At 35.4% G+C, this 72,089-nt stretch overlaps 2 protein-coding genes and 1 long non-coding RNA gene across 3 annotated transcripts; 2 read left to right on the top strand and 1 right to left on the bottom strand.

Annotated features, from left to right (window-relative positions):
• Positions 1–7,431: 7,431 nt before the first annotated feature.
• Positions 7,432–10,817, bottom strand: LOC121998271. Its single transcript, XM_042553111.1, has 4 exons — positions 10,540–10,817; positions 10,294–10,452; positions 9,961–10,179; positions 7,432–7,880 (listed from the first exon to the last, which is right to left on the bottom strand). Exons 1-4 carry the CDS (start codon positions 10,744–10,746, stop codon positions 7,536–7,538), a joined length of 930 nt encoding a protein of 309 aa, XP_042409045.1. The 5' UTR covers positions 10,747–10,817; the 3' UTR covers positions 7,432–7,535.
• A 15,556-nt stretch (positions 10,818–26,373) lies between these two features.
• LOC121998270 (vacuolar-sorting protein BRO1-like) lies at positions 26,374–61,726 on the top strand. The gene is made up of 8 exons (XM_042553110.1): positions 26,374–27,164; positions 27,575–28,525; positions 29,510–29,599; positions 37,330–37,398; positions 38,821–38,961; positions 48,194–48,242; positions 55,931–56,034; positions 60,938–61,726. Exons 1-8 carry the CDS (start codon positions 26,502–26,504, stop codon positions 61,535–61,537), a joined length of 2,667 nt encoding a protein of 888 aa, XP_042409044.1. The 5' UTR covers positions 26,374–26,501; the 3' UTR covers positions 61,538–61,726.
• Positions 61,727–63,146: 1,420 nt separating this feature from the next.
• On the top strand, positions 63,147–65,142 carry LOC121994462. Its single transcript, XR_006115731.1, has 2 exons — positions 63,147–64,330; positions 64,810–65,142. It is a non-coding gene; the product is annotated as an uncharacterized LOC121994462 (long non-coding RNA).
• Positions 65,143–72,089: the final 6,947 nt, after the last annotated feature.

The raw sequence follows: 72,089 nt of genomic DNA, 5'->3' as shown, positions 1-72,089 counted from the left end.
TGTGTCCTAGTAATCTAGGTTGAGAATGTCCCCAAGAGGAGCTCATAAGGATTGTCATGTTAAACCCTGCAGGTGGACTTAGTCCGACATGACGATGAAGTTGAGTGGTACTACTCTTGGAGCTAGATATTAATTAAGTGAGTTGTCAGTAACTTACTTAATTAGTGGACATTTGTTATCTTAAACACAGGGAGACTAACACACTCATAATAAGAAGGAGCTCAAAAATGTAATTTGGGATTGGTGCGGTAGTTCAATAATAATTCGCTAGTGGAATGAATTATTATTGATAAAATTAAGTTGTGTGTTCGGGGCGAACACGGGATGCTTAATTTTATCGGGAGACCAAAACTAATTCCTCCTCTCGGTCCCTATCGTAGCCTCTTAATTATAGAGTACTATACCCACCTATACCCACCTTCTTACCCATCCTATAGGGGGTCGGCCAAGCTAGCTTGGAGACCAAGTTAGGGCCGACCATGTTTTGGTTCATGGGTGAATTCATGTGGCCGGCCCTAGCTTGAACTCAAGCTTAGGTGGCCAGCCCTATTAAAATAAAAAGGAATTTTATTTTTTTAAATTTTTCTCATGTGGATAACATGATTTAAAAGAGAGTTTAAAAATTTAAAACTTTCCTTTTATAAGATTCTACAAAAGATTAAGAGAAGAGTTAAATCTCTTTCCTTATTTGTAGATTAAAAGGTTGATTTTAATTTTGGTAAAAACTTTTCTTTTAATCATGTTCATGATTTAAAAGAGAGTTTAAAAATTAAATATCTCTTTTATAAAGCTTCTACAAGGATTAAGAAAAGATTAGATATCTTTCCTTATTTGTAGATTGGAAGAGATTTTAATTTTTAAAGATAACTTTCTTTTTATCCACATGTTTAAAAGAAATATTTTAATTTATAAAATTTCCTTTTTATTGACCATCATGAAGGGAAAATTATTAGAGAAATTTTTTATAAAATTTCCGGAAACAAATTAGGAAAGTTTTAATTCTTGATTGAATTAAATTTCCTTTGCTTGGTTTAAAGTGGCCGGCCACATTGTTGATGAGAAAAAAAATATTTAAATAAATTTTCCTTATCAATGGCAAAAGAATTAAGGAAATTTTTATTTAAATTTCCTTATTTGCCAAGGCCAAGGATTATAAAAGAGAGGGAAGAGGTGCCTTCATGGTGAACAACTCTATTATTTTTCCTCTCTCTTTTTCTTCCTTGGTGTGGCCGGCCATCCTCTCCTCCTTTCTTCTCTTTGATGGCCGAACCTCATCCTTCTTGTGGAGACTCATATGGTGGCCGGATCAAGTTTAGAGAAGAAGAAGAAGAAGGAGAGAAAGAAAGCTTTGTTTCTAGCATCCCTTGGAGCATGGTGGTGGTGGCCGAACCTCTTCATCCTAGAAGAAGTTTTGATGGCTGAAACTTGCAAGGAAGAAGAAGGTGCTTGGTGGTTCTCATCTCGGAAGATCGTTGCCCACACAACGTCCGAGGTTAGAAGAGGAATACGGTAGAAGATCAAGAGGTTTTTCTAAAAGGTATAACTAGTAATTTTTCTTTCCGCATCATACTAGTTATTTTTGGAAATAATACTAAATACAAGAGGCATACGATTCTAGAGTTTCGAATTTGTTTTCGATATAGTGTTCTTTTGTTTTTCTTTTCCTTGTGATTTGATTGTTCTTTTCGGTTAACCTAAAGTTATTTTAGGAAATTAAATATTAGCTTTCTATAAAAGGTTTTGTCTAGTCGGTGGTGGTTGCTCCCATATCCAAGAAGGTCATGTGCCTCGCCACGTCAGTACTGGGAACCGATTATGGAAATTAATATTTAATGGAATTAATAACTTAAGGTGACTTGGGTCGAACGTGTTAAGTTCCGCAGGAGATCCAAGTCAAAACCTAAAAGAACAAATAGATTAAGTTTTGGATCAAACGTGTTAAGTTCCGCAGGCGATCCAAAATTTAATTTAAAAGAACACATGGTAGCTAGGAAAAGGTTCAGACCTTTGTACAAAATTTTTGTACAGTGGAACCTCTAGGCTTTCCGAGTAGCAACCAACACCTCTCTATACCATCCTTCACGTTGCCTTGAAGTATGCTTCCTTCAGCTCCACTCCATTGCTCATCATCCGACAGTCCCTCAGATGCACCATCCTTCATCGATCTCAAGGACCCGAGCCATAAGATGAATCTTTACTAAACTTGGTCGCACCAAGTTTCTCATATGTGGTTCACTAAGTCTTGTAAGACTTAAACACACATATCAAACGTATATGAATCTTAACTTAAACTCTTTGATACACATATCAAACATATATGAATTCTAACTTAAACTCTTTGGTATACATATCAAAATTATGATCCTACTCGATTAAATTTAGGTCGATTGCACCCACAATCTTCTTCTTTTTTATGTATGGTAATATGTTTAAGTTAGGCATAAATAATACTTGAAAATTAAAAGGAAAATGTAAATATGAAACATAAATCCAAGCTCCCCCTTAATATATGCTCTATCAATTTAATTTTCAAGTTCTTACACAAATATGGAGAAATACAAGTTTCTAATCTTAAACCTTATTGTTCCTCCCCTTTATCACCATCAAAAAGATTGCACCTAACAATCATGCATACTATGGTATCAATTTGACTTAAAATGATATAAAGTCAAGTCAGAATCTTGAAAATCAGCCATTAGTTGATTGACATCAGATGTAGTTGACTAGAACACTTCAGAAATGTAATTTTTTATTTTTGAAGCTAATTTTATAAATGTACAAAAAAATTTCAAAAAATTCAGAAAATCATGAAGTTTTGACAACATATTTCTTTTAAGCTCTTGTAATAAGGAAAAATATATTTAACATGAAAATTCATTGTATTTTTCAAGTTTTAATAAAAATTTAAAAATATGAAAAACATTCAATATTTTATCAACTTTTAACACATGTTTTGAATTCTTATGTTTTAAAAATCTACACCACACTTTGTAAAACATAGAATTATTTTCAAAATATTTAAAATATTCAATTATAATCTATGGGCAAGATATCAATTAATTAAATATTTATTTTCCCCATAGTTAGTGAATGATCACTATATTTAATACATTTCATAATTCATCAAAATGTCATAAGCATGAGTGAATTAAATGTATTATCCTATCATCTCACGTCCATGTCTAGAATTATAAAGTAAGTTATGCTTATAGTTTGTTGTGAGATGTAATGAAGGTAATTTCTACTTAGCCCTTCATGAATTTCTATCCAAGGCTAAGTGTTCCTCTTTAGGTCTCAAATCAACCATTTATAAAGGATTTGAATTAAGTCTTCTATGGTTGACTATCCAAAAATCCTTTAATCATTGAGGATTGACTTTAGCACTCAATAAAAATTCTTTCTAATTAGATTAACCAAATATTCCTTATGGATCCACTTTCTATCTACCTTTCTTGTTTTTAACTGCCCGTAGCAATTAAACAATGGTAGGACTTTTCATTATTTGATTCCTTGTATCCTAACTCCTTTTTGTTAAAACTTGCTCATTGACTCCCTATGATCATTTTTAAGGTATTGGAGTCGATTGTAAATTTTTCAAGGGTCTTTCTAAAGTATTCTACCTTTTCCCTTAGTTCCTTATTTTCTTCTTTTAAACATGAAGCATTTATGAAGGTGAGTCTTGGCGCAATGATAAAGTTGTTGTCATGTGACCAAAAGGTCATGGGTTTGAATAATGGAAACAACCTCTTGCAAAAAACAGGGTAAGACTACGTACAATGGATCCTTCTTCAGGACCCCGCATGACGGGAGCTTCTGCCCTTAAACATGAAGCATTTATACTAGAAGAAGCATGCATACTAAAGGAGTCATTAATCTTAGAAGACATGTATTCTAACTTTTCCTCTAGAAAGCTAGCATCATTTTTCAAAGATTTATTTCCTTTTTAGCTTTAAACAAATCGCTATTTAAGCTTGTAATGAATTCAACTAGAGCTTGAGTGGGAAGTTTAAATAACTTACTTATCGAGAAGTCCGAATTGGAAGATTGTCCTCCCCTTCACATGAGCTTCTTTCTTCTTCACTTGAGCTCCTTTCTTCTTTATTTTTGGATGACGTGGAGGGAATGCCATCAGTTCTCATTAGAGAAAAACGGGATATATGATGTTTTTCTTCTTCTTTCGATGATGATGGATTATCTCATTTTGCTTTTAAGTTTTGGACCTTCTTCCTCTTTTCTTTTATCTTATTCTTTTCTTTCTTCTTCTTTTCTTCCTTTTTCTTCAAGAGAGGAGATTGATCCCTCATGTGTCCTTCTTCTTGGCAATTGTAATATATTATCCTCCTTGTCCTATTCTTGCTTCTTGAACTTTTCCTAGCATGTGATTTTTTAAATCTAAAATTCTTAAATACTCTTCTCGTCCTCACCATCTATGTCTCTTGATCGCTATCCATTGAAGCACTTGACTCATCGGAATCGTTGGATAGTGGAGATGGTAACTTCGTCTTCTTTCCCTTCTCCTTGTTAGCCACAAGTGCTACTCCCCTTGATCTATGAGCTTCTCCATCTAACCCTTTAATGTATGTTTCGTGAAGCTCTATAGTTGAGAAGAATTCATCTATGGTACATTCTAGATCTTTTGAAATGTAGAACGAATCTACTAAAATTGACATCTATGTGGTAGTTCTGGGAAAATATTGATGGCTTTCATCATCATATCTCGATTTAAAAGTGTCTCACCTACATTTGTTAGTCTGTTTAGAATTTCCTTAATTCTAGAATGTAATATTGATAACTTTTCTCTTTTCTCAATCTTGATGTTGTTGAGTTGAGATCAAAGAAGGTCTTTTCTTGTCAATTTTACTTCCGATGTCCCTTCATGAAGCCCAATTACTTTTTCCCACAAGTTTTTGGCATTTGAGTAATCTCCAATTCTATTGACTTCTTGTTGAGGAAGCACATTTAGGAGATGATGCTTTACTTTTAAGTTTGCTAAGTGTTATTCCTTTTGCTTCTTGGTCAATCTTGATTTTTTATTATCATATTGTTTTCATCCCTAAGCATTTCAAAATCATTTTCCATGATTAGCATTATATCAAAATCGGTTTCAAAGAATACTTCTATTCTCTTCTTTCACCAAGAGAAATATCCTTCGAATTGTGATGATAATGCTCGTTTTGGCGATTAGTCCGGTGAAGGGCAACATTGCTCTGATACCACTTGTTAGAAATCGTGGCCCGGCTAGAAGGGGGTTGAATAGTCGATCACCCCAAATTCATTCCTTCCTACAAGGTTTTACTGTGTAGCAAAAATAATAAAAGTAATATGAAAAGAATGCAAACTCTAATACCTTTGTTTAACGTGGTTCGGAGATAAAATTCCTACTCCACAATGTGTCGTTGAGGTGGACGATCTCTCAATCTATAAGTAGATTAATCCCTGATAATCTCCGTCTAATGTACTCCTCAGTGGAGTAAAAACCTCGCACAAGACACTCTTCTTCTTACAAGACGGAGAATAAGATTAGGAAGAAGAGTGTAAGCTTGAAAGTTTGAGAGCAATGACTTAGGTGTATTTAACAAGAATCAGTAACTTCCTTCGTGCCCCAAGTTTCCTTCAAATAGAGTCGAAAGAGTTGATCATGAGTTAACTCATTTCCTACGCACTAGTCGACTGGAAACATCACCAGTTGATTAATGTTACCTAGGACAAAGCCAACGGTACTCCACAAAATCTGGGATTCTGCCAACGACTCTCTACTAGTTGACTGGCAACATCATCAGTCGACTAACCTTTAGAGCCATTAGGCATGAAACCATTTTGTGTCCTCGCAACTTTCCATCAGTCGACTGACCAATCGATTAGGACTAGTTGACTGACCAGTCGACTAGGACCAATCGACTGGTAACACCATTAGTCGATTGGTCTCATACAACACTCAACTCTCATCCTCTCTGAGTTGCCCTTAAAGCTCTCTTCCTCAGCCTTCATCCCTCAGATGCACTTGAGCTCGTGACTCCTCTCCATACCATCCTTCATGTTGTCTTAAATTCGCTTTCCTCGGCTCCACTCCATTGTTCCTCATCCGATGGTCTCTAAGATGCATCATCCTTCACCGATCTCAATGACCTAAGTCATAGGATGAATCTTTACTAAACTTGGTCGCACCAAGTTTCTCATATGCGATTCACCAAGTCCTGCAAGATTCAAATACACATATCAAACATATATGAATTCTAAATTAAACTCTTTGACACACATATCAAAATCATGATCGTACCCGATCAAATTTAGGTTGATTGCACGCATACTTACCTCTATTTATACTTAACAAACAGAAACAATTGTCTATGTGAATGGATTAATCTCAATCTGTCACATGCTCATCAAGACTTTTATCCAAAAATATAACAATAACATATATACTGAATAAATCATGACATTTTCATATATCAAATTATCTTTACAAAGTATTACATTCTCCGAAGTCCCAAAGACTTCACATATTCTTGAAATGACTCTTTAGTCAATGTCTTTTCTATTTTTATTTTTTGAAAAATACGTATTTTCTAGAATATAGAAAATGACTTTTAAATATTTTCTATTTTTTAAAAAAATAGACATGAAAAATACAAATCAACACATCATTTTTCAGAAACACACATTTTCTAGGAGATGAAAACAAAACACACACAAACCAAACACACCCTTAGCTTTATACTTTTTCATTAATCATTTATATTAGACTCATTGTGTTCAACTAGACAATGGGCTACAATGTTGGCATTTAGTCGGCATCTATTTGACCATAAGCTACATCGGATACGGTTAGACCGGAACGTATCATATATGACACCATTCCCGGTGCACGAAGCTCCCGCCATGCGGAATCCCGGAAAAAGCTCCATCGTACGCAGCCTTACCCTGCTTTTTGCAAGAGACTATTTCCAAGATTCGAACCCGTGACCTTTTGATCATATGACAACAATTTTACCGTTGCACATTCATCTTTATATATTTAATCATTTTAATTTTGCAATATTATTTTAAATCGTTTTAAATAATCTATCATTCAAATCAAAATTATTCAAAAAAATTATTTTTACCAATAGTTAATATTCATAAAACTCTAACTCACGAAAACTAAAAAGTTATTGTTTGATATCATAGTTATTTTTTATAGATAGAAAAATAATTCATTTATTATTGTTATACTTTCTCCCATTTAATGAGACTGATCTGACAAGTTGATAGTCAACAACTTAACATAATGCGCGACTAAGATGGTTCACTGGACTAACAAGTGCAGTTGGCTACTTATTCATTCAATTAACAACTTTATGTTCTGTGGCCTATGACTGATGTTTCATTGAAGGTGTCACTCTTTCATCATAACAACATACTAACTAAGAATCCTAACTATTTTTAATAGACTTTAACTGTAATTAGAGCAATACTTTCCTCATCTTTCAAGATATTACAAACAAAAAGAATACTGATGCAATTAAAGTCTCTTTCAAGTGCATCCCTGATAAGAACTAAGATAGGAAGGTTATTAACAATATAGTTGCATTATACATAGAATGGATGGTGAAGCAAGAAGCCAATTGCCCAGTCCAACAATATGCAGAACCAAGAACACAACCAACAAGAAAGAGTTGCAAAAAATTCTCGCCAGAAAAATGGCCTATGCTGAAAATAAATGAACTGAAAATGATAGCTTGCCACCATTTCTTCGTCGATGCGAGAGATGATAGAAGGAATCCACGATAAACAGTTTCCTCTAACAATGGAGTTATAAGGCAATATAGAAAGAAACATGGTGGCATCGTAGACAATGGACTCTTGGAGAGCATATCTTTCAGAATAAGATTATTAACATCCTGCAAGAAACAACAGTATTAGAAGTGCTAAAAACCATATCAATTATAGTTCACACTGAAAAAAGCACAACCATAAATCCCAAGCAAAAAATATTATCAATCAGTTGTTGTTAATATCACCATAGCTGAAGAATCATCAGAGATCAAAAACAGTACTAATTATCTCACATTTGTAATGGCAAACATCAATCTAAATGCTCAAAACAATTATTAGCACAATTACTTTTAGTGCATTCCATTTGTTTTCTTAAATAGCAATTGGCTAAACTTGTGTATTGAAGAAATTCAATTTTCTGTTAAGCTAGAAGCATCTGAGAATTTATATGTATCTCAAACTTCATATTGCAGTCACCTTCAAAACATACAGAGAATACATTTGATGTTAACAAGTTATATCATATAAAAACCAAGTAGAACCACTTTTTCTTTTACAACATGTCGTTGCTACATTTAAGTAATGACCTAGGTAAGCTAATATGGTTTCAATAGACAATAGTAGCATTTATGGATTAAAATCTCAAAGCATGCCAGTCAACACAGTTGAGATTATTCATTCTGCTCTTGCACTGAGACATGGAGCAATGTCAATATTGGCACCATAAATCAATATTGACACCATGACATCCATACTCTATGCAATTGATCACCTTGCAATCTCTTTTTTGCCTCACAACAACTAATGTTCTCTTCTTGACCTCACAATTTGTTCTCCACATGGTTGATCTCAACTCCTAGGTCTCACAGCCATCCTCCTCCTTGCGACTCCACGCAACCAAAGCCTCTTCGTGAACTCCTTAGCGGGGGCGGAGCCACCCTTGGGCTAGGGTGGGCTCCAGCCCCACCCATGTTTAAAAACTTACAAGTAAAATTTTATTTCAACCCCATCCTCATTTTATTTTAGTCCATATGGTTTATAGTATTTTCATTTCAGTCCTTATTTCTCCCAATTGAATTGCCAAAAAATTTTAATTAAATCTAAATTTTTCCGTATTTGCCGCTTCACCTCTCTATCTGCCCCACGAGTAGCCGGTGCCGCCGCCTTCCTTGTCCCTCCTCGCATGTGTCTAGCCGCGACATGACTAGCATAACCGCGGCAAACCTTCTCCTTATTAGCGCGCTATATCTGTGGGACATTGTCGCAGCCACAGCCACAGCCACGACCTGCCATCGCTACCTTCCTCTCTGACCACCATGGCATCACATTCATTGCTATCCCTATTGATAGTTTTGTCATCGCTGCTCTCCCTGCCACAAGCGACATGACTCCGCCCTATCATCATGACTCGGCCGCAACCATCATCGCCGGAACACCAATGCCGACGATCAGCCCCAGGTAATTTTAAATCTCGGCTACGCCCCTGCTCTTTAGCCTTGTGACTTATCCGCACAATGCCATGCAACCAAAACCTCTTCACTCCATGAGGGTGAAACTCTAACCACATAGGTGAGGTGTTGGGCGAGATCCCTTGATGGTTGAACACTCCTTGGAACAATGACTAATGTGGCTCCACCATTGGTGGCACCTCAAGGTAAACTTCCTCTCCTCCTCTACTCCTCTTCCACTTCTTCCTCCTTTTCTTCTCTCTCCTCCGCTTCCTCATTGAAACAAATGGCATCCACTACCAAAATGATACAAAAGTGGTTTATTCTGGCTACAGACCGAAACCCCAGCTCGTGAACAAGATTTTTAACCATGGTACCTTTTGAGATTTAAAGCCATCAATCTCTATAGCATTCATGAATGCAATAACAATATTTTTGATCCTAGAACATTAGTTCTTTGATACCTATAAGAAGATGAAGAAAGGAGTTAATTGATTCTTCAAAAATGGAAGATTTCAAATAATTAAGAAGTAGCATATTCTAGATAATCAAGTGTGAGACATATATTTTGAGTTAAAAAGTCACTCAAACAGGAAAATCAATTGTCTATACTGTTGAGAGGAATCTATGTCACTGCATACAACTATTGATTCCATTAGAGGAAAAAGCATTTCCCACACACATGCAAAAAAGAAAAATCAAGGTCTTGAGAGATAAATAGATTTTCTTCTAGAAATTACATTTTTGACTAACTGACCTTAGGCCCAAGCAGCATATCAGAAACAATAGATGAGAGAAACATCATCCCTATCAAAGATCCAATGCCCACTGCAGATGCTGTAACCCAACTTCTTTCTTCCAGGGAGCTTTTTCCTAGGAAGAAACTGCAAAGGTTGGATTTTCTCTTAGCGTTGTAATACAACAGAGTCAAAGCTCCAGCATATTCTATAACTTGCAGCGTGCTTAGGGAGACGACCTGCAATTGTGTAGTAGCTGCTCAATCAAGAAAAGGTCGTCTTTTTAAATCGAAAGAAGCGAACGTGTTCAACAATCGTCAAAAAAGAATTGTTACACGTAAAAGCTCACTCACCATGGTGAGGGGATCTAGGTCAGGCTCGTGAAGGATACTGGCAACGATTGAGAGTCCTCCAAAACTCAAAGGTACATGCAAGATGAAGAAATAAGCTGCGAATATTGACCATACGTCCTCATTGTCCCATGGTATGCTTGATGGAAGCACTGAGAACGCCTGTTGCACACGATTCCATCTGAACCTCTCCATTGTTGGACGCAAAAAAAAAAAAAAAAAGGGAAAGAAACCAAGCGCAGGCCTTACGTCGAACTGTTCATCTCCGTGGTTGTTCTCGGAGCAGAGGCGTCGGAATAGGGATCTAGAGCTCGCCCTAGATTGAAAATTGAGAAAATTGAGGAAGGCAGCCTGTGCGCGCAAGGAAGAGCGAGGAAACGAGTTCAAAGTGACATTCGCCGAAACCGAAGAGCCGGCTATTTGAGGAGACAGCGCAGTAGCAACCAACGAGACCATTTTCGCGACCTCGTCCACCGGCTTTCTTTCCCAGTCCAACCCACACCGACCATGCCACAAGGCAGAATTATGCTGTCAGACCGGCCAATCCGCGACGGGTCGTAATATAGCGGGGCGGATCAGAGCAGCTGGCCGGCCTGTTATTTGACGGGCTAAGCTATAATCCAACTAATCCGTGGGTGTCAATTACGGATCGATGAGCTCATTAAATTTTTCAATTTGACTTTTTTCACAAATATCTCTCTTTTTTTAAAAAAAAAACTTAATTTTTTATATATTATTTGCACACAAATTTTATTATAAAATCATTAAATATTATTTATTATAAATAATAAAAACATATAGTATAAATTCACACACACCCCTTCTTTTTCTTCTTCTTCTTCTTCTCCGATCTTGTCTTCTTTTTATCGCTTTAATGTGGTAACAACAGTGGAGTAAATAGTCTATGTTACCACATGCAGCAATAACGTAGCATAAACCATGTTTACGGTACTTCACACAGCAGTAACGCTAACATTTCCCACTCGTCCAAGTTAAACTACAAAGGCAAATGGTCACAAAGATCATGAAGAATGAAGACCATCAAAGGTAGACCATATGGTGATCAAATCACAAAGACCAGAGCAAAGACTATGAGTCACAAAGACCAAAGCAAGAACATTTAATCCATGATGGCAAAAGACGAATACGCTCGCGCTAAGGGTGTAATCGAGCCGAACTCTTGAATGTTTGAGCTTGACTCGTTTATAATCGAGCCGAGCTCGAGCTTTATTTAACGAATATATTCATGACTCACGAGCTTATTCGAGCTTTTATCGAGTCTAAACGAGCTTAATAAGTAAAAATTATAAATTAAATATTCATAAAAAATTAAATTATATATTTAGAGAAAATTATAATACTCTTATTAAAATTTATAATTTTATTTTAATAAATAAATTTAATATATTTGTCTATATTTTTCATAAGTGGAGTGTAAAATCTATAAATTTAATATCAAAACTATTATTTTTTTAATTTAAAAGTTGATTTATGAGCTTAACGAACGTGTTCACAAGCTAACGAGCCGAGTATTGTGAAGCTTGAGCTTGGTTTGTTTATCTTAACGAGCCTCATTAAACGAGCTCAAACGAGCTTTTATCGAATCAAGCTTCGAATAGCTCACGAGCGGCTTGGTTCATTTACATCTCTAGCTCGCGCGCCCCCAGCGCCCCCGCCAACCCGTCCCAGGGCCAACACGGAGGAGGTAAATCATGGGCGGCTACTAGCCTTTGGAATAGTGACTAACACATAAAGGAGACATTTACCTCGGCTTTGCCAAGATTCGAACCCCAAACCTCATGATAACAACACCTCATGCGCTAGCCACTTGATCGTCCCGAGGGGACCAAGAACATTCAATCCAAACATTAGGGAAAATGATTTATGCGATGGCAAACACACTAAGCAATAATTACTAAGAAAATTGTGACTAATATACCAAGAGCATGTTCAACATTTCCAATCAATATAATTATTCATAATTATATTTTATGTACTGAACTAAAAATATAATTGGTACCAGTGAATAAAAGTTACAGATGTAAATAAATCTTGATATTCCATTTTAGTTATAATCTATTCATTTTAATTAGTCACTTTCTTAGCTATGCTCCATAGACCGAATCACTTATAGTCAACAAGAAATATGCTAAAGTAGCAGACACTGATCAAAACTTTAAGTAGACTGCTAAATAGTTACTTAGTGTAAGATTGAGATTAACTTATAATCTCAAGGGTCTCACATAGTAGAGAAGTAAAGATTCATTCTCCTACTACCCTTCTTGTCGTCATAGTACATGTGGTACGAATCACATACTACGATGTTATTCTTTTTATTAAAAAGAGCGCATGTTTATCACAAAAATTTAACATCATATAAATTTCGATCTAGACATACCTAATGTATAATCTTGAATTCAACATATGAAGTAAATGGTGGGTTCATTTACTCTGATCATTATATAAATGATATCATCTTGTCACAATTATCAAGATGACCTTAACTTATGGATATGTCTCTATTTACAGCTATATAAGTTGTCCTATAAACAACGATCTTACCTCTATTTATACTTAATAAATAGAGATGATTGTCCATGTGAGTGGGCCAATCTCAATCTGCTAACATGTTTATTGAGACTTTTTTTAAAAAAATGTAACAAAAACATATACACTGAATAGATTATAACATTTTACAATGTGTTATATTTTACGAAGTTCTAAAGACTTCACATGTCCTTGAAATAACTTTAGTCAATGGCTTAGTAAAAGGATCGACAAGCATATTATGTGTAGGGATATACTCAAGAACTATCTTGTTCTTGTCAACAATATCCCTTATAAATTATATTTAATTTCTATATGTTCACATTTGTTGTGATATTTGGGTTCTTTAGAAAAATCTATAGTATCTTAACTGTCATAGTACACTGTAATAGGACTCCTACTATCCTTAGCAATCTTTTGATACTTCAGGAACTTTCTTAACCAGACAGCCTTTTATATAGCCGTTGTATAAGTCATACAACTTCCATTGTCGACAAGGCTACGTGAGCCAAGACATATAGTTTCTACTATCAACAAGGTAACACAAGTTAAGCCGCACAGCTTCTATCGTGGAAAAGGTTATATAAGCTTGCTTTTTGCTATTTCATGAGATGGTGCCACCATTCAGTAAGAATACATAGTCAGATATGGATATTCTGTCATTAAGGTCTCCTACCTAATATGTAGTTGTTAGAGTGTATACTAAAAGCCTAGCTTTTGTAAACATTTATTTTTGAAATAAAATGAATCACATTGGTCAATATCTACATTTATTTGTTCAATTAATTTATATAGTAGATAACATAGTGTGTGGTGTCACACACAGAAGATCATGTTGTCGGTTTTTTATAAATTATAAACAGTTGCTCATGACTAAGATGGAAAAGAACAAACCATTGGAATAGTCGTAGTGTAATTAGGTATTAGTTTATCTTGACTAATAAATCACACTAGTACACTCTAAGTGTATTAAGTAGGACCAATTAAGATAAGTTCTTTTTGTACTGACTTGATAAAAGAATGAGTCCTTAGTTATTGTGAAAGTATGTGCTATTAATCCTAATATAATAACAAGCACATATATTTAATATTTATTTCTTTAACTTATCAAAGAGTGATATTTAATTCGATAAATCAATAGGCCCGATAAGTTGAGAAATGATATTACTTATAGTGTGTGTTGTTGATTATAGAAGAAAATTATGTCCTAGTTATCTAGGTTGAGAATGCCCCCAAGAGGAGCTCATAAGGATTGTCATGTTAAACCCTGCAGGTGGACTTAGTCCGACATGATAATGAAGTTGAGTGGTACTACTCTCGGAGATAGGTATTAATTAAGTGAGTTGTTAGTAACTTACTTAATTAGTGGACATTCGTTATCTTAAACACAGGGAGACTAACACACTCATGATAAGCAGAAACTCATAATATAATTTGGGATTGGTGCGGTAGTGTCGATAATAACTCTCTAGTGGAATGAGTTATTATCAATGAACTTGAGTTATGTGTTCGGGGCAAACACGGGATACTCAAGCTCATCGGAAGGTCAAAACCAATTTCTCCTCTAGGTCCCTGTTGTAGCCTCATTAAAGCCACAAGTCCATCCAAAGAAAGGCCCATCTTGGTGTCCAAGAAGGGGGTCAGACCATTGCTTGGTGACCAAGCAATGGCCGGCCACATCTCCTCTTAATAGGGTCGGCCCTTTGCTTGGTGCCCAAGCATGTAGGGGCCAGCCACAATAATTTAAACAATAAGGGGTGTTTTTGAATTTTTTAAAATCTTCTCTTTATAGAAAACTACAAGTCTTAATAGGGTCGGCCCTTTGCTTGGTGCCCAAGCATGTAGGGGCCAGCCACAATAATTTAAACAAGAAGGGGTGTTTTTGAATTTTTTAAAATCTTCTCTTTATAGAAAACTACAAGTTTTAAAAGAGATATTCTAAATTTAAAAACTTTCCTTATTTGAATTAGGCCACATGTTTTAAAATAAAGTTTTAAAGTTTTAAAACTTTCCTTTTTTAACCATCCTTATGGTTTAGGAAAAAAAAGAAGAGAAGTTTTAAAATTTAAATTTTCTATCACCATGTTAAAAAAGAAAATTTTATGAGAAAAGTTTTCAATTTTAAAACATGGTTTTAATTTTTAAAACTTTCCTTTTTTAACTCCTACTTTAGGAAATTAGAAGAGAGCTTGTAAAATTTTATAAGAGAATATTTTCTTATAAAATTTTTATAAAAAAAAATATTTCCTTCCTCTTTAAGGGGGCCGACCACCCTTGCTTGGTACCCAAGCAAGGTGGTCGGTCAAATAAAAATAAAATTAAAATCATCATCTAATAATTTGGTGATTGATTTAATCAAGAGGAAAGAAAAGGAAATATTAAAAGGGAAAAGAAAAACCATGAGAAAGATTTTAACTTTTGTAAAAAGTCTTTCCTTATTTGTCTTGGGCAAGTAATATAAAAGAAGGGGTGAGGAAGCCTCATGAGACACAACTCTTATTCTCTTGGTTGGAGACTCTCTTGGTGTGGCCGACCCTCTCTCTTCTCCCTTTCCCTTTCCTCTCTTTTCTTTTGTGGTGGTGGTGGCCGAAAGTTTGAGAAGGAGAAGAAGGCTTTGGGTGATGTTCATCTTGGAGGATCGTCGCCCACACGACGTTCAAGGTGGGGCGAGGAATACAGCAGGAGATCTCGAGGTCATTAGCTTACAAAGAGAATGTATAACTAGTAATTTTCTTCCGCATCATACTAGTTATTTTCTTTGTAAGAATTCAAACACAAGAGGCATTAGATCTAGTTTTTCGAATTTATTTTTCAAGTTTGTGTTTTTTTTTCTTTGTCGAATTTGTGATTCGATTGTTCTTTTTGGTTAACCTAGAGTTATTTAAGGAAATTAAATATTAGCTTTACTTAAAAGGCTTTGTCTAGGCGGTGGTGGTTGCTCTCATATCCAAGAAGGCCATGTGTCTCGTCATGCAGTCCTGGAAGCCAATTTTGGAAATTAATATTTAATGGAATTAATAACATAGGTGGATTTGGATCAATAGTGTTAAGTCCCGCTTGCGATCCAAATCTAAACCATCAAGAACAGATAAGTTAAATTTGAAATCAATGATGTTAAGTTCCGTCTGCGATTCCTAATTTAACTTCTAAAAAGTACAATAGGTTATTTAGGAAAAGGTTCGACACTTATACAAAATTTTTGTACAGTGGAACCGGTATGACCTTTCTAGGACTAACCAACAGTAGCTATATAGCCCTTCAGGCTCATCTTAGATCCTTGGAAACAAATATATTAATTTGTTGTCCTTTTGAAATATTTTAATATCTTCTTCACCGCTTTCTAGTATCTCGATCCTAGGTTTAACTAGAAACGACTAACTAAGCCAACAACATAACTTATATCAGGATGAGTACATAACATAGTGTACATTAAACTACCAATTGCACTAGCATATGATTTTTTTCTTCATTTCGAATATTTTCTCAGGAGTCTTAGGATACATACTTTTACTCAGAACAGTATCTCTCGCTACATGTGTCTATTTCATGTTGCAATCTAACATATTGAAGTATTGTAGCATCTTAGTGATGTAAGCCTCTTGAGACAAATCTAAATTTTTTTTTATCATTCTCTAATCCAAAAATCTTTTTGATCATTCTCTAATAATCTTTACTCCTAAGATGCACTCAGCTTCTCTTATATCTATTATATCAAATTATGATGAAAACTACGATTTGACTTCTATCATACACTTTATGTCACTTCAAGCTATTAGCATATCATCAACGTATAATGATAAGATGATAAACTTTCCTTTTTTTCTTTCATAGGTAAACACAATGATCTTCATTGATCATTTTAAAATTATTAGACAAAATGACTTCATTAAATCTTACATTTCGTTGTCTTGACACTTGCTTTAGCCCATATATAGACATCTCAAGTCTGCAATACTCTATTCTTTTGGCCTTCAGCAATGTAACCTTCTGGTCGTGCCATATAAATTTCTTCGTCAAGATTACTATTAAGAAAAGCTATTTTATCTATTTAATGTAATTCCATATCAAATTGTGCTACTATAAATAGGATGATACGTATTGACACAAACATCACAACTGGAAAAAATGTCTCTTCAAAATCAATATCCTTCATCTAGGTATATTCTTTTGCAACTAACCGAGCTCTGTATCAATTAATCAATCCATCTACTTTCTTCTTTACTTTGAGAATCCACTTATTCTCAATATCCCTTTTACTGAGCTTCTCAAAGCTTTCTTAACTGTTTGAGGTTTCTCATCATTAACTGGGAGAATCATCAATGCCTCATTTTCAATGTCAACCTTCTTTGAGGAATAATCTAACGACTACTTTTTCATAGGTTAGACTGTTGAGAAACTGACTCATATAGTAATAAATTACTTTTACTAGGTTGACTAAATTCAGACATCTCTTGATTTGTTAAAAAAGAAACATTATCCTCTTCCTTTATCGTATATAGAGGAATTGTCTTATCAACTTTACCTCATGTTGGGAACTCAGTTTCGAGAAAAGTAGCATCTCTTGACTCTATTTCAGAAATGATTTCATCTTGTCACTCACCAATGAAGACATAATCCTTAGAAGTCTCAGAATACCTTATAAAGATACAGTTCTTGCCTTTGGATTCTAATTTTTCATATTCATGAGTCTTATCATGAACATAGGCAGCTGACCCCCAAGGCCTTAAATTACTCAAATAAGATTTTCTGTCTGTCCAACGTTCGTATGTGGTAGATGAAACTGACTTTGAAAGTACTTTGTTAAATATATAGTCTGCAACTAATAATGCATCTCCCCAATATGAGATAGGCAAATTAGCCTGCATCATCATATACCTAACTATTTCAAGAAGAGTCGTATTTCTTCTTTCAACAATCTTATTTTATTGTAGATATCTAGGGATAGTTAGCTATTTAATAATCCTTTTATTATTACACATTGTCTTGAACTGATAAGACAAATATTCTCCTCCACAGTCAGTGTGTAATGTTTTAACCTTATTCTCTAATTGATTATCAATTTCGTTCAAGTAACGATTAAAACAATCTAATGTTTCAGATTTGTGAGAAATCAAATACACATAATCAAAATGTGTGAAGTCATAAATAAATATAATGAAATAAAAATTTTCATTTCTAGCATTCACATTCATTGGACCACAAATATCCAAATGAATTAATTGTAATGGTGATTCAGCTCTAATAGCCTTACCAAATGATTTTCTAATTGCTTTTCCAACAAAACAATATTCACATACAGACAAGTTAATCTTAGCATGAACGCTTAAAAGACCCTCTTTAGCTAATCCATTAATTCATTTTTGTCCTATATGTCCTAGTCTAGCATGACAAATTTCATTATTAACATCAGCATTACTAGTAAAAGTAATGTTTGAAAAACAATCATCATTATTATTTGGTTCTACATCAAGAATCATAAAATTATTTGTTATATAACTATACTCAATTAACACAAAGTTAATGCGAAGTTCCACATAACGACTATAAAAATTTATATAGTAGCCTAAATCAAGAAGACAAGTGACAAAAAACTAGATTCCGTCGAATCTCAGGGACATACAGGATATCATATAGAAACAAGGTCCGTCTACCATGAATGTTGAGCTTGCAAGTGTCAATTCCTTTCATTTCAATTCTTGTATTATTTTCTATATACATTTATTGTCAAATGATACCCAACGATACTCCACATATGTAGCTCGATCACGAGCTACATGATTTGTTGCTCATGAATCTATAATCCACAAAAGATAAGAATCAGCTAACAACACTGTACTTATAATATAATGCTCATGGAAAGAAAATAAAGATGATTCTACCTTTTTAAGCTCAATATAATCCTGAGTAAAATGATCCTTCTTGCCATAGTTATAGCAAGTCAACTTGCTCTAAGGTCTTTGTCCATATTTCTTTCATTTCTTCTTGATTTGTCTTTTCATAGCAATAGCACTAGCCTCATTTCTTTTTTCCTTTCCTTTCTTAAATCATTTTTTCTTACTCTTGGAACCAGAACCTTCAATTATAAAAGTTTGACTAGAAATCCTTACAGATTTAATCATCTTCACCTCAAGTTCAATATGACATGAGACATCAATGAAAGTCTTGATACTCTCATTGTAAGTAAAATTCTATTTCATCGTTTTTCAAGAATCAGGAAGGGAAACAATTGCTGCTTGAACCTGTTGTTGATCGGTCAACTCATGACTAGCAGTCTTAAGCTCTCATATTATATTAACCATTTCCCTCAGATGTTGGGTCATGGTAACATTCGAGCGCTTTTTATAGTTGTCAAACTTATTTTTCAGTTGATGAAGCTTACTTAGACTTACTCCACTGTACTTCTCTCTAAGGGCTGTCTAGATAGCGTAAGCTAATGGTAATGACTCATACTTAAATATCAGGTCATCCACCATTGAACTAATCAATATTTCCTTAGTAGTTGAGTCTTTCATTATTTTTCATACCAACCAATGATTTAAACCAGATCTAGGTATTATTGAATCAAATTAGTCTGCTTAAATCAACTAATGATTTAAACAAGACCTGAATTTAATTAGACTAAGCTGGTCTAGTTTAATTTTCAATTAATTGAGCTATAAATTAATTAACCTTAATTTATTAAATAGTGAACCGATTAATTAATCAATCTCAACTATTTATTTAAACAAATAAACAAGTTGAGCAACGGTTCATGCATGGTTTACTGTTTACAATTCTTATTTCATTTTATTTGAATCGATTAATTTAATCAATTAAAAATTCAAACGATTTATTTAATCGATTAAAATTTCATAGTTTTCAATCGATTGATTTAATCGATTAAAAACATTATTACACCATCAAAAACACTATAGCATCTTCTTCTCTGCCGCGACGAATGTGCTAGCTGTTGAACGCTAGCCTTTCAACACAGTAGCGGGTGCTCACTGGCTACGAACACTAGTTGCCAGCCTCTCACCAACGCTTGCATTAGTTCCGGTGACAGAGAGAAAACAACTTAGTTCTTTTTTTCAAAAAAAAAAACTTTGACTTGAATCAATTACATAGATTTGAATCGATTACACAGATTTACTGTGCTTCGTCAGTTTAATCGATTACAAAGATTTTGAATCGATTAAAATCTATTTCAATCAATTAAACTTCTTCTTCTCTTCTCTGCCATGACTATGACGCTCACTTCTTCTGCTCCGATGAATGCGGTTGTCGTGACTGTCGATCATCAGCCTCCCGATGTGGTCACCGGTACTTTCTGACCTAAGAAGTTGATAGTCAGCAACCTCTTGGAGCTCGACAATGGCAGCAGATCACGATCGAGTCGCAATCTTTCCTAGCGATGACAACAAGGATTTTTTTTTTTTAACGAAGAGACAAGTTTATGTATTTTTAGAACGAAGGTACTGCTCTGATACCATTATTGTATCTAATAGCATAAAACACAAAATAAAACTCAAAGTAATCTCCTGAGATGATCTTGATCTCCACTTAACGTCAAAAGAGTGATCACAAAACAAAATCGAAAAGCTCTTTGCAAAGTTCACGAACCAAATCCCTCTTCTATCTATATGTTCTTTACAACCAATTCACAGACACCCCTTCTTCTTCTTCTTCTTCTTCAGACTCATATTCCTTTTATCGCTTGGACGCAATAACGACAGTGGAGAAATGGTCTATGTTACTGCACACGGTAATAATGTAGCAGTAAACCATGTTTATGTTACTTCACACAGCAGTAATGCTAACAGAGTGTATGATATACTTTACGAGATTGTATTTCTAACACTTGTTGCATGAGAGTCCATTTTACCAATTTAGAGGTACATTTTGGCAAAAGGTCATACGCTGACCCTCGGTGGCCCACATAGCCAATAGCCATTTGTAAAGAGGTAAATTAAGAAACTGAGTAGGCCACCACATGGGAGGGTATTTCTCCTAACTTCGTCAGAAATTGACCTTTGCTTGATTTGATAATTCTACCATGTGGTAATTAACTCAGCCAAGCCCTAGGGAAATTTAAAGGTACATTTTGCACTAACCATTTGTGGCTTCCCATCAAGCATTATCATTATCTTTATATATATGTAGTTGTTATCCTGGGCGACACGTGCCTATGCATTGCCTAGATTTTATTTTTTATTTTTTATTTAACTATTTAGGGTTTTGGCTATAAGGTTTATGGGTTGAGTTATAGTATTAAGCAAAAAAAAATCAAAGCAATTTTTTTTAAGATGCTCATGAGGTGTGCGGCATAAGGTATGTGGGGTAACAAAACTCATAAACTCTTAAGGTAAAATCAAAATATAGTTGAATGTAAAAAAACATTATATCATTTTGAAAAATTATGGAATGTGTCCTAAATAATCATAACATATATTATCTTTTTAAAATTTTAAAATATTTTCTCTCTCTCACAGTTTCTTTGAAAACCCTAGTGCGAGTTGGCTTCTTGCTCTGTGCAAGATACATTCATCTATTTCAACTTGCTTGATCTGGGTGTAGACTTCACCATGAAAGATGGATCCTGATGATATCACCTGATTGGTAGAGAAGATGAAGCTTTCAAATTGAAATATGCATCTAACAATTATGCTTGATGAAGTGACACAAAAGATTAACACTAAAAGAGTTGGAAACTGCCTTGTAGCAAAACTTTTCTCTCACAAGACAATAAATCGTAATACCTTTAAGAAACAAATACCTTGTATATTACAAAAAAAAAAAATGATTAACCAGGTTGGGTAACGTCGAGCCTAGGGTGACCGGCTCAGCCCCACGGAAGTTTCCCACCAGCCACCAGGGTAAATTGAAAAACGCTCGCAGTTCCAATATTTTCATTGTGGATTTTCACTCTCATGTGGATCAATGCAAGCACTTGTTCAACAAAGTCTCCTTATAGGCTTAGTGTCATAATATATTGGTTGAATTTATGAACAACATAATACTGCATCAGATTGACTCACAAATCGGAGATGTGGAAACCATCGATCCAGCTGAATGTGGAACATTTATTGGGCGATTTGCTAGAAGTAGAGTCAACACTAATATTTTTGATCCTCTAAATAAGTGTATTACAGTGGATGTGGGTGAGGGGTTGGAAGAAGTGACGGTTCTATATGTATATGAATGATTAGAAAAATTTTGTTACACTTGACAAAGGATAGGGCACTCAACCAATAAATGTGATGATACAAATGCTAATAAGTTGAATCTCGAATATGGGACTTGGATGCAGCATCAAACTATCAAACAATAATAAGCGGTGCACGTCTCTAGAGAAAATCACCACACCCGATGGTTCAGGGGTGGTAAGTGATAAGAGGGACACAACAAGATAAGGATCAATGACCCTATCTATCCGAGATACGAGCACACAGAATGCCATGGATAATTATGTTGCTGATACGAAGGGACAAAATCACACCCTTAATAATGGTCCTAGGGCACCAACATCCCTAACTAGAGAGGTAATTATGGAAGGGATACCATATGAAGGAAAAAAAATTGGCTTTTCTTGAACAACTAAAAGATTTGATGGGGGAGAAAGACACCAGAAAGTTGGAAAAACACCCACTTGCAAGTCCAAGTAGTAACCAAAGAGTTGAAACCAATGCAAATAAAATAGACTAGCAAAAATATAGCCTGTGCCAATGGAAACGTAATGTATGGAGCCATCAAAACTTAAAGAAACATGTTACTGATGAATCGATGGGAGGTGAGCGCAAGAGGGCACTGGTATGGTCTGAGGATGATGATGGTTTGGGCCCACCAAAGAAGAAATTGATAATGGAAGGTTAAGCTAATATGAATGTGGAGATTCTGCGGTGGCTGTGGGACAACCCCGCCATTCACCATGAGTTGGATTATCCGAAACGCTCGAGGGCTTGAAACCAATGAGCATTCCAAGAATTTCGATGATTAATCATCAAAAAGAAGTCCTCCCTTATTTTTGTATCTGAAACAAAACTAAGGGATTATCGAAGTAAAAATTGAAAATATTTACTTGGGTATAATGAATGCTTTACAGTGGATTGTAATGGGAAAAGTGGTGGACTCTTACTTTTGTGAAAAAATCCTCTAAAATTGGATGTGATGTCTTTCTCAAGAGCCATATAGACTGCTCTATTGAAGAAGGAGATGGACATGCAATGGAGATTTATTGGGTTCTATGGACACCTAGCGGCTTCGCACCAATGGAAATCATGGACTCTATTGAGTAGATTATACATAATGGCTAATCTCGACGGGCTCCATTGACTTGCGGGAGGAGATTTTAATGAGGTGTGCTATGATAGTAAAAAAAAGGTGGAAATCATAGAGCAACATCACAAATTAGTGCTTTTTGAGAGGTATTGGATGAATGTGCCTTACAAGATTTACATTGTGAAGGAGTATTTTTTTACATGGTCTAATAGAAGGGGGGGGGGGGGGGGGGTGATAATCTAGTTCTTGAGCACCTTAACAAATTCATAGGTACTTTTAATTGGAGAATGTTATATCCTTCATCACTGTCAAACCATATCCCATCTATTTTTCATTGACGACAGCTTACTTTTTTTCCAAAGTGAAAGCAAATAAAGTTACCAATATTCGGAACTATTTGCTCCAGTATGAGAACGCTTCAGAATAATTAATCAATTTTGAGAAGTCTGCACTCTCTTTCAGTCCAAATACCTTATCAGTTGATATTGAGGAAATCAAAGAGATTTTTTCCATACTAGCGGTCTAAGCCATGATGTGTATTTATGACTGTCGATTGTTTTCGATGCACAGTAAGAAATTATAATTTTCTTATATAAAGGAGAGAGTGCTTAAACGAGTACAGAGTTGGAGGCACAAAATGTATTTTGTGGGAGCTAGAGAAGTACAGAGTTGGAGGCACAAAATGTATTTTGTGGGAGCTAAAGAAGTGCTCATCAAATCAGTATTACAAGCTATTCCTTCTTATGCTATGTCTTACTTTTGAATACAAACATCAATTTGTGAGGAGATTGGAATGGAGTGCACACACTTTTGGGGGGATGGATGATGGCAAAAAGTAAATTCACTGTAAAAAGTGGACATCATTGTGCCTAACAAACTGGAGGGGAGGTATGAGATTCTGGAGATTGTCCCTTTAACTAATTGCTATTGGTGAAGCAAGTATGGAAAATCATTCAATACCCACAAGCATTGCTATCTTGTATTCTAAAGGCTCTGTACTTTTAACACACAAATATAATGCATGCTCCATAATCCGTCTTATACATGACGCTCAATTATGTGGGGAAGAAATCTCTTGAAACAAGAAGTATGTTGGAGAGTTGGTGATGGGAGGAAAATCAAGATATACAAAGATAGGTGACTACTACAAAACCATAGCATCTTAAAACCCCAAGCTCATGTATCGCTGAATGATGATCCAAAGGTTCGCAATCTGCTAAGGGAAGGTAGCTAGCTGGAATGAAACATAAATTACTGGTGAGTTTGCTCCTTACATAACCGATCAAATATTGAAGATTCTATTGATTTCGAGAGACATGAATGATGAAAGATTTTGGAAGTTTGATAGGAAGGGAAAATTTGTTGTACATAGTGTATACCATTTAGCGTGTGGAATGCTGTAACCTTTAGAAAACCTGTCGGAAGTCTTATGTAAAAAGTGGTGGAAATTCATATAAAATTTAGACATCCTCCTAATATCTTAATATTCTGGTGGAAACTATCACTTGATATCATCCCTACATCAACTAATATGCATCGTCATCAGGTTTCATGTTTGAAATCTTGCTCGTTGTGTGGCTTCCATTTTGACAATTCTATACATGTTCTATTCCTATGTCTTGCGGTGGAGACTATTTGGAAAGAATAAGCACTCTGAGGTGTTATTTCAAAGGTGCGAGATATGGAAACGTTGTATGTCTATATGTGGTTAAAAACAAGTGCAACCGAACACAATTCGAAAGTTTGGCCATATTTACGTGGGGACTGTGGAAAATGCACATGAAAGCTACTTATAGGAAAGAGTCTGGGGCACTAAAACATAGCCTGAGATGGTGTGATGATCTACTCCATGATTTTCAAAGATGTGTAGTAGAATTGAGACTTCAACCCACCAAATCAAGCTGCAGAAGAGCCACAGAACAGTTGGATCTACTACCGAAAACATTAAAGCTGGAGGTTGATGCTTGTCTCAATGAGAAATTAAACCATTATGGAGTTGGTGGAGTGATGCAAGATCATGGAAGGAAGATATATGGATTTGGGTGGCACACACAAGCACCACACTCGGTTATAGAAGGTGAACTCAATGTAATTTTTAAAGGATTAACGTTCGCTAATACTCAGGGCTTAAGAAGACTTTTGGTTGTTTCTGGTTGTTAACATTTGTGCAAGCAGTCATGAATGGTAATGAAAATTTATATTATACGAGAGCTCGAATTTTGTAAATTCATAAGTTTATGGAGAAAACACACACTATTACTCTAGTACATATTAGACGCACGACAAACTTTATTACTCATCATATAACTCATTTTGTTTCTTCTTCTCCTTCCCTACTTGTTTGGAAGAATGGAAAGCTTGTAATCTGACACTATTTTAATGAGAAATACGAGTTTTCTTTAAAAAAATTAATTTTTTTAACACTCGAATTAATTTTCCTCAATTTTATTTTTCATGAAATTGTACATATTTAAGCTTATTTTTTTACTTAGTACAATGGTCAGGAATTCATATTTTCGTCTTCATATTTTCGTCTTCGTATTTTTTTTTATATTTTAATTGAATATATATGGGCGGCCAACTGAATAATGGTGATAGTTTGATTGGTTGTTGGGCAAATCCATCTAGTTAGAGGTGCAGTGCTCTAAATGAGCTGGTTCAATGAAATTTTATAATGTTTAAATTTTTTAATAAAATAATTAAATTAAGTCAAATTGAATCTAATAAATTAAATCATAAATAATTATTTAAAATTGAAATTAATGAAATTTAGTTTGAGTTTGATTTATTTAGATGTCATGTTCAAATTTATTTAAAAAATTTATAATTTTAAATTTATTTGATAATAAAGTTTATTTGTTTATTTATAATAGAAAAATGATATGATAATTTTATTGATGTATATCATTCATAAATTTTATAGAATATTATTCCTAAACAATTCATTTTCATAAATATTAACTAATTAAAATCTATCTATATATATATATATTCAAATTTATTTATTTAATTTAATAAATTATTTAAATTTTTTTATTTATTTTATTATATATATATTGTTTATTCATTTACCACCCGAGTTAAGTATTCAACCTCAGATAATGGACTTAAGCAACTTTCCTAACCTGTCGCTGAAGTCAAATGAACCGGATTAAATTGAATCGTATCGTATGGACCCAACCAAACCAAACCAGGAACATACATAGGTCAAACGAGAACAAAATGAAACAAAATACAAGTCTCGGTCAAACCCAACAGATTACTATGGAAACCCCGCCGAGTAAACGCGCTAGGTTGACGTAGTCTTGTCCTCGTCTGGGTAACTCGTCCCTATAGATTTCAGTTTTAAGTCCGAATCCCACCCAATTCCCATCGCCGGCGACCCGAATCCGGGCCTCCGAGGCCCGATGTCGTATTCGGCGGCCTCGAACGTATTGCTGGCGGTGAACGAGAAGAAGACGATTGCCGTCGATCTCTACCGTCCTCTCCGCAACTACATCGCCTCCACCTTCTCCGAGCGCGACGCCCAGGACGCCGAAGACGACCTCCAAACCGTTCGTAAGCTCCGCCTCGACCTAGAGGCTGGATTCTCTACTTCGCTGGAGCTCCGCCGCGACCTCCTAATTTCGTACTTGCGCGCCCTCGCCTCCATCGAGCCTCGCTTTCCCATCTCCCCCGATCGATCCCACGTCTCTTCCCTCACCTTCACCTGGTTCGACGCCTTCCGGCCTAATAAGAAGGCCGCGCTGCCCTCCATCCATCTCGAGAAGGCCGCTGTTCTCTTCAATCTTGGCGCCGTCTACAGCCAAATCGCCGTCGCTGCCGATCGGACATCAGCTTCTGGGCTTAAGCAGGCTTGCAACGCGCTCCAGAGCGCTGCGGGAGCATTTTCGTTTTTGAAGGATCGTGTCGCGGCGAAGGCGGTGGCCGCTGGAGGGACCATCGATCTGTCAGTGGAGTGCACAGTAATGCTGGAGAAGCTGATGCTGGCGCAGGCTCAGGAGTGTTTCTTTCAGAAGGTTATCGGCGACGCAAAGCCTCCTGGGCTTTGCTCTAAGGTCGCTAGGCAGGTAAATTCGCAAGTGTAGGTAGGTTTCTTTTACTTGTCGCTTGCACATTGAATTTGTGCTCTTCCAGGTAGTTATTCTTCCACCTACTATTCCTAATTCAAATAACCGCCCTTCTATTAATAACTTCTAGAATATTTTTTTAATTGCGTGGATAGCCTAAATGATAACGATGGAAATTAGTGTGTAGATCTGTATTTGTTAAGTTTCCATTGCTAGATTCCTAACTTTTTCCTTGCAGCTTTATTGTTTAATTATGTTTCAGATTATTACTTGATGCTTTCAGGATCATGATCTATTTTCATCATTGTACTTTGATTATAATTGCCACCATCTTACATATGCAAAATTTGTTGCAAATGGAAACAAACCTTTTAGCATGTTCCACAACGTGTATTTAATGAATCTTGTAGGTTGGAATCTACTATGAAGAAGCTTATGCAGCTCTAAATGCTTCTCTACTCAATCAACACTTTGATCGCACATGGATGTCTCATGTGCAACTGAAGGCTGCCCAATTTTATTCTGAGGCTTGCTACCAATACTCATTAGAACTTCACGAGAAGGAAGAGATTGCAGAGGAAATAGCTAGGCTCAAGATTGGTATTAGTGCCCTCACTGACGCAAAGAAATCTGCCAAGGGTGTTGCTTCTCCTTCACTTGACGCTGTTAAGAAACTAGATACAAATATGAATAATAATCTAGAGAGGGCTGTGAAGGAGAATGATCGGGTCTATCTCATGCGAATCCCAGCAGCTAGTTCTTTGTCAGCTCTTCCTACAGCTTCTCTTGTGAAGCCCACTTCTTTGGGAGAAGTTTTAGATGCTAGTGAGGAGAAGTTTTTCTCAAAACTTGTTCCTGACAGCCACACAAAGGCTTTTTCCAAGTACACTGATATGGCTGACAACATCATCCGAATACAACTAGAGAAGCTACAGCAAGGAAGTGAGATAACTAGGGTTAAGCTCAAGGAGTTGGACCTTCCAGATTCTATACTGTCATTGGAAGGTAATATTGGGCTGCCTTTTGATCTTAAAGAGGATGTTGAGGTAGTACAAATCAGCGGTGGACCTTCTGGGCTTGAAACTGAGATACAACAGCTCAAAGACTTAAGGAGGATTAATCAGGAGCTGCTGGCTCAGTCAGAAGAGCTACTACAAAAGGAAGCAGACACAGATGCACAGTTCAGGTCTCAGTTTGGAACAAGGTGGACTAGACCAGAGTCAAACACGTTAACAAAGAACATACAAGACAAATTACACAGGTTTACTGTAAATCTTAAGCAAGCAGCTGATACTGATGCAAGAGTCGAACGGGAAGTAAGAGATGCTGTAGAGTTCCTGGCAATTCTTGATCATAGACCAGTATGTATATTGTGATCCAATGTTTACCCATCTATTAGGTGGATATGTATTCATAGCTTAGCTTATCTTAGATCAACTAATAACTATAGAATACTGATTATATTCTAACGTGATGCTTTCTTGACATTCCTTTGGATCACTATGGATTTCTGCTGTGTTTCCTGGTTATTAGGTCAATATCTATTCATAGCTTAACATGTTAGATCAACTAATGTCTATAGAACAATAATTATATTCTAACATGATTCTTGCTTGACATCCCTGGGCTCTCACTAAGGATTCCTGCTGTGTTTCTGGGTCATCAACACTATATGACTACCTCATAAGAACTTTTGTTACTTTGGTTTGTCCTTAAATTAGATCCAATGACAGCAAGATAAAACAGAATATGTAAATGATATATCTGTGTTTGATTTTCATGTGTGTTCCAGAAGTATCTATTATTACATATGCCACTTATCAATTGCAGAACCAAGAGGGACTAGGGCCCTCCACTCGCAAGTTATAATTCTCCCCTTTAATGTTGTTTTCATTGAAAAATTAAAAAGGCACACATATAATTATGTCATTTTCCACAAACATTTGTTTTTATGCAAATTGCGTGCTATGTATAGTATAGATACACACCAATTTAATATTCATTTATATGTTTATAGTTGTACGAGGAGAGGTAGATTTGAGAACGTGATTGCTATGTGTGTGCATGCTTGCCACCCTTGAGTTTATACTTTGTTACTTCATTGATAACTTGATAATATCATAATAGTCGACACATGTATTTTTTGTCATTCTGTTACCATAAACACAAATAAGTGTAGGTTATGCTAGTATGAATCTATGATATAAAATTCAACAAAAATAAAAAATAAATGGATTCACATATGTTGGGAATCCTGACAGTTTGCTTACACAAAATGATATTGCCTTTTGAGGAATTAGAGAAGAGTCTAGATTAATTCTTATGAACTTCTTGCTATATTGCAGATTGAGTCCACCCTTCCAAGTCTTGCGAGACCTATCATCTCTTTAGATGGAAATGAAGATTCTATAGTTGGTGCCCTCAAACAGAGCTTGGTATAGATTTTTGAATGTTGTATTTATAGAAAAATTGCTAATGTCTCCAACCACTATCTCTAAATTTTCTAGATTTAGTTATCCTTGACATTAATTTTTTTTACTGAACATGTGTTCTCTTTTGTTAGGATCGAAATAGATAACTAGAGGGATGTTGTGGGGTGGAGTGAATAGATGTAAAAAAAAAAAAATTCTGCAAAATTTCACAATTGAATTTAACATTTAGTAACAAATGAGTTATTTATGTTATGTTGTGTGATAGCCAAACCAAAAATATATAGAAGCAAAAAGACAAAAACAATGTTAACAAGGGGTTTAACATGGTTCTAAGGCTTATCCTACTCCACACCCCTTGTCGCTTTGAAATGATAATCCCCAAAATAAAAATCCATTAAAAGAGTTGAGGTAAGGCACTCTTATAGAGTTCTAGTAAATCTGGAACTCTAGGTTTGCTCAAGTACAATATTATCTCTAGCAACCCTAGAGATTTATACTTCTCTAATGAAAGATAAGAAATTAAATACACAAAGGAACCTTTACAAGCTTAGGCTCACCCTAAAAGATGCTATTGATTACCAGTTGAGAAAAAAGTTACGAACCAAGAGATCTTTGTGAGTGAAGAAGACTTACATCGCAAGGGAATCTTGGAGAAAAGCTTTGCTCAACATCCATGAAAAATGCATAACACGATAGCCGACAGACAAAACCTTTTAAAAATCTTCATTAATCGAAGGATCCAACACATGCATTTTTGTCAATGGTGGACATATGCGATGACCAACTTACAAACTTGGTTGAGACACCTCAAAAAAGTAGCTTTAATGAGGCTCAACGTTTGAAACTTGATAGCTCCAAGAGCATGTCAACTAACATTTTTAACTTGGTCAACATGTAATAGGCTCTGTACAGATATGTCAACCAATATGACAACTTGGTCAAGACTCAGAAGTTACTGTTTGATTGCGTACCCACCAACATGCATCATGGTTGACACACCTATTGGATAAAAAATAAGTTCATTTCAGCTTTCTTAACAACCCTTCAAGACCCAAGGATAAACTCGAAATAACTTTTTGGGCATTTTTGAAGTTCAATGCCATTTAACAACTTTGACATTACCACAACTATAGGTACTACTACTAAAATTGTAGATAACTTTGAAAAATAAAAAAAATCAATGCCAAGTGTGACATGACTTCCTTGAAAAACCCTCTTACTAGATAATTAAGATCTTCCTAGAATAAAAGCAACAATACAATCTACCCAAAACTACATTTTAGTATTCAAATCTTAGGTCTGATCATCAATCTTGATGGCATCTCTTCGAGGTTGAAGCTTTCCATGCTTCATACTCGATCCTAGAATTCTATCCCAAGCTTGCCACATGGTCTTTGAAGTGGTGTTTCACTTTTACATTTTTAGTCCTAGAGTGATGCATTGGATTCTTAGTTAAATTTATAATGCTAATAGTATCACACAAAACTTGAACATTTCTATAGATAGGCTAAAGTCTGGAAAGCTATATATTATCTACAATAATTGTGCTATACATTCTTCTACGGCAGAAGGCGATTCGCTTGCCCTCAGTGCCCCTGCCAATCAGTCCCTAGGCTAACACGGAGGAGGTAAATCACGGGTGGCTACTAGCCATTAGTGCAAGTAGCCAAGGCATAGGGAGGGCATGCTTGAACGCACCGAGTTTGATCCCAAGACCTCATGTGGCAACACCCTATGTCTTAATTACCGCACTGCCCCCGAGGGGACCTCTTCTACTAACATATGCTTAGTTGAGTGGAGGATAATGCAACACAATGTTGCTTCCAACTACTCTAAATCATAAGAGAGACTAAAAAATTGACACATTCCACTGTTCCTATCAAATTAATTCAGAAAATCAGAATCAAGTAACCCACCAGCTTAACAAAGTTAGTATTTCAATACCAAAGGCCCACATTAATGTGTATTCTTAAGATGTTTCAAGATATTCTTAACAACTACTAAATGAGATTCTAAGGAGCATTGATACTTAGTACATAATCCTCTATATCATCAAACCAATACTTTTACATTTAGAGTTGTTATCCAACTGTGTACTTTATACCATTGGTGTCAATAATTCTTTGGTAGTTTCCACCCCAAACTTCTTCATTAGCTCCTTTATGTATTTTCTTGATAGATATAACTTCCCTCCTTGGTTTGCTTCACTTGTAGGGTCATAAAGAAGCGTAGCTCATCTATTAAGCTTATCTTGAACTCACTTTCCATGAGAGTGATAAAAGAAGATTTTGTTATTGGAATCAAATATAATGTCATCAACAAATATTTGGACAATAAAAATATCACTATCATTAGACATAATTACCTCTTTTAAAATCAATATATCCGAAACTCTTTTATATCAAGTCTAGGGATTCTTTTCCAAACCATACAAAATAATGTCATTCAACATAGATTTGAGCAATAAAAAGATCACCATCATTAGACCTAATACCGTCTTTTAAAATCATTTGAAATTAAAATATTTGAAAGTGTTTTGTATCAAGCTTTAGAGGCTTGTTCCAAACCATACAAAGTCTTTTCAACTAAAATATGATTTGAAAATTTTGAATTTTTAAATCCAAGTGGTTGTTTAACAAACTAGTCATTAATGAAACCATTTAGAAAATTTGATTTGACATTCATTTAAAAAAGTTTCATACCTTGAAGATCCAAAAGCATCTAGATTGACTCGAGACATGCTACAAGGGTGTATGCTTTGTTAAGTATAATCCTTCCACTTGGTTGACATCTTTGGCCGCTAATCTAGTCTTGTCTCGGACCACCCTTTTTATTTGGCTTATTCATATAGACTTAATGGGTACCAATGAATAGGATAATTATTAGGTGTTTGGGACTTAGGGCTAATTTTCTAATTTTATCTCTCAAATTGAGCAAGTTCCTCATGAAATGCAATATAAGTATCTATGACTTTTTATAGAACTGTGTAGGTAGATTTTAGGATTTCTCATTTCACATACCTAACTTTCATAATACCCAAATCACGTAGCATATTTATGAAATACTCCTCTTTCTCTCTAGTCCATTAGTTTCGTCTGAAACTGGCTGATGGATCTAGAGAACTCCGAATCACTTTAAACCAAAATCAATGTACTCCTTGAAGCTTCCTTAATGTATTTATACCCTCGGATCTAAATTCAATATAAGGCCTAGGACAATGATACTTACTAACCAACACCACCAATGGGTTCTTCAGACTCTCCTGATTCAAAAAATATCAAACTTTTGAATTTTCGAATGGTGTAGGTCCATCATTCGGTTTCGCCCAAATCACTTCAAATAATAATCAATGTACTCTTGAAAATCTCCTTAATGTATCCATGCCCTAGATCTAAATTTGATAGTGTAAATTGAGAGCGGTGAATTTTTAAACTTATAAAGACTTGATAAAATTTGTCACAAGCTCATTATAAGGCCTACAACAATGATACTCACTAACCATGACACCGGAAAGTGTACCCCCAACAATATAAAAGATAGCCCTTATAGCAAAACTTGGAATAACTCTCCAAGATAAGTCAAAATGCATTAATGAGATTTATATTTCCTAAGATCTCATTAAACTATTTATATTTCCTCAGGCCTTGAGAATAAAAAGTGAATTTAACAACGAAAAAGCCTGTAATGATATTAGAGACTCATTAACTTTTTCAAGTTCCAAGAATATCACCAAGAATACCAAAAGCGGGTTGATTCTTTCAAGTTCCCGAGTAGCATGTTAATCTTTGAATTACTAGTAGATTCATCTTTCCCGAGTAGTGATACAAATGTTTCCCTAGTAGATTCATCTTTCCCGAGCAGATTCATCTTTCTCGAGAATCTTCCCGAGTACCATTATAAATGTTTCTCGAATAGCATGTCCAGCTTAACAAACTTCAGTTAAAATGGCCATGACTTCCTTATTTTTGAACACTGTTTTTTTTGTTGGAAACTCGACATCTGTGACTTTCCAATGATATATGACTTGCTTTGTAATTTGTTGAAGTTGACACAAAAATCTGGATCCTCGTAACTTCAACTATTAATCTGCTTTTATTCGGAAGATGGGAAATCAATTAGAAAGCAAATCCGGATCCTCGTGATTTCCGTGACGACGTCCGATCAATACCTGATCCTCGTGATTCATTCGGAAGATGGGAAATCAATCGTAGCAATTCTGAGATGGATATGCAAAGAGAGAGAGAGAGATAGAGAGAGAGAGAGTGATGGTACACATGAGAGCACTTGTACACCATACCTTGGATGCCTACTCAGATTTGACATTTCGTTAGACATAACATGAGGGTCCCGAGTAGGGACCCTGGTTACTGAATTGTTTGTGTGTTCTTTTAATGATATATATTTACCCTTTAATAAAAAAAAATTTAACATCCATTCTTGCAAGCTTTTTGGCCACCTATTCTTCAATGTCTTTATCAATCGAAGAAGGCCTAAGATAGGCTTTTGGTAGATAGATTAAAAACAATGTTGAATGAATTCTTGAAGCTCAGGCAACTACCTATTGTGAACACCATAAGCTTTGCTTGAGAGTATTAAACAAATATAGATTTATCTACCTTTTCTCAAAGTTTTCATAGATGGTCATTGCTATTTGGAATCTATAGCTTATAACCAAATATCCTAAGGCACCTAATTGAAGTAACTTTTTATATCAAAACCCATGGGGATTTTTTTGACAAAATTAGATGCAAGTAAATTTTATTTTGATCATAGCATGCAGTACAAGAGGGTTTGATCCAAAATAGCTCACTAGGGAAATTTCAGTAAGCATAGAGTTGTTCATCTTTTGAAATGCATGATTTTTTTCACTCCATGACACTGTTTTGTTGAGATGTTTTCGGAGCCAAAAATTTGTGCTATTATTTATTAGCTTTGAAATTTTTTTGAAGTGTGAACTTCTCAAATTCTTCATTGTGCTCATTACAAATTTGCTTTCATGGTGTCATTATGGATTTGGTTGATTTTGATACCCATTTCATTTTCAACTCTTTTGTAAAATTCAATAAAAATTTTGAGTCTTATGCTTTTGACTAAACATATAATGTGCATGCAAATCTATTATAACTAAAAGATATTTACTACCACCAATTGATGCAATGCCAAGTGAATCTACAAGATTTAAATGAAATAGTTTAAGAGTATATGTGGAGCCTACCATGTCCTTAACTTTATGGGAGTATTTTGCTTGAGTCCTTGACATGTGTCACAAATTTTATCCTTGATGTACTTGGTCTTAGGTAATTCTCTCACCAATTTCCCTTTGAATAAATTTGCTAATTACTCCATGTGGATGCGTCAACCATCCTTGCCAAAGTTATGCTTCCTTTTCTTTGGGCATGAAACTGTTAGTAGAAACATTATTAATTGTCACATTGTGGTTTTGTTGTCCAACTAGAATAGTGTTGCCATAATTTAAGTAAGCACTTGGTCATGCCTTATATTAGTAAAATTTTATGAATAATAAAGTGGAGCTAACTCTATGTTACTATATCCAATTAAATTTAATTCTTTGTTGTCAACTTATGAAACATAGTGCCACTCATCTTTGCAAGCTTGATCCTCAAGCATATCTAGCAAACAAATTTTTTTTTGGTACTCAAAAAACTTTGGGTCTGGAGGGCTTGCTTAGGAACCCAAGTCTTGACAATTTTACTCCTAACCATTCCTCTAGTAGCATTTTTAGACATGAATAGACCATTTAATGTATTAATAGATTAAGATACACTTCTATTAATTAAAGAAATATATCATACTTCTTTTTATTCTGGTCTATAATCTATGCACTAGATTTCTATAAACGACATGATTCTAATTATTATATTAAGATACTTGGAATCTACCATGAACTTTTTCAAAGCTTCCTAACTTTTTCACTTGCTCCTTTAATGAAAGATTTTCCTTCTACAAGCTTTTCATCTTGCGAAGAATCTTGCTTATTGCTCTTACAAGTTATTTGAGTGAAGATTCCTTAACTTTAATGTCTTCTAACTCTTTTCGATGCACTTTTTACCTTATCCTTAGCCTTTGATAAAGATTTAGTTAAATCAACAATAGCTTTAAACAACTTAACTATTTTAGGAGAAGTTACCTCTTGGTTATTGTTGAACTTGCTTGAGGAAGATTCCTCACTTCATTGCTAGAGCTCTCAAGTCCATCATTAGTGGCCATCAAAGTAATACAGTGGGATATCGTAGCAGTGTTTCCTGATTGGATGAGTCATTATCCCAAGTGGTGGTCTAGGTATGATGCTTTGTACATTGTGATGGTGCCTTGCCACCGGTTGATTCCGATGAAATGCCACCTATGTAGCCTTCAATGTCTTTTTTTTCTTGCTTTTTTCCCCTCTCGCTTCTTTAAGACCAAACACTCTCTTATAGTCTCTTATGACACCCAAAAGAAGTCATGTTTGCCTTTATCTCATAACTTCTTCCTTCTTATACTTTTTCTTTCTTAAATTTTTCTTGGGGTTCTTGAAAAGTCTCCATACGTTTTTCATGCTAATGTTTTTGTTTTTCCTTATCATCTTTATATAGGTTTTCTTACATTGTGTGTCGTCTCATTTACTTCATCTTTGTTACTTTTAGACACAAGACTCAGATGCTTTTGATGAATATAGGTTCACCATTGACACCATTGAGGTTCATAGAGGTTTTCTGGGGAAATCTTTCAGAACACATTGAGCCAAGTCGATGTTTCAACCTATTCTTCAATAACAAATACCCCATTCTAGATCTCTTTAAGTTGTTCGTGCATTTGATTGATTAAATGACTCTTCATCTCTCCTCTTAAAGCTTGTGGTATGGTTCATCAATAGATGTTTCTTTACAACTTTTGAGTCCGAGGTGCTTTCATGAAGCTCAATTAACTTCCAAATAAATCCTTAGTATTTCTAAAGGCCCAACCTTGTTGCACTCGCCCATGGAGGATCCACATTGGAAAGTTATAATGACCTTGTATTTGTTTGAAAATTTCTTTTTTGCTCTCTATTCCATCAGACCGACTGAACTAGAACACTATGTTCATACAACTAGTGCTTCACATCCTTTCATGATGGCGGAGCAAATCTTGAAGTCAACTATTAGATAAAATTCTGTGCAGCCCTTCCAATAGCTTAATTGATTCCATTAAACAAGGGAGGTCATGGTGTGAATTGTGCCTCAGGGTGTTCCATTTATATTAATTTACCAAATTCGGAGCAGTAACCTTCTATGCCGTAGAAGGGAACAACTATAATCCTATTTCATGTAAGCAACGAGCGCCCCATGTTGCACAAGGAATAGCTTGGGAGCTCCAGCAATGTGAGGGAGCAGGTAAGGAAAGGATTGTGAGGGGAGGCTACACATATCAACGACCTCCCCCTTACAAGCATAATTTTTCAAACTGTAACCCCTACAAAGAAGGTCATGATACCAAGTAGAATTGGGTGTAGGAAATGTTATATATACGAGACAATCATTATTTTATATATATATATATATATATATAGGCTCATCTATAGCTTTAATACCATTTGGTATCTATTCTGAAACTACAGTAAGACATGGTGCAAATTCAGATTTTGGTGATATTTTGATTTTACTAACATCCTGAAGCAGCAGAGTAAACATTTGGGAAGATATATATATATTTGATGATTCTTAGTTGTCATGAATGACACCTGCTTGTTCAATCAGAGGCAATTAGAGAATTTAGGAGCACAAAGGGCAGGCCTTGAAGATATGCTAAAAGAGATGAAGATGAAGGTGAGAGCTATTCAGAGATTCTGTGCCTCTTATTTCACATTTATTACCTTGCATCTTGTTGAGTGAAATCCATTTATTTTGTGCAAGTTTGAAGTTCATTTTTGTGCAACCATACCATTCTATCTTTGCATGTTTCATATGTTAAGTTGATAATGGCTGTATATACAACCATTCTATATTTGTGTGTTTCATATGTTAAAGTTGATAATGGTTGTGTATACACAGTACCAACGTATTCTATTCAGCATTGATCATAGGGAGCTTGGCAATGGTATGTTTTGATTAAGTTTCTGACAAATTCATTATCCCATAAATCAAATCACAAGCTTGTATAAATTAGCCTCTTGACAACTTCAAGTGAATGACTTGTTTTAGTCAATTTGATAAACTTAATGAGAAGACCATTGCCATCAGAGGTTTTTTTGTTTCATGTAAACTATTTCTGCTTGATTTTTGGGAAAAAGAAAAGAAAGAGGAGACTGAGAAAGGAAAACAAATATTTGCTATCATTTTTAACACCATTGCATAAAATTTTTTTTTTCTGCTCAAAAGATGTTTGATCTTGCCTAAAAATAATATATTTTTAATAGAAAAATGTTGAAAATTGGGGAAAAAAAATCAGGAAATGGGATAAAATTGTTTCCATTCCATAATCATTCCTATGACAATTTGCAGTTTGCTTAAATTGCCTGAAGAAATGCATTTTCAGCATCTCTTGGTTCTTCTGCAGGACTATGTACTGTCACTATGCAGGTGTGGTACTTTAGTTCATTTCTCTGCAGTAGAAGTAAAAGGGATACTAGGTAGTTTCAATGATCTTTCTTTTTAATAATTCTTGTGTGCTCAAAGGTTCACTCAATTATTCTCCGATTTGTTCGTCTTTCATGAACATGCCTTGACATGATAAATCACAGTCGATATATGATATATGGCATTATGGTGCGACGCCAACCAATGGCATGAGCATGATAGCCTAATCCACCTCAATGAACTTAAGATGTAGGAACCTAATCCATGTTACTGAACTTTTATAGCTTCACTATTGGCCATTTCTCTCCATTTTCCTTTGGGAGCTGTTTTTTCAAGCCTATTGATAACTTTATTCATTGTGCAACTTCAAGGTCATACTCCGCCAACTTGAATATCGCTGCCTTTTTTTTCCCAACATACTGTTTGGCATTCTGTTTGTATCTATTATTCTTTATTTTTAGATTCTTTTTGCAATAGACTATTATGTTTATTTTTTATTGAATGATGTGGTTATTTTTTTAAGATGAATAATGTAATTAATTAGATGTTTGTTTCCTGATCAGGAACTACTTGGATATTTTGCTGTTTCATATTTTTGTAAAGTCCTTTTCATTTGTGAAGTATTTGCCAGGTATAGTGTTTGTTTATTAAGCAAATACGACTTTGATGCAGGATAATATACTGCCAAAACTGATGGCAAGTACTGTATCACAAGAGGATCTGTTCAAGAAAGAGATTTCTAAGTATGACCAAATATGTGAAGAAATTTCCCAAAATATTAATGCACAGGAGCAGTTACTCCTTCAAATTCAGGTAATCAATTTTCTATCACTCAATAGCTCTAGTATCATGGAATAAGTTTCTGCCTCTCTGTTGCTGTAGGTTTCGTTATGCACTATGATTTGGTTTTTAGATTGTATTCTGAACCTAGAAGCACTGTCAGAGAACAATTTGTGGAGCAGGGTAATGATTAGTAAATTGGTCTATAAATATTTGAATTTGTTGACTAAAATCTGGCATAACAAGCATCATCCAGTTTTCTGAATATATATTTATGAAAATTAATTGGGCCTTTTCGTCACTTTTCCCATAATATTTTGTGTTGGGCTTATTGGACCTTAGGCATCCGTATTCTTGCTTTGCAGCACGCATCTTGGGATCTTACGTAATGCAGGAGAGAGAGGGGAAGTGGGAGGAGAGAGAACTAAAAATCCTTTAATTTGCCTACATGTTAGTACCTTGAACATGACACAGGGCACTTTGAATTAGGCAGTAATAAACAAACTGTGTCCTCAGAAATCAATCTACATTTTGGCGATTACTATATACTATAGCTTGTCGTTACTTAAATCATATTATTTTACCCTATCACATTGAAGTAAGGAAGGACAGGAGAGGACAAAAGGGACAAATCACAATTGCAGTTGTTGTGGAATCAAGGTGAAGGGAAAAGGTCTAGATGAGGTTGAGGCAGATCATGATGGTTGTAATGTAGATGAGTAAATGAATAATGCAAAACCGAAGTAATTTTAAAGAAAATAAATTAGAGATTAATTTGTGATTGACTTGTCCATAATAAAGGAAAAAGAAATTGAAAAGTATTCGAGATTGACATATTTGCAATAAAGGGAAGATTTGATTTTTGTTGTTTGATAATTTGGAATCAGTTAGCATTTTCTATTTTAGTAATAAATAGGCAATAATTATAATCCCTATTAAGATTAGTATTTTTCTTTATTTATAATATTTATTTTCACATTTGTCATGGAATTGAATTTATAAAACAGTTTAGAATTTTGTAATCAAATTTTGAATTAAAACAATTTTCGATTTGACTTCTATATGAGAGTCTTCCTTTGGCTCGTTGCTTGATCAACTTCATTTAAAGTTCCCAGGTGTTTTGATATTAGTGGCTGCATCAATTAGTATCAGATTTCAAACTTGATGCTTTGATTTCTGTTGGATCGAAAAGAATTTAGATATCTCCACAATGGTATGATATTATCCACTTTGGGCCTAAGCCCCCATAATTTTGCTCTTGGACTCTACCCAAAAGGCCTCATGCCAATGGAGATATCTTTTCTCTTATAAACCCATGATCTTTCCCATGTGTTTTCAATGTAGGACTATGTTTGCAACCTTACAACCCCAACAATTTCGATACTAGTTACCTCTTTCATTCTTCATCATCTTTAAATTTGACCTTGACCCCCATTCACAACTCTTCCCACGGTTGCTCTTCTTTAAGGACGTGCTAGTTGAATTCCCACAACTCCTCGTCTTCATGCACCACCGATCTCATTACTATTATTGCTTAAAAAAAATTGTTATTTTTTGCCATACCAAAGTAACAAATTAAAAGAAAGGCAAAAAAAGGAGAAAAAAATTATGAAAAAGTGGAACAAAGGTTGAGAATAAAAGAGAGAGAAATATTATTATAAGGAAAAAGGAAAAAAAGGTACTATAGTAACTTTTGTGTTGTTCCGGTCGTATTGCCACTACAACCACTAATGGTACCACTAAGAAGATTTCCACTGCTTCTGCTTGCTTCCCCTTCTGCCCTACTACTGCTCACTAGTCTCATTGCACCTCATCAGGCAACTCTTTGTCACTTACCCAATATTGTCTGCCATCTTCACTTGATGCCTCTTGTGTCATGTTGGGATAGATCACCGATCACTACATACACCATCACCAACAAAGCTACTTAATGTCACTATTGACCAAACCAAGATGCTATTGTTTTCCCCGATGTTACACTATAATCTTGCCACCCGCCTTCACGTAAGTAAGACCATAGTTGTGAAAAGTGTGCACCTCGCTATGCTTAGGCCCAAGGAGCCAGGTACACCATTTGTGCCTAGGTAGTGACCCAGGAACATTACTTGAATGAAGTGCGCTTAAGTGCACACCTTTTGAGAGGTTAAGGCGTGATTTTTCTCGCCTTATTGAAGTTTTTTAAAAAATTTAAAAGCTCAACTCATACCTTTAATTACCCTTTAAAATAATTAGGTTGTATTAAGTTGCATGCGACATATTTTTCTTGCGTGACTCTTCCTCTTCCTTAGAAAATGAACATCAACCTCCCCCGGTCCTTTGCAAACTTATTTCACTAATTTTTTCTTTGCGTGACTCTTCCTCTCCCCTAAAAAATCAACATCAACCTCCCCTCCCCTCCCTTCTCAAACGTGAACTCTTCTCTCACCTACAATATCAACATTGGTCTTCTGGATTTGGCTACACTTTCTTGTTTTTCTTCAATTATTTCTTCATAATGGTATATTTTTTTCTCACATTTAATTTGAAGTTTGATTTTGATTATAAAGATAAACTATTTTAATAATTGAATGATAGTAAATTTTATATTTTTATTATTGTTTTATAATTTGTGAAATATTTGAATTTTGTTAGTGTAATATTTTGACAGAAATTTCCTATATATATTTGAATTATAGAAATTTATACTAAAGTGTCTTAGTAAGGCATGGGCCTTACATTGCACCTAGCACCTTAAATCCCACATCAGCTATGCGCTTTTGGGCACCTCGCACCTTAAATAACTATGAGTTAGACTAACTTATTATCTTATGTTTACAATTTACTATAGTTCAACATCTTTTAATTTTGTATACAACAACAACAACAACCAAGCCTTTTCCCACTAAGTGGGGTCGGCTGTATGAATCCTTTTACGCCATTGAGCTCTATCTCCTATTATATCATCATCTATATTTAAATAAATTTTATCTTGTTTTATTGTTGCTAACCAAGTCTTTTTTGGTCTTCCTCTTCCTCGTTTTATATGCATGTTTATCATAGTTTCACATCGCCTAACTGGAGCATTTATTGGTCGTCTAAGTACATGTCCGTACCATCTTAAACGTGTCTCTCTGAGTTTTTCCTCAATAGATGCAACTCCTACTTTCTCTCTAATGCTCTCATTTCTTATTTTGTCCATCCTCGTATGTCCACACATCCACCTTAACATCCTCATCTCTGCAACTCTCATCTTCTGCTCATGTGCTTGAGTCATAGCCTAACATTCAGCTCTAACAGCGATTTTATAGAACTTACCTTTAAATTTAAGAGGTATTTTACGGTCACATAAAACACCTGACGCTCCCCTCTATTTCATCCATCCTGCTTGTATTCTATGTAAGACGTATCTCTCAATCCCTCCATCATTTTGTAAAAATGATCCTAAATATTTAAATCTCTCGGTTCCGAGCAACTCGTCTTCTCCTATCTTAACAATTGTTTCATTACTTCTAATATTGCTAAACCTAAATTCCATATATTCTGTCTTTAATCTACTAAGCTTAAAACCTTTCCCTTCTAATGTTTCCCTCCAAGATTCTAGCTTAGCATTTACTCCTTCACGTGTCTCATCTACCAAAATAATATCATCTACAAACAACATGCACCACGATACTGTGTCTTGAATGTGCGCAGTGAGTTCATCCATAATTAGTGTAAAAAGATAGGGACTTAAGGCTGATCCTTGATGTAATTCTATCTTTATTGGAAATGCTTCAGTTACTCCGCCTGAAGTCTTTACTCTGGTCGTTACATCTTCATACATATCCTTAATTAGTTCAATATATGTTATGCTAACACCTCTCTTTTCTAAAATTCTCCATATAATTTCTCTCGGAACTCTATCATAAGCTTTTTCTAAGTCAATAAATACCATGTGTAGATCTTGTTTTTGTTTCCGATATTTTTCAATTAATTGTCTAAGGAGATGTATAGCTTCTATTGTCGACCTTCCAGGCATGAATCCAAATTGATTTTCTGTCACTGTGGTCTCCTTCCTTAATCTTTTTTCTATTACTTTTTCCCAAAGTTTCATAGTATGATTCATTAGTTTAATACCCCTATAGTTTGCACGATTTTGTATGTCTCCCTTGTTCTTATATAAGAGAACCAGAGTACTTATCCTCCATTGATCAGACATTCTTTTCATTTTCAATATCATGTTAAATAATTTTGTAAGTCATTCAATATCTTGTTTCCCTAAGCACTTCCATACCTCTATCGGAATATCATCTGGTCCAACGGTTTTTCCATCATGCATCTCATTTAAAACTTGTTTTACTTCAAGTTTGAATTCTACGATAAAAATTAAAATTTCACGCTCATTCGACCTAATTAAATTACCTAAGTTAAGTTGGTCTCCTAAACCTTCATTAAAAATTGATGAAAATACCTCTTCCACCGCTCTTTTATCTTCATCGCTTACTAATACCCTATTACATTCATCTTTAATACATTTTATTTGCTAAGATCTCTTGTTTTCTTTCTCTCGCTTTAGCTATTCTATAAATATCTTTTCCCCTTCTTTTGTATCCAATTTTTGATGTAACCGTTCAAAAGTTTCATTTTTTGCTTCACTCACTACTTTTTTAGCTTCTTTCTTGGCTATTGTATATTTTTTTAAGTTTTCCTCGTTCTTACAAATATATAATTCCTTATAAGCTATTCGTTTTTCCTTCACTTTCTCTTGTACTTTCTCATTCCACCACCAAGATTCTTTACTTAGTGGTGCATGTCCCTTTGACTCACCGAGTACACTCTTAGCTACTATTTTCAACTTTGATACCATCTTATCCCATGTTGTATTAGAGTTATCGTATATTTCACCTAATGCTTGTACTTCTACCTTTTCCTTAAATATAATTTGTTTTCTATCCTTTATTTCCACCACTTAATTCTAAGAATTATATATATTTTCTTTCTATTGATACTATGTTTGAGGCGTATATCCAACAATGCTACCCTATGTTGGGTAGTTAAGCTTTCTCCAGGTATGACTTCGCAATCTTTACAAATATTTCTATCCTTCTTCCTAACTATAAGAAAGTCAATTTGCGATTTATTATTCCTACTTTTGAATGTGACTAAGTGTTCTTCTCTTTTCTTAAAAAACGTATTAGTTAATATAAGGTCATATGCTATCGCAAAATCTAATATAGTTTTCCCTTCCTCATTCCTCGTTTCAAACTCATAACTCCCATGTACTCTCTCATATTCTCATTTTTCACTCCGACATACTCATTTAAATCACCTCCTATTAAAATCATTTCATTTGGTGGAATATTTTGTAATATTTCATCTAAGTCCTCCCAAAACCTTAATTTGGTAGCTTCATCTAATCCTACTTGTGGTGCATATACGCTAATTATGTTCATAGTTTCTTTCGCCACTATTATCTTAAGAGTTATAATTCTATCCCCTTTTCTAACTACTCCTACAACTTCATCCTTTAACAAACTATCTACAATAATACCCACTCCTACATCTTTTAATTTTGTATGCTTTTTTAAAAATACTCTCATTATAGTAGTAAAGGTAGTAAAAAAAAAAAAAAAAAAGGGCAGCCCGGTGAATTTTGTTTTATTCTTTCTACAATGTACCATCATTATCACTATTGCCCAATGTTCTCACCTCCTTTTGACACCATCGTCGTCATCCACTAGTAATACAATTACACTACCATTTTCACGCCTTTCTTAGCTCTGCACGATTTTGAGGGCATCACCAACATTGACTCATCATATTAGTCGTGACTATTGTGCACCAACTTTCCTAGATTGTAAACAATGCACATTGACGCAACTAAAGCAATAGAAACCGTAACAAATTTAAGTGGGTTTTGACATTTTAGTTGTGTTATTTTAATTTTATATTTTGATAGAAAAGAAAAATGCTAGCGCAATGTATATTGAAACAATTAAGGATATATAAGAATGTAATGACAAGAGTGAAGATTACATAAAGATAGGGTTACATCAAAGATTGACTCTAATTCCTTATTTTTTTTTACGCTAGAGATAAAAGAACTCATCATTGGACACAACTAAAACACGTTGCCATGATGCATGTTGTTTGTAAATGACATTGTTGTGGTGAATAATACTCTTGAAGTAGTAAATGCTAAGTTTGAATTTTGGCAAAAAATACTAGAAGTAAAAGTTTTTAGGTTTAGTAGAGTAAAACCAAAATATATGGAATTGAAGTTTAGTAGTATTAGACGTAACAAAATAATTATTGAGATAGGAGATAATGAATTATTTGTAACTAATAGCTTAAGTATCTATGATCATTTTTGCAAAAGAATAGAGGAGTTGATAGAGATGTTTTACATAAGATACAAGTAGGACGTCAGGTGTTCATTGTGATCGTGAGGTACCACTAAAGCGTAAAGGAAGTTTTTACAAAATGAAAGGTAGGCATGCTATGTTATATGAAATTGAATGTTGGGCTATAAATCGAGCACACAAGAGTTGCAAAAATGAAGATGTTAAGGTGGATGTGTGGGCATATGAGAATGAACATGATAAAAAATGAGTATATTCGAAAGAAGGTTGGGGTTGCACCCATTGGGGAAAACTACGAAGGATACATTTAAGATGGTACAAACATGTATTTAAGTGACAAATAAATATTTCAGTTAGATGATGTGAGACCATAACAAATATGCACACTAATTGAGGAAGAGAGACTTGGTTAACTACGATAAAATAATATAAAATTCATTTAAATATATATGAGAATATAGTAAGAGATCAAGTCCTATGACATAGAAGGATTTATAAAGTTGACCCTACTTAATTGGATAAAAGCTTGGTTGCTGTTGTATTTTAATTTTATATTTGGTCTTTAAAAGAGTGTTAAAAATGTAAAAAAAAAGAAAGTTCTTTGTTGTAGCAAAAGAAGAAAAATAAAGAAGAAAAAATATTGAAATTCTTTAAAAGAAAGTGTATGGTTGCAAAAAGGAAGAGATTAAAATGAGAGATTTGTCGAATGCAAAAAAGAAAAAAAAATATATTAGTGTTTTATTTGCTAGTTGTGCACTTTCAATCTCTGTGGCTTGCCTTATCTTCATTGGCGACTTCAACACCTTAGAATTCAATGCCTTTTTCAGGAAATGATTATCTATTCTACATCTAAACACCTTCGAAGCAATGCCTTTGTCATATTTTCTACATATTATTACATTATTTCCTATTTATTTTAATCATCATCCACCTTAAAATAAAAAATGCCACCATTGACATCCTCTTTGGAAACCACAGCATTATTGCATTTATGCCACATGATTTCAATGAAAGCATGGATATCATTCTCATCATACAATAAATATAGATGTTTCCTTACTCGTTGGAAACAGCGATTGAAAAGAATATCTCAAAGAGTGCAAAAAGAGAAATAAAGTGTATCTATTTGTTTCTCATTGGAAGAGATTTTCAAAGAACAAAAATAATGAACTAAATTCTTAGACAAAGTTATTATGCCCGAAAACAATGAACTAGAAAAGAGGCCAACAACTTGCTTAGAGTCGAGTTCTTCTATGTGAGGGAGAATAATGCAGATATGAAAATGAATAATGCAAAAAGGGAAATAGTTTTAAAGAAAATAAATTAGAAATTAATTTGATATAGCTTCGTACATCCCAAAAAAAATTCAAAAATATTCAAGATTGGAGCATTTGCAATAACTAAATATTTAATTATTGTTGTTTGGTAATTTGAAGTTAATTAACTTTTCTATTTTGCTAATAAATAGAGAATAATAAAGCTTATCATATTTTATTTATTTAAAATATTTATTTCTATCTACGTTGCTGGCGAGTCTATAAAAGAAATCCAAAATTCTATAATCAATTATCTTTGAATTAATAAATGTCCAATTTGATTTCTTCGTGCAAGAGGTGATCATCTTCTTCATTTCATCAACTTTATTTCAAGTTCTTGGGTGGTTTGTAAGTTCGATTTTGGTGTTGCATCAAGTTGATGGTGTGGGTGGGGGAGGAACCATCAAATAGGACACTTGTTCATGGGACACCAATCAAAGAAGATGCAAATGTGACACAGGGAGAGGGCTGTGACTTTGGCAGGAGTAAATGGGAAAGAGGCATAACGGGATCACAGCCAAGGGGGAGATTGAGAAAGAGTTGGGTACCAATCAACAGCTAACGTGTGGGGGAAAAAGGGGAAAGGAAAAAATCTCAACTAAGTATACACAGTGAAGTTGGAGTAGAGGATGACCACAATTGGGATGTCATGAGTCATGACGAAAGAAAGAACAAAAATTGTGAAGTTGTTCATGACACAAATAAGGAAGATGTGAATGCATCTCAGAGAGGGGGCAACATCAACAGGAGATGAAGATTAGAAGGCAAGATGGGATTCACGAGAAGATGGGCGGTCACAATTTAGTGGGCCGACCGATCACGATGATTGATGATTTGGGAGCAGAGACAAATCACAATAGTAGAAAGTTGCATACTTGCATAACAAGAGAAAAGGGAAAGGTTGTGATGAAATAGGGTCGCAAACGTGACTGCTTAGAAGAGTTGGGTGATGGGTATATTGCAATTGTATCATTTGTGTGTGTTTTGGAGTGCGGTTTGCCCTTGAAATGGTTTAGGAGCAATCATGATCACTGATGGTGGACTGAGAGGAAAGTCAGCATTTCAGAAACGAAAAAGGAGTGGATAGAGCACAGAAGGGGGACAACAATAGTGGGAGGAAACAAAAATAGGGAGGGGGAGGCATAATATGATTTATAGAAGGGGATAGGTTGTTATACTGCAACATAGAGGTGGGAAACATCCATGTGGAGAGGAAGGGAAGAACTTTAATGGCAAGTGGACAATTAGGTTTTATTGTATGTCTTAGTGATATCACAATCCATGGTAATGACCAATCTATAAAACATCTCCTGAGAATAAAATCTAGGGTTTTGCCATTGTTAGTCAATAAGTCAGAAAATGGAATTGCAAGGCATTGCTTTTCTGTCACCAACTAAAAATATATAATTACGTAAATCCTATGTTTTACCTTCATCTCTTTCCAAATCATGCACTTCATACCTTTTTTTCCAAATCATGCACTTCTCTTATATTCACCGTTGCTTGAATGTAGCCCCATTCTTGGTAGATTTATTAGAAGGATCAATTTGCTATATTGCTTATGTATTTTCTTCAATTTTTATTTATGTTTTACATCTTTAAAATTATATATATGCTTTTATTCTGCAGTCAGAAAATGATCAATTTGCTGCCATGTTCAATCTGGAAGATTATAAAGGTGATGCTCTGCCTCCTTTTAGCAGATACATACAAGGAGTTTTTCAATACTTTGTTTAATTACTCTATTTGTAGTTGTGAAGCTTTTCTTTCGCCTCTTTCCCACATTCTTCAGGTACATGACTGAGTGAATCTATGGAATTCTGTACTTCAGTACTTTGCTCTGACACTGAAACTTGACTCTGACATATATAGGCTGTGATTTAGCAGAGCCTAGATTTGGCTTACTAAGTTCCGTAATAAATGAACCTTGCTCAGTTTGGCTACAAGAGTTAAGCTCCAACTTGATTGGGTACCCTGGCTTGAGATAAAATCAAGCTTGTGCTCAACTGATAGTTTAGTTTGTCCTCAACTCAAGCATGAAAATTTAATGCAATTTTTTTTAACTAAATAAAAAATGGTATATGTTATTAAGAAAAAGTGAGAGGGGATCTAAGTTTATGAGTTTGTTGACATAGCTTTATTCTAGCTGTCTAGGCCTGAGATATACAATGTTGTTTGTGCATAGGAATGTATTAATTGTGTTTATGTGGTAGAAGTAAATGTAATAATATAATTACTAAGGATAGTGTAGAATCCGTGCGATCGAGGGGGGGGGGGGGGTTGAGTATCGATTTGTCTTCTTTCTTTTCGTCGTTCGTTCGATCTATCAAAGTTAGTCGCAACGGAATATAATAAAAACAATAACGAAGGAAAAGAGACGCGGATTTACTTGGTTCCTAACTCCAATGCCTAAGTATGGGAGGTGTCCGTTTACTAGATCTTCTCCTTTCCGAAACTTTTCCGGAGGCGGAGAAATCGCTTACAAATTAATAACACAAGCACAAATAGAATGAAATAAAGTACAACTTGTGAATATAAACAAACTTAGTTGTCGATCAGTTCGGAAATCCTATGTGCCTCTCACTCCTAGTGCTTCCTCAGTTGCACGAGTAGTCTTGTCATCTTTTGAGCGCACAGTTAGAGAGTCGAAGAGTAGAAAATTGTTGTTCTTGAATATAAAGTCTTCATCTCCTTTTATAGAGTTAGATTAGATTCTTATCAGGATCAACTCTTATTTGGATCAAGCGTTATCTTTATCCACATGGCTTATCCTCATCCAAATCATAAAGTTGAACCTGATATTTTTCTACATCAGCTTCCATGTCAACTTTTCTGACAACTTAGTAATCTGGTCAACCTAACCTAGTTAGTCGATTGGACCGATTGTTTAGATCGACTGAACCAAGCCAAGTCACCAATCTGAGTTCGAGATCAAACTCGATTAGTAGAACTTGATACTTGGGATCGGTTTACCTATCCCATTTACTCTACCAAACCGCTGAGATCGAACCAGTTTGGGTCCGATTTGACCCGAGTCAAGTTCGATTCATCCCGGACTTGGTCCAGCTGTGTCCGATTGCGTTTGTCTTCTCTTTGGTTTGCTTCTAACTCTAGGTCCCTGCAAAACAACCATACAAAACACAAGCGAGCAACCTAGTCTAATCATGTAAGTCTACCTGACCTACTAAGCTTACCTTTAGCTTGGGGTCAATTCCTCCAAGACTTTACCACCTAAGGTCTACTATTTAGAATTTCACCTTGCCAAGCCTCCAGCCCTCCAAACCAGCTTGGACTTTTGCTCAGCTTGATCTTGACCCTCGGGACTTTCCGCTAGACCTTCAGTCCTCGACCTATCTAGACTTCTTGCCTGGTGTCTTCGACCCAGGACTTCCTGCTTGATGTCCTTAATCTACCAAGCTTTCCTGTCCAATCCCTCTGACTAGGACTTCCTTGTCCAATCCTTCCGACCATGACTTCTTTGCCTAACCTCGAGTTAGGACTAATCATTCGGTAGATTTCTCACTTACCTAACTGTGAGGTTTTCCCTTGCCTAACTTCCGACTCTCCTTGCTGTCATTTGTTCCTGACTAGACTTCACTCTTCCAAACATTAAGTCATGTTTGGATTAACCCTTGGTCAATCTAACCTGACATTAGTATATTGTCAAATATCAAAACCTTAGAGGCTCATTGCACTAACAGATAATGCTACTAAAATTGTAACAAATTGTGTATAACTGTTGGAGGGAGAGTGGAGGGAGAGGAGATGAAGAATAGGGAGAGAATATTGCTAAAATTGTAACAAATGCGAAGAAAAAAGCTTGTCAATGAATTTGAGGCTCCCTCTCGGACTTCTTTTGCAAATGATATCTTCTCAAGGTGAAACATTGAGCTTCCTCTCGATTTTCTCCTATTAACAAGGCTTTCTCTTGATTTTTTTTTTTCAAGCTGGGAGGCTTCCTTGTGATCTTCTTTCATGGACAAAGCTTCTCATCAACCAATGCTTCAAGTAAGCCATTCTGAGCATCTCAATGTCAATCTCTGTGCCAAGCCCTAACAACAACAAGGATAGCAAAAAGAGAAGAGTTGTGTCAAGCTTTGACGGTGGAAGAAAAAGAGGAAACTGTGGAAAGATTATTCTCTTTTTTTCACTTAGAAATGAGAATACACAGTATTATATACAAAATTACAATAGATAATATAGAAAACTAGGAGAGAATATAAAACTAACTTATTTATCTAGTTGGAGTTGATGAGACGACATGCAGCTACTGCTTTCCATCATGGGCTTTTAGATATCTTTGGATTTCATTGGAGCGTCTTCGGATCTCATATTATAGCCCCTTCTTGATTCTCTGATTCAATGGATGAATGCTTAGCCACAGAAGACACTTTCATATGCTGGCAAGGTGCAACTTATTACCTCAGTGATCAGGGAGTGGAGTGCTTTTGATTATCTATTTTGCCAATACCCCTAGGTATCATTGATCGCATTTACAATATTTGTAGGTCTTTCTAGTGGACTTCTAAACACCCATGTCATGGGCATATATGTGCAAACCTAAAGATGAAGTTGACTTGGGGTTTCGAGACTTGCATGTATGGAATTTAGCCCTCTTGGCTAAAGTACTATGACGGATACAAGCTAAAAAGGATGCGCTTTGGATAAAGTCGGTCCACCATAGTTACTTGAGACGTGCATATGTATGACCTAGGAAGTAGCCTACATAGATTCTCCTCTGATCAAACGTGTGTTGTAGATACGGAATCTTATATTATCGGCTGCTGGGTCACTGGATGCTGGATAGAAGCTAGTAAATTAGTTTTCTAGGGACGTCGGTGTGGGTTGAGCGTATGTCTTCTTTAGGCATCATAGTCCATGTGTCCGGATAGTGTGGAAAACCTATGTACAACCAAGTCATGTAGTTACCCTCTGGATGCTGACCTAGAGACATCTTACCACTAGAGACAAAAAGGAGTACATGAAGTAGTATCTATTCTTTGGATGCCCCTCTATAGCAGAGTTATAAGGCGGATTAGAGACTTGCTTCACATGCAAGAGATGTTCACATATTGACGAATGATGCGAGTTTTTGGGTGGTATTACCGTGGGAGCAGGATGTTGACAAAGGCCCGTCATCTTACCTTGTCTTCTATAATGCATTATGTATGGAGGGCTAGAAATAGTAGTTTCTTTGGTGAGGGACAATTATATAGTGAGAACATTTTTAGGAGTGTAAATTCATGTATATCGGTCTTTGGGAGTCTACTCGGATTTGACACTATGTCGGACATAAGTAGCTCCTAAAGGCTAATTCTTGTACTCCTGATTTGGGCTATACTATTTTACTTATATAAAAAAGAAGATATCTTTCTAGCTATACCCCCTTAATTTAAGGGATTTTCTACTTGGTACACAACCATTTATTTCCTGATAATCTATCCCATTAGTGTAAGGATATCCTTTTGCCACTAACCTAGCTTTATAGCGCTTAACGAATCCATCTGCTTTGTATTTTAGTGTGAAAATCCATTTACAATCAACAATGTTCTTCCCCTTTGGTTTATGAACAACTTCCCATGTCTTATTCTTTTCTAATGGATCCATTTCCTCCCTCATGACATCCTCCATTCCTGTTTTGACAATTTAAATTCACAATGAATTTTTTTGTGGGCTGGTGATAGATGTTTAACCGAAACATAGTGAGATAGAGGGTAGAGAGAGTGTTTTGTGCATTCGCCTGTACCTTTTCTAACAATAATGGGAAAGTCCAGGCTGTATGTGGTTCAGTGGATTATAAAGATGGGTCAGATCTTACCCTGATCCCAGTATCAGGGTCGGAGGTTTGTGGGTGAGGTTCTCAGACCTGTATCACTTCTGGAGTAGCCTTTCTCCTTAAATATACTTAAGGAATCCTTGAGCATCACGAGGACAGTGTATGGAAAGGAAGATGGAGGTGACTCACTAGATTGAATAGGAATAGGAGGTGATTCAGTACATATTTGAGTAGGAGGAGGATCAAGAGCGTTAATGGGTTCAAATTACTCACAAGTGCTATCTTTTGTCATTGAAATCTCCCCTTGAGGATAGGACTAAGAGAAAAACGGGGTATGTTAAAGGAAGGTAACATCGGTCGAGGTGTAAAATTTGTGAGATGAAGGGTGTTAACACTTGTATCCTTTTTGAGTGGATGGGTATCTAAGGAAGACACATTTGATGATACGAGGGTCTAGTTTATCTCGTACTGGACCGTAGATATGGACAAAGGCAGTGCACCCAAAAATATTAGGAGTAAGTTCATTTGTGGTTCGGAAATGAGGATAAAAATTGTTAAGAAATTGCATGAGACTCTTGTTGTCTAAGACATGTGAGGGAAGTCAACCTCTCCCCAATAGGATTTAGGGACATTGTTGTGGGAGAGAATGACATGAGTAGTGTTGAGTAAATGTTCATTTTTCCTTTCTACTATTCTATTTTATCGGTGTGTATAAACACACGACAAGTCATGAATAATCCCCTGGGATTAGGGACAAGATTTGGTTGAAGTAATCTCTAGCATTGTCGGTCCTAAAGCTTTTGATTTTCACTCCAAATTAATTTTGAATCATTGAATGGAAAATAGGAGTAATAATGCTGATATCAGATTTTTATTTGAGGAGAAATCCGAGTGCAATTATCAATTAAGGAGACAAACTATCGAGTCTCAAATATTAGGAATATTAGAAGGATCCCATATGTCATTATGAATCAAATGAAAGGGAGTAGTACTTTTATTGCTAATAGGACAAGGTACACGAGAATGTTTTACCAATTCGCAAACATCACACTGAAACTCAAAAACATCCAATCCTTGAAAAAAAAGAGGAAACATGACTTTTAAAACCCTAAAAGAGGGATGCCCAAGACGTTTGTGATACAACTAAATGTTATCTTTATTGGAAGAACTATGAAAAGAAAAAGACATTATTCCTAATCTTCTTAGTAGATTCACAGTAGTAAAATCACTGTGTTCCTTAGTAAGTTCAATTCTCCTCCTTGAGCCTTGATAATGGAAAACACAATAAGAAGTGGAAAAAATGACATAACAATGAGGTTAAATAGTTAATATTTGAATGGAAACAAGGTTGGCAGATAGTTTTTTAAGGATAAGGCTAGGGGTAAGGTGAACATCTCCAAAACCGGCAATAGTGGCTAAAGATCCATTGGCTACTATAATTTTTCTGTTACTTGGGTTGAGGGTATACGTGTGGAAAAATTGAGAATTGGGAGTTATGTGGTTTGTGACACTGGAATCTATTATCCATGAGTTATCAAAGAAATAGGTATTCATGCAAAAAAAGGAGTGAGGGGATAGCTGAGAGAGTCAAAGAGAACGCGTCAAATGGTTTTATCAAGAGAACTCGACAATCCTCAAAGTTTTTCAATTTCTACAATGTTGAATTTGCCTAGGATTGGGCTGTCTTCAGTATGAGATTGCTCGATGTGCCTGAGATCTGTGCTGTCCTCCACAACTTCCCCATTCCCAGCTTGGCGGTTTACTAAGTAGTTTCCAACATGTCTCTTTGGTATGTCACGGTTTCGTATAGTTGCACCAAAGATGAGCTTGATTGTCTTTAACTAGAGGCAAACCACTCTTATCTTTCTCCTACGAATCAGTTTTGGTAGTGAGGGCTGATCCAAGCATGGGTTGGGGCTCAAGCATCGCACTTCGTCGACTTTCCTCAGCCTGGTGTAGGGAGATCATCTCTGCTAGGGACGGTATGCAGTCTTTGCCAATGATTTGGATTTGGACATGATCAAATTTAGGATTTAAGCCATCCAAAAAATCATATACATGATCCTTTTTAATAAAATTCTTCAAAACAACAGCATTTGCATTACATTTCATCTCAATTACTTGTAGTAATCCAATTCTTGCCACCAATTTTACAAAACAGTGGCATATTCGGTAACTATTTTATCTCCCTATTTAGTAGCACCCACATTGACTTTGAGTTCATAAACTTAGGCAACATTATAGGCTTTTTTGAGTAAGTGCGGGTATTGTAGTCCCAAATTTCGTTAGTAGTAGTGAGAAACATATATATATCACTGATGGATGGTTCAATGGAATCCCATAACCAAGATATAATCACTGATGGATGGTTCCATGCCTCAAAGATTGGATCAGTCGTGGCAGGTCCCATCCCAAGAATATGACTAAGTTTCCCTTTGGCCTTAAGGTAAGTACGGACAACCTGAGACCATTTTAGGTAGTTCTTCCCGTTGAGTCTATTGGAGGCTTGAATAAGGCAGGGTGTTTAGTGTGACTTTGTCATTATTGGTGGACCGCAAAAGGCAAGGACGAGTAGATAGATGTGTGCGGGCAAGCAACTATGACATGTAACTCGCTGGCATTTAGCTCCGAATTGTGTACTGATGTATGATTAATCAAAACACATGGTCGTATAGCTCACTATTGTATGTGGACATGCTGCTTGTAGTTGCTTGCCTGTTTGTGGCTTCTAATCATGGTCGCATGTTCATTGCTGGCAAACGGTTCCTGATTGTACTATTTGCATCCAATTAGCAAGTTTGTGGAGGTTGATTTAGGCACAATTTTTCATAGCTGGAAGATGTGCCTTATCATGAGAAGATGATAGAACCGGGCACGGACCGCCTTTCTATGAGAAGATGATGCATTCAAGATGAAGAAGAAAAGGAGACTTTCTGGATGAGGGGAAGCCATTCGCAGCGACAATCTCCTCCAGGAGATTACCTCTTTGAAAAACTCTACCACTAAAAGGGGTGCTTTATAAGACATGCAATTGTCTGGCTTATTGAAAATTGTACAATATATTTGTAACCATCTTTTATGGGTCATAATAAAAGACAATTATGAAACAACACAAAATTTGATATAGGTGGAGATTAGAATACTCAAATGGATTTTTGAGGTTATTTGAAATGGTAAAATAAAATTACATCTATTTTAAAGTACTTAGGTGTAGCTCTAATACCTGATAAAGTGAGAAAAATAAATACAGTTGGGTATGGAGATGTTTAAAGGCGTTAAGGCATTCATCCTTATTTGAGGTATACCAAGAACTTGACATGGACACATGGATATAACTGATAAAGAATAAACAAAGTTGGGTATGGACATGTTTAAAGCGGTTAAGGCATTCAACCTTATTTGAGGTAGACCAAGAACTTGACATGGATATTCCTCATGATTATCCAATCAAGCATTCATGATAAATTTTGAATAAACATAGCTATGTAAATGAGTCAACTGGATCAGATCAGTGACAGACTGCTTGAATATTTTCAGAAGTTTTTGTTCTTTTAACTTGATGCATTTGGTTACAATAATCTTATTGTCAGTTGCTCGGAATAAGAGTTATAAGCAGATAGCTGCTGCTGTGGCAAAATATCGTGAAATCAAGGAGAACATCAATGAAGGGATGAAGTTTTATGTTACTCTACAGGTATACATTAATTGTAGCAGTTTTTACTACATATTTCAAATGTTGTTTGCACCTGTTTTTCATTTTTGAACTCAACTATCCATGATGTAGCATCTGTATGATTAATGCCCCATCCCCAACCTGAATTTCTGCGCACATAATATGCCCCATCATCATTCTCTTCAACTATTTTAATCACCTGTAGTGTCATAAGCACTGACTATTTGCATCACCATTGAACCCATGTTAGAACCTAAAAGTTGGGCTATATTCTGTGTCAGTTTTAAAATATAAAATAGAAATAGACAAAATCCCTGTTTCACATTCTATTTAGAGATGAGACTAGGGAGACTTTGGTGCTGACTTCATTACTTTTGGTATGGAAGTGTCTAGGTAAATAAGGTATTGAATGACTTACAAAATTATTTAATATGATATTGAAAATAAAAAAAATGTCTGATCAATGAAGGATAAGTACTCTAGTTCTCTTATATAAGAACAAGGGAGACGTATAAAATTGTGCAAACCATAGAGATATTAAACTAATGAGTCATATCATGAAATTTTGGGAAAAAGTAATAGGAAAAAGATTAAGGAAGGAGATCACGATGACCGAAAATCAATTTGGATTCATGCTTGGAAGGTCGACAATAAAAGCTATATATCTTCTTAAATAATTAATTGAAAAATATCAGGAGTAAAAATAAGATTTACACATAATATTCATCGAGCTCGGAGAATTCTAGAAAAGAGAGGTATTAGCGTAACATATATTGAACTAATTAAGAATATGTACGAAGATGTAACGACCAGAGTAAAAACTTCAGGTGGAGTAACTGAAACATTTCTAATAAAGATAGGGTTACATTAATGATCAACTCTAAGTCATTATCTTTCTATACACATTCAAGACAGTACCGTGGTGCATGTTATTTGTAGATAAAATTATTTTGGTAGATGAAACACGTGAAGGAGTAAATACTAAATTAGAATTTTGGCGGGAAATACTAGAAGGGAAATGTTTTAGACTTATTAGAATAAAGATAGAATATATGAAATTTTAGTTTAGTAATATTAAATGTAATGAGATAATTGTTAAAATAGGAGATGATAAGTTGCCTGGAACCGAGAGTTTTAAATATTTAGGATTATTTTTGCAAAATGATGGAGGGATTGAAAGAGATGTCTTACATAGAATATAAGCATGATGGTTGAAATAGACGAGAGCGTCAGGTGTTTTATGTGACCGTAAAGTACCTCTAAAACTTAAAGGAAAGTTCTACAAAATCACAGTTAAACCTGTTATGTTATATGGAGCTGAATGTTGAGTTATGACTCAAGCAAATGAGTAGAAGATGAGAGTTGCAGAGATGAGGATGTTAAGGTGGATGTGTGGACATACGAGGATGGACAAAATAAGAAATGAGAACATTAGAGAGAGTTGAGTTGCATCTATTGAGAGAAAACTCCGAGAGACACGTTTAAGATGCTACGGGCATATACTTAGACGATTAATAAATGCTCTAGTTAGGTAATGTGAAATGATGAGAAACACGCATATCAACCGAGGAAGAGGAAGATTAAAAAAGACTTGGTTAACAATAATAAGATAAGATAAAATTTATTTAAGTATAGATGATGATATAGTAGGAGATAGAGCTTAATGGCGTAAAAGGATCTATATAGCTGACCCTATTTAGTGGAATAAGGCTTGGTTGTTGTTTTTGATAGTCTAACCCCTTGAACAAATTTGATTTTGTGTCACTCACTTTATGCTGTATTTTGGCCATCTAAGGTTACCTGTATGGATTTTTTTTTTTTTTTTTGGGGGGGGGGGGGGGTTGGAACCTATATGTAGACCTGACCACGGTTCGGAACCGACAATTCGACGGTTCAATAGTTCGGAACCGCCGGTTCGATGGTTCCAGCAGGTTGACCCTTAACCTTAACCGCCAAGACGGTTACGGTTCACGATTCAGAATCGTCGGTTTACGGTTTGGTTCACGGTTCGCCACGGTTCATCACGGTTCAAGATTATTATGTTAAAAAATTTTAAAATTTAAAATTAAGAATTACAAATTAAAATTTATTGTAAAAAAAGGGCTTGTACTTATTTAAGTTGCCTACGTATCCCCTTAGGGTATAGGGAATCAAAGCTCATGTTTTTTACATTTTTATCCTTTACATTGTCACTTACTTCCATTTCCCGTTCCTGTCGTATTCGTTCCTTCAGTATCAAAATCTTTAACTTCGTCATTTGAAAGTTGTATTCCTTGGATTCTTTTCTCCGCTTTGGTTCAATCGCCCAGTAATGCTTAGGCTTCATCTAATATGTTACCGCCGGCACTGAACGTCTGCTCCACAGCAACAGTTGACACTGGACAAGCTAAAATTTCTTTGACGATCACGGAGAGGACGGGAAAACTTTAAGCCTTCTGTGACCACCACTTTAAGATATCGAAATTTTCGTTATCTGCTTCATTAAAATCAAATGTTGTAAAATAATTCTCAAGTTTCTGTGTGGAACTTGAGGATCCTCGTGGACGTTTTGCCCGTTCTTTTAATAAAAGTTGTGTTTTTGTAAGTTTTAAATTACTACTAGTAGTTTGTTGTATTTCAGAAATATTAATTTGTGTTCCATATTTTACATTATATTGATTATAAATATCATATAAATAAATTCTAACATTATATATAATATTAACTGGATCAGGAGAAGAATTTTTAATTGGAATTAAAGCGTCATAATATAAAGTTAACATTTCTTGTAAAACATCTAATTTAAATCTAGGATCTAAAGCAAATGCAATTAAAAAAATTTCAGGAATAAAATAAAAATATTTTTTTCCATTTAGCTTTCATAGCTAAGATGCAAGGAGATAAAGATTTATTATTAATATGTTCATTTAAAACTAATACTATATTAGAAAATTTTTCTAAAACTAATTGAGAAGTGAGATAATAAACAACAGAAAGTTGTTCGGTTGCATCATTAAATACTTTTAAAATTTCACAAATACTACTACAAATATTCCATTGCTGTGAAAATAAATATCTATTAGTATTAGTATTTTATGCAAAAAAATGAATATAATAATTCTTTATATTGAAATAAATCTTGTAATAATTGGTATGTTGAATTCCAACATGTTGGTACATCACGTGGAAATTTTTTAGGTCTCATTCTATTAGTTTTACAAAACCTACCCGATTGTTTCATTATAGATGAATGAGACCATAAATAAGAAATTACAATTCTAATTGGTTTAATATAACTTTCTAAAATTTTTAATCCATCTTGAACACATAAATTTAAAACATGACATACACAACAAATATGAAAAAATAAACCGGCAATAATAGGTTGACAAATAAATTTTAGATCATCTATACTAGCGGTATTGGAACTAGCGTTATCTAATGATATTGAAAATATTTTATGAGTTAATCCATGTTCTTCTAAAATTAAACATAATAATTGTGCGATGTTATGAACATTATGCGATTCATCAAAAACTCTATAAGCTAACAATCTTTTTTTGAAGGTTCCAAGAGTTATTGATCCAATGGCAAGTCACACCCATATACGAATATGTTTGCCAATGATCACTCCAAATATCGGAACATAAAGAAATTTTATTATCTAATTTACTAAATTCATCAATTAAATTCTTTTTTCCTTGTTTTACTAATTTTTTAATTGTACGAGTAAGTGTAGTCCTAGAAACACGTTTAGCACATGGATTAAGAGATTCTTTACAAAAATCTTCAAATGTGCATTTAGATCCAAAACTAAAAGAAAGATGTTCTACGGAAACAAATTTAGCTAATGATTCTCTTAATTTATTATCCGAATATAAAAATAAACCGGAATCAGTACTATCGCTAGTTGAAGAAAATCTTGATAATTTTATTTGAGAACGGTTGAGTCCATATTTTGTCGGGTGCTTCGTTTCTACATGTCATTTCAACGATCCATAGCCTTCGTCGGCTTGGAATTTGTAGGAAGCATTGCAGTGCTTACATTTTGCACACATTTCTCCTGACGGAAGAGTGACCTTCTCAAAATGTATAGTAAAAATAGAAGACTTTAGAAGAGGAAGTTCCCGAACCTTAGAAGTAATTGCATCGGTACTTGTATTTCGGGTGTCGGATTTGGAAGGTACTCGATCTCATCATCGGTGGATTAAATGTTGGGATCCTCCTCCCGCAGATTCATTATTTCCTTTCCCTTCCGAGCTCGAGATGATGCACCTCCGCGGTTTCCTTCCATTGTAATTGAAAATTGGAAACGAAAGCGTATAAAGAATACGAAATTGAGATTAAAAGTAGAGAAGATGTGTGCGAAAATGATGAAATGAGCTCTCTATTTATAGAGTTTGGATAGTAACGGACACTAAATCATAGTCATTGATCAAAAAACGATTAAATGATCCTAATCGTTGAAAAAAATATCCTCAAAAAACCCCCACCCTCCCCAACGGCTATGAACTGCCGATTAACCGGCGGTTCCAACAGCTAGGAACCGCCGGTTAATCGGCGGTTCAAACCGTAAATAAAAAAAAATTAGTTGAACCGGCGGGCTGAACCAGCGGTCCGCCGGGTTTTTACCAAAGGAATTTGCCGGGCCGGTTTCGGTTCGACCTGGCGAACCGGGTCAACGGGCAACTGGCCCGTTGACCAAGTTACGGGCCCGGGCCGGGTCGGGGGGTTGGGTCTACCTATATGAATCTTTCATCATGGCTGTATGCAGTGGAGCTATGAATGATCATGACTTCACAGGCTAATTGATTTGTTCAACTCTCATTTTCATTTTATTTGATGCTGTTGAGTGGCCTAGTTAGATGCGGCATTTTAAAATTGTTTGCGACTGTCCTTTTACAGAATCTTGCTGAACTTAATTTCTCATATTGATTGTGAACAGGATGCACTTATGAACGTAAAGCAGCAATGCAGCGATTTCTACATGACAAGGAATACTCAGTGCAGAGAGACGATCGAGCAAGTACAGAGGCAGATAGCAGGACTAAATTTTGCATCAGAAGGGGAAACAAGCTACAATTTCCCCTCCCGGCAATCCAACAGTCCAAGTCCCCAACCACCTGAACCACAGAGAACTCCACTTCTTTCTCATCCTACACCTAATCCACAAACACCTATGGAACAGCCAGAGCATGGATATTTTGATCGTTTTGCAGCACAACCCAATCATCAGATCGCATCGCCTTCGCTGGCTCCGCCACTTTACAACTACATAGCTGAGCAACCAAGACCTGGATATTCTCATCCTTACCCTGCCTATGCAACACCTCAGCCGCCTCCTTACTATGCCTCAGGCAGCAAGTATCAACATCCTCAACAGGTCCCGAGCCATGAATATAGGCAACCAGCTTATCCAGGTTGGCATGGACCATACCATAATGCATATCAACAGCAACCAGGTGGTCCAGGCTCTTATCCTGCCCCACCATATTCTGTGCCAGCTCCTTATCCCCCTCAGCAAGGGAGCCACCATAGACCATGAAGGAATGTATCCTCTAGACCTGGCTTGGCTTTTAAATTTGCAAGAGTTTATATGTTTGATTGCGCTATAAATTTATTGCATGGCATGTTCATGTGGTTCTTTATTCCTCCCAGAATAATTATCCAGCATGTAGAAATAAATATGGTAGTGTACTAATATGCCCTGTATATTTAAGGTCATGAAGTTCAACTCTCTCTTTTTTTTTTTTTTTTTAATTTTGAAACTCACCACACATGTAAAATGGTTTTTTGTTGTTGCTTTTCAGACAGATAAGTTGCACGTCAACTGCATCAATCTTTATAAAACAGTTTAGTTGGAATTTAGCATGGCTTGTTAGTCTACTGGAATTTAAGTAGTGATGAAAAACTGCACATTATCTTCTGATTCAAATTTGGCCGCTTGTTTGATTCATCATCCAGAGAATATTGTTATGCTCAACAATGTTTCTTCATGGCAATTATTTGTTTGTTTGATTGAGTTGAAGTAATCCGAAACTTGTGACTTGAATAATGCTTACTGCTTAGGGAGAATTTGGAGTGATGGAAGCGTGGTTTTTGGGTGAATTTGAAATCTCAGAAGCGTATCTGTGTGTTTAAGATTAGAGTACATGTCCAGAAATTCTACTTTTTTTTTCCTCTCTGCATACATCACCCAAAAAATGCACTACTCTCTCTCTATATGCAAAGCATTTTTTATCTAAACGTATTTGATGGTTAAAAAAAGTTTAAATTCATGCTAAATAGATACTATTGCACTTCTAGTGGTCCTATTGATCCATGTTAACATTTTTATTCAGAGTATTTGAAGACCCTATAGAGCATGGATTCATGTTAAATGGAATCACTGCACTCCTTGTGGTTTCTTGAATTTGTTCATTGTTCATTGTTCATTTTCTTTTCCATATTTTGAGCTTTTAACTTCATCAATAAAAAGACCCTAAAGGCCCGGACTCGTATCAAATAAGCATCGTTCTACGTCTAGTGGTCTCTTATCTGTGTTCTTTCAAGATGTTGAATCCTTTAGTATCTTCAAACATTTTTAGCTGAAAGTATTAGATGATTCTCAAGGCTTTGGATTCGTCTCAAATACTTATAATTGTGCTCTTAATGTTGCTTTAAGTTTGTCAATAGTTTTTTTTAATATATATTTCCAGCCTTTCATGACCATCAACACTTTGACTAGAATTGTTTGATTAGTCTAAAGGTCTTTGGGTTGTGCCAAATGGACAATGCCCCTCTCTCATCCAGGTTCTTTTTAATTTTGAGCGCTTTAATACCTTCATACTTTTGTTTAAAAATGTTTCATGATCCTAAAGAAGTTAATTTTTTGCTAAATGAATACTATCGCACTTCTAGTACCCCCTAAGTATGTCCATATTCTTCTTTCCATGTTTTGAGCCCTTTAGGACTAGCAAGTATGTTTGACCAAAACAAATTGATAACCTTAACGGATTTAGATTCATATCAATTGAATATTGTTGCACTATGGTATCTGAGTATGCTAATGTTATTTGATAAATTTTAAATTAGGGTCATCAAATATTTTTGATTAAAAGTATTTGATGATACTAAAGAATTTAGATATGTACAATTACACTCATAGTTTTCCTAGAAATTGACTTGATGTGATTTCATCCGGTTAAAAGCTTGCTAGTTAATTAAATTTATGATCCAATCGTCTAGATGGAGGTGTTGGTTGATACCAGAAGTAGGGGGATATAAACTAGGGAGATATGAGGAGATAAGGGTGGAACAAATAATAGAAATAAGGAGAAGATATGAGAAACTCATAGATTCTATTACTTGTTGCCCAAAGCTTACAAGATTTTCCTGAGTAGAGACTAAAGATCGCTTATGCCAATGTAGAGGGTTTGATGCTTCTTATAGAAGAGGAAAAGATTATGTCGGATGCTTTTTGGGTCTCATTGTCACATATCTTTTGTCTTTTGATAAGGTGACTTCTATACAGCTGGTGGTGGTGTCCTTCCGATAAGAAGGAATCCACCTTTATTCCCGTGATCCTCTAGATCACTTTTACAGCACACCCTATAGAGTAGACTGATTACTTTAAAGCACATCCATCTTAATAATTTACAAGACAGGATTTAGTGAGCTAAGTCATTGATTCCTTATGGGTCCACCACTTCCGCAAAGTTGTTTTTATAGGCGAAAAGAAATCATCCTCTGAATAGCGTCTTGTAGAAGGTTGACAGTGGTTTCTAGCTGTCTATCCACTTGTTCTGTGGCTGGATACCAATCCAACCACCAGTTGTCGGAGGCACTTCTTTTCTGGCACTTTTGTCTTTTTAAGGAGTGGAGTAGCCTAAGCTGCTGGAGAGCATTTGCAGCTTGAATCATAGCTTGCTGTTGTAATGCATGGAGTTGTTGGTCAGATCTATTGTTGTCTTCCAATGAGATTGGGTACTGTCGATGCAGAAGTTGTTGATATTGTTTAGCGAGCTGGAGAGGGTTGCGAGAGCCTGTATCATCTGAACTTTGGCTTCCCTGTTGGGGTTCTCTTGTAACTCCTGTAGGGTTGGTGCCACAAGTTCTAGGTCTTCGAGAATCTTCACCGACCATTCTAAAACAATAAGACAATTTATTAGCCATGATAAAGCGTCAGCTAACTGATTGTCCTTTCCTTCAATGTGTTCAAAATGGATCGAGTTGCCGATTCCGATATGTAGTCTGTAAAAGCTAACCTTCTAACCCATGATGGTTTGTTATCTGCAGTCTTGCCAAAGAAGCTAATAATTGCTTAGCAGTCTGTCCTGATAATAAGCTCCTTATCAAGGTAATAGATTTTTAGAGCTTTCAGGGAATTCATAACTGCATACAATTCTGCATCAATTGTTGATTTGATAGGGGAGAACTGCCACTGGCATAGGCACATATCCTCTCGGTGGCTTTAGAGTTGAACTTGCTTCTTTTCCATTTACAAATGTCTCCCCATCTTTTTATACAACCATCGGTTTCAATAATAATGAAGCAGTCTTCTGGTGGGACCTTAAGGTCTGGCAGGTTTTGTATTGCTTCTTTAATTTGTTGGACTAAGGTCCCATCTTGAGAATTCATGCGTTTATCTCCTCTTGGGCTCTTTTGCGTATAATGGGCTTAGCAGCTTGTCCAAATTTGGAATGTAATTTCTAGCGTAATTTAGAAGGCACAACCATGAACGCATACCATGTTTTGTCAGTAATTCTTTATTGCTGAAATCATAAATCTTCTTTATAATATGTGATTGTAATTTGATTTTCTGATTTCCAAGTATAGCTCCAAGGACTTCCACTTCTGGGACAGCGATCTTCATTTTCATAGGGCTTAATATGAGCTCATTCTTTTGAACTATGTCAAGGAGGGTCCTCAGGTGCTGCACATACAATTGCTCATCTAGGGAGAAGAACAAGATGTCATCGATGTATATTGCTATGAAATTTTCGGTGCCTTTGAAGCAATTGTCCATTTTTCGTTAAAAATTGCTGGGGCATTTTTCAAACCAAAGGGTATAACCAACCATTCGTATAAGCCGTTTGGTACCCAGAATGTCGTTCGTTCGATTGAATCAGGGTGCATGGTCACTTGATGAAAACTGCTTTTTAGATCAAACTTAGAATAAATCTTGCTTGTACTGACCTTTCGTAATATTGTGTTGTTTCTTGGTAAGTTGTACTGGTCTTTGTTTGTCAAGTCGTTGAGACGTTTATAATTAAAGACCATACGCTCCTTGCCTTTGACCTCCTTATTAGTTGCAAGATCAACTGTTGTGCCTAAATTGACGATTATCATAGCTGTCCTGTGTTGGATCGAGAAGCGCTAGAAGGGGGGGGGGGGTGAATAGCGCTTGTGGCTATTTCTTTTAATTTAAAACGTGTTGAGTGAAAACGCAGCGGAAATAAATAAAGGCAAACATAGAAGAACACAAGTCGTTTACTTCGTTCGGAGCTTGTGACGACTTCTACTCCAAGGCCCACGCTTGTTGAGTGTTTACGTTGGACAACAACTATAATCACGAGAATTATTACAATCTAAGTACAGAAAAAATAATAATTAAATTAATACTGACAACAAAGAGATGAAAAACTGAAGCTCCGGGTCGTCGCGATTATGTTGCAGCACTTCGGGATCGTCTCGTTAGCAGCTTGTAGCGTAAGGATTGCTCGGTAGGTGTTGTATTGAGTTGCTGGTCGAGACTCCCTTATATAGGGTGTTCAAGGCACCTCCATCAAGCTCCAAGGTGCCTCCAACAAGCCAAATCAGCCGCGTGGATAAGATCGAGTCAGGTCGCACCTCATCCACTTGAAAGCGCCTTCAGCCGGCGGTCCAAGGCGCCTCCAGCTCCTCTTGAGGCGCCTCCAGCTCCTCTTCGCACCTAGCTCTGGCTTTGCACCCGAGGCGCCTCCAAGCCCCATGGAGGCGCCTCATACACTGTTCATCCGAGGTCAAGTGTGATATTTTGTCCCTGCACAATGTGTTAGTCCACAAAATACACATATACCCTGCAAGATAAGGTTAACACACATAAATATGATAGAAAAGGTGTTTGACAGTCTCTAGACTATCCGGGTCTAACTTCGGATTTCCAACCGGAAACTCTAGGTCGACCCGACACCTACTGTTCCCTCTGCGGGGAACACATCCTCACCTACTCCTCTCAGGAGAGTTACCTGATGCCAGTTCGGTCCTCCAAACCGACTGGACTTTTTGCCTAGGGTTACCACCCCCTAGGGCCTAGGGTTACCGCCCCTAGGGTTTTTCTCCACCTAAGGTTACCACCCCCTAGAACCTAAGATTACCCCCCCCCCCCCTCTTAGGATTTTCCTCCACCTAGGGTTGCCACCCCCTACGACCTAAGGTTGCCGTCCCTTAGGGTTTTTCCTCCACCTAGGGTTACCACCCCCTAGGACCTAAGGTTACCCCCCTTTAGGATTTTTCTTCCCTTAAGGTTATCACCCCCTAGGACCTAAGGTTATCACCCCTTAGGATTTTCACCTGCCTAACCGCAGTTAGGACTTTCCTGAAACCTCATTTAAGCACGTTAGATAACAAGGAATCCTAATTTTGAATCCCTTTGCCATTATCAAAACTTGGGTTCGATCGTCGGATGCTTCCCGCACCAATAATCTCCCCCTTTTTGATTATGACAACCGAAATTCAAAGTTAAGTAAAAAGATAAAAAAAAGACAGTGATAACACAAATATGAAAAGACAAGTATGAAATAGGCATAAGCATAAATTCAGCATACAGAGCTCCCCCTAAATAGAAGCTTACAAAAGTTCCCCTTAATAAAAGTTCCATTGATTTTAAAATTTCAAGGATTTCTGTTCTTAAATTTTCTTTAACTTTCTTTGAATTTTATACTCTCCCCCTTTGCCATATATCAAAATAACCGAGAGAGTAAAGAAAAAATTGAGTATAGACATTAGCTTGTTTTGAGAAACCTTAACTTTTCAGAAAATAATTATTATTTTATCCTTCAGAAAGATAGAAAAATAGAGGGTTTAATCAGACTTTGATAAGCACTTAGCTTAGAGGTATTTTCTTGTAAGACTTTTAGTTAGGTGAAATAAAAAAATATTATCATAAATTTTGAAAACAAAATTCTTCCTTTAGTTTGAGAGATACTTTTAGTTGGGATAAAGTTATTTTGTCTTTAAAAGGTAACTTAGCTAATTTTGTGATATCAAAACACTTTAAATTCTTAGTTTTTAAAGAGGGAGTTTAATAAACTTAGTAAAAACAAAATTGGATCAAGACTTAGTTTAGCTAAGATTTTTACTTTGAAAATACTTTTATCAAAGACTTAGCTAAACTTATGAAGATAATAGTTTTGTTAAGTATTTAAACTTAAAAAGTCTTAGTTTTTCAAAAAAGAATTGTTTTGATAAAATTTTGAAAATGTTTTGGAAAATACTTAGCGTTTTCAGCAAAACTTAGCATTTGAAAACAATTGCTTTGAGAGACACTTAGCTAACTTCCTTTTTTTTTAACCTTAAAAAGTACTTAGCTAAATTTTTTGGAAAAAATATTTAGCTCAATTTGAAAATACTTAGCTAAATTTGAAATACTTAGCTATATATTCAGCTTAAAAATGATTGTCTTGAGAAAACATGTTGTCAAATAGCTAAGTTTAGAGAATAATCTAACTAAGTTTAGTTAAAGAAGGCTTGATTAAGTACTTAGCTTAAAGAGATTTTACATAAAGGCTTAGCTTTGAAAACATTCTAGAAGAGTTGTAATTTAAAAGCCAAGTCATAAATAATTTTAATTTTAAAGCTAAGTTAAAAATAACCCAAATTTTCGAAGACACGTCAAAAATAGTTTTTAATTTTGAAGTCAAAACTAATTTTAGAGCCAACTCAAAATCACTCCCCCTTAATAAATGCCTTAATAAATTCTTTGGGTCCAGGAGTTTAAGCATGAGAGGTTAAAATAAAATATTTATTTTCCTAACTTTCCATCTCACTCATTCTATATTAACAAGCATGTTCAGCTTATGAGTGAGCGTGAGATGGTGTTGTCTTTTCATTTGATATAAAACATAAGTTTTCAATTTCAAATAATTTTTAAAATGATTTTCAAATATATTTTTTTTAAAATGATTTTCAAATATTTTTTAAATTGATTTTTCAAATAAGTTTTAAAGATTTTGAAAATAATTTTTAAATAATTTTTCAACTAATTTTTAAAATGATTTTAAAATAATTTTTCAAATAATTCTTAAAGGATTTTTAAAATGATTTTTGAAATAATTTTTAAAGATTTTGAAAATGATTTTTCAAATAATTTTTAAATGATTTTTAAAATGATTTTCGAAATAATTTTTAAAAGATTTTAAAATGATTTTCATATAATTTTTAAATGATTTTAAAAAGATTTTTGAAATAATTTTTTAAAGGATTATAAAATGATTTTTCAAATAATTTTTAAAGGATTTTAAAATGATTTTTCCAATAATTTTTAAAGATTTTAAAAATATTTTTGGAATAATTTTTAAAGGATTTTAAAATGATTTTTCATATAATTTTTAAAGGATTTTTTAAAAAAATTTGAAATAATTTTTTAAAGGGTTTTAAAATGATTTTTCAAATAATTTTTAAAGGATTTTAAAATGATTTTTCAAATAATTTTTAAAGATTTTAAAAATATTTTTGAAATAAAATGTTTTTTTAAATAATTTTTTAAAGGATTTTTAAAATTTTTTTTAATAATTTTTAAAAAATTTTAAAAAGATTTTCAAATAATTTTTTAAATGATTTAAGATAATTTTTAAAGTATTTTCAAATGATTTTTAGAAGAATTTTTATAGGATTTAAGATATTTTTTAAAAATGATTTTTAAAAGAATTTTTTAAAGGATTTTAAAAAAATTTTAAAATGATTTTCAAGGGATTTTTAAAAAGAATTTTAAATAAGTTTAATCTGTTTTAATTGAATTTAATTTAATTGAATTTAGTTTAATTTAATTTAATTGAATTTAGTTTAATTTTATCCTTAGTCATCTCACCTAATCTAAATTTTTCATTTAGGGGATCCTATAATTTTGTAAGATGAATTGGGATCGGTTAAAGGGTTTAGGTTAACTTTGTGTTAGATTCAGGTTTAGTTTTGGGCTCAACAAATAGATATTTTTTGGATAAACTTCTGGGCTATGGTGAGTCACTTGGACATCATTAAAGTAACCATGCCTTCGAGGTTTTCCAAATAGTCCTATCCACTGAACTTAATACAAAACCTTGGTCTAACTGGTTGGGATCCATAAAGGGTTGCTTCGGTTAGTTCCACTTAGCCAAATGCACCAGGTCGAAGCCATATTTTCCTAGACATGCATAGACTAAACTTCCCTAACGTACTATCATCCAAAATTTCACCAGTACCATAGGTCAAGTTAAACTTGTTCCCTTTCTAATTAGTTCTAACTACCCTGCTGGGTAAGTTAGTTTTGGAGGCGCCAACTATTCTGGATCCTCCCCCTACATTGTTGATAATTTTATTTAAATTTATAAATTAGATTTGAGTTATATTTAAATTAAGTTTAGTAAATAAAAGGTACTTGATTATAGCTTGGTATGTAGTGTTTAAGTTTTACTTTAGACTTATAACCCAAGTCTAGATTTCATGATTTGACTAAATTATTAATAATCTTCTCTAATTTATCAATTTTATTTTTTAAAATATTATTTTGTATTTCTAATTTTCTAAGAGTTAATTTCTTATTTTTGTTTGAATTAATTTTATTCATTACATTATTAGCATGCATATCTAATTTTGAAGAGAAATCTATACTAGAGCAAACAAGATTAGTTAAACTGGTGCAATCATGTGTTGCAAAAATTGGATTTTCATATAATGTAAATGTACTAACCTTGATTTTTCCCTCTAGATTCTTGGGTCTTCTTTCTGGACATTGTCTTTTGCAGTGACCCATTAGTTTGCATTTGGAGCATTTAATGTGTTTCTTCCCCCTCTTGATCATTTTCTCCTTCTCCTCCGATTGTGCCGGTCGAGTCTTACGAGTGGGGCATTCGTTTCTATAGTGCCCTCTCTCCCTACACTTAAAACAGGTTATGAGAGATTTACAATTTGAATTTATAATTTTACCTTTTAGATCCGTGATAAGATCCTCCCCCTTGACTGTTGCCATTTCAAATTCTGACTCAGATTCAGATATCTCGTCTTTGGCCATCAGTGCTATGAAATCGGTTTGCTCTGATTTTTTTTGAGTCTGGTTCGGAGGTTGACTCTGGGGATTCAAGTTCAGATTCGGACTCAGGTTCTATTCGATCTTCTAACTCTGAAGGGATCGCATAAAGCTTGAGCACTTTCTCCCAAAGCTCCTTAGCATTGTTGAACTTTCCAACTCGATCAAGATCTGAATTTGTTAGTCCGCATAGGAGAATACAAGTTGCTTTTGCATTTGCCTCGAATGTCCTTATTGTTTGTGCATCCCACTTGTCACACGTGATGGGTACACCTTCTTCAGTGGGGAGAATAAATCCAATATGGACTATGGTCCATATTTCTGCTTCGGTCTTCAGTTAGTGCTCCACCTGGTCTTTCCAGTATCTGAAATTCTCATTGGATAGAAGTGATAGGTATGTGGAGATGTACCATCTTCGTAGGCCATTGAGAAGGAATCTCGCAAAATAAAAATAATAAAACTTGTTTCAAGACTTAGTCTTGGATTAGTAGTGTGAGAATAATAAAAAAACGAGCTCGAGTGGTGTTGCACCAACGTCGAACAAAAATTGATTCAAATGAGAAAAACTTGATCAGAAAATAGCAATTATGCTAATTCCAATCGACCCTGAGAAATAGAAAACACCACAAAAAAAAATACGTGATTGGTGGTTGCACCAGATCAACGCTACCCCATTCTGATATCAATTGTTGGATTTAGAAGTGCTAGAGGGGGGGGGGGATGAATAGCGCTCGTGGCTATTTCTTTTAATTTAAAACGTGTCGAGTGAAAACGCAGTGGAAATAAATAAAGGCAAACACAGAAGAACACAAGTCGTTTACTTGGTTCGGAACCTGTAACGACTCCTACTCCAAGGCCTACGTTCGTTGAGCGTTTACGTTATGCAACAACTATAATCACGAGAATTATTACAATCTAAGTACAAAAAAATAGTAATTAAATTAATACCGACAACAAAGAGATGAAAAACTGAAGCTCCGGGTCGTCGGGATGATGTTGCAGCACTTCGAGATCGTCTCGTTAGCAGCTTGTAGCGTAAGGATTGCTCGGTATGTGTTGTATTGAGCTGCTGGTCGAGACTCCCTTATATAGGGTATTCAAGGCACCTCCATCAAGCTCCAAGGCGCCTCCAACAAGCCGAGTCAGCCGCGTGGATCAGATCGAGCCAGGTCGCACCTCATCCACTTGAAGGCGCCTCCAACGCCCTCCAAGGCACCTTCAGTCGGCGGTCCAAGGCGCCTCCAGCTCCTCTTGAGGCGCCTCTAGCTCCTCTTTGTAGCTGGCTCCGGCTTTGCACCCGAGGTGCCTCCAAGCCCCATGGAGGCGCCTCGAACACTGTTCATCCGAGGTCAAGTGTGCTATTTTGTCCCTGCACAATGTGTTAGTCCACAAAATACACATATACTCTGTAAGACAAGGTTAGCACACATAAATATGATAGAAAAGGTGTTTGACAGTCTCTGGATTGTCCGGGTCTGACTTCGGATTTCCAACCGGAAACCCTAGGTCGACCTGACGCCTACTGTTCCCTCTGCGGGGAACGCGTCCTCACCTACTCCTCTCAGGAGTGTTACCTGATGCCAGTCCGGTCCTCCAGACTGACTGGACTTTCTGCCTAGGGTTACCACCTCTTAGGACCTAAGGTTACCGCCCCATAGGGTTTTTTCCACCTAGGGTTATCACCCCCTAGGACTTAAGGTTACCCCCCTTAGGATTTTCCTCCACCTAGGGTTACCATCCCCTAGGACCTAAGGTTGCCGCCCCTTAGGGTTTTTCCTCCATCTAGGGTTACCACCCCCTAGGACCTAAGGTTACCACCCCTTAGAATTTTCACCTGTCTAACCGTAGTTAGGAC

The sequence above is a fragment of the Zingiber officinale genome, chromosome 6A, assembly GCF_018446385.1.
Source record: "Zingiber officinale cultivar Zhangliang chromosome 6A, Zo_v1.1, whole genome shotgun sequence".
Lineage (NCBI taxonomy): Eukaryota > Viridiplantae > Streptophyta > Magnoliopsida > Zingiberales > Zingiberaceae > Zingiber > Zingiber officinale.
This window is presented reverse-complemented; position numbering and strand designations above follow the sequence as displayed.

Bases quoted from the DNA above. Each gene is read 5' to 3' on its own strand.
- LOC121998270 (XM_042553110.1), top strand. From the start codon at position 26,502: ATGTCGTATTCGGCGGCCTCGAACGTATTGCTGGCGGTGAACGAGAAG. The intron at 28,526-29,509 runs GTATGTATATTG...GCTATATTGCAG, and splicing joins CAATTCTTGATCATAGACCA to ATTGAGTCCACCCTTCCAAG. The intron at 29,600-37,329 runs GTATAGATTTTT...TTGTTCAATCAG, and splicing joins GTGCCCTCAAACAGAGCTTG to AGGCAATTAGAGAATTTAGG.
- LOC121998271 (XM_042553111.1), bottom strand. From the start codon at position 10,746: ATGGTCTCGTTGGTTGCTACTGCGCTGTCTCCTCAAATAGCCGGCTCT. The intron at 10,180-10,293 runs GTGAGTGAGCTT...ACACAATTGCAG, and splicing joins ACCTAGATCCCCTCACCATG to GTCGTCTCCCTAAGCACGCT. The intron at 7,881-9,960 runs GTCAGTTAGTCA...TGTTTCTTGCAG, and splicing joins ATATGCTGCTTGGGCCTAAG to GATGTTAATAATCTTATTCT.